Source organism: Acomys russatus, chromosome 32 (assembly GCF_903995435.1).
Source record: "Acomys russatus chromosome 32, mAcoRus1.1, whole genome shotgun sequence".
Classification (NCBI taxonomy): Eukaryota; Metazoa; Chordata; class Mammalia; order Rodentia; family Muridae; genus Acomys; species Acomys russatus.
This window is the reverse complement of record NC_067168.1, coordinates 25,307,588-25,379,158: the sequence shown is the minus strand read 5'-3', so window position 1 is coordinate 25,379,158 and position 71,571 is coordinate 25,307,588. Positions and strand designations below refer to the sequence as shown.

Genomic DNA, 71,571 nt, shown 5'->3' with positions numbered 1-71,571 from the left:
AAGTGGTGGGCACATCTTTGCAACAGCGAAGAGGGTGTCTGAAGAGCCTGCAGGTGCACATCCAACCGGGAGGCTATTTGTAAATTCCCCTCAACATACATCCCCACACCAGGACGCAGCTGCTCTCTTTGAACCCTCCTATTGAAAAATCAGTCAGAAAGTTGGTGCTCCAGGATAAAGAACAGGTACAGGCTTACTGACTGGGAATCCCCTCAGACTACAGGGGAGAAATGAAGTCATCTTACCCGGCCTCTCCACTGTTCCTCGGGAATCCTAAGAGAGACCTGGTATAAGGACACAGGTAAGCTGGAGAGTGGGCCTGATTTCAGGCCTTATCGTTATTTCCATAGAGACAGATAAACTTCCTCAGAGAAGTGCGGCCTCCAACATGATGCTGCCGCAGAAGACAGCATCAGGGCTGGACCAAGAGAACACAACCCTAGTGATGATCTCTTGTCCCCTTCAGGAGCCTGAAGCCGTCCACAAGTTCCCACCAAGCAGTGTGAGAAGTGGAAGGTAGAACTGTGTGGGGCTGTCTCCGTGGGCATGGAGACGCTCCTACAGGATAGGGGAGGGTGAGAGCAGGGCCAGTTGGTACACATAGATAAGACAGAGAATTCCACAGCATCGCTGAGGAAGGCTGGGCCAAGACAACCCAGGGGTCCCAGAGAGCACAGGTTCTCAGACCCAAGTCTGTGAAAGGAAGATAAGAGAGATGAAGAAACATCCAGGCTGTAGTGTCGCCTTTCTCAAGCCCTCCCTGTCACTGAAGGAGACTCAACTCATCGCCTTCTCTCAACCCATCAGAGCCACCTTGGGAAGAAAGGCATGGAGAGACCACGGGAACTTCCCGGAAAGGCACTGGGATTTGTCTAATTGCTCAGCTCGACTCCCTCCTTCCCACCATCCTCAGATAGGAGGATACCTCATTTGGAGCTTAGTCCAGTGACTAATACTGTTGGTCATGCCTCAAGGTGAATCTCAAGTTCAGTCATGAACCCTGGCTGAGGACAGTGTCTTCTGCGTAAGTCTGTCTGCTGATCCTAAGGACCATTGCTGTAAACACCCAAGACAGCAGGCCTTTAAAGATACCCTTCCTTATTTCTCTCTTTAAGTAGGGGTGTTCTAGACAGGCCCCTTATCTTTTCATTCAAATCCCAATACACCTGCCAAGGCCAGGTGTGCTCCTTCCCTACCTGTGGAGAATGAAGAGAAGGTGGGTGGCTTCTCCAGCTAGCCTAGCTTAGCTGACACCCCTACAGGACAAGTGCATGGAATAGTTGCCTAGGAAACCAACTTATACATGTCCATCAAAGCCTGCTAGATAGTCTGAAACCATCTTCTCTGTCTTAGCTTTGTGGCTGCAAGTAACTAAAAGTGATTTAGGAAAACTGGCTGGGTAGTGGGAAGGTGACCCCAAAGTCAGTTTAAAGGCCATCAAGGGTCCAAACTCTTTCTAGATAGCTATCTCTTACCCTCCGTAGTAGCATTATCAGCCCAATGCATGCTGCCTTATGGCTACAATATGGTGACCCCAACACTAGGCATCACATTCTCGTATAGCTGTGTTCAAGTCTGCATCGCGTGTTTTCTTTTCTTAGAAGGACACTTCTCCCAAAACTTCAGCTAAGACCACTTTCTCTAAACTCAAGACATCCATCCCACACAATCAGGGAGGAAGCCAACAGTGTCTGCTAATGGCTTGAGTAAGTCAAGACAAAGAAAGGACATCAGAGCAAGCTTCATGTGGCAAAGATCAAAGCCAGACCAGAGAGGACATTCAACGTGGCCACTGCTGAGCTGCAGAGGGGATGGTCCTGGGGGTCAGTGACAGTTGTGATGATGGAAACAGTGGTGGAGGTGAAGCCCCTGACAAAAGAAGGTGAAGGAAGTCTTTACTTTGGCTTGTAGTTTGGGGACCCAGTCACTGTGCTAGGCATGGCAGCCAGATTTGGAGACGGCTGATCACATTGTATCTGCAGTCAAGACGCAGACAGAGATGAACGCTGGAGCTTAGCTCCCTTTCTCCTTTTTATACAGACCAAGATCTCCCCACAGGGAATGGTGCCAGTGACACTCAGGGTGGGTCTTCCTTGCTCTGTCAAACCTTTCTAGAAACTCCTCCAAAGACACACCCAGAATCACATTTCCATGGCGATTCTAAATGCCATCAAGTTCACAATCAAGAGCAACCCTGACACTGATAATGGTCATAGTGGGGGTGGTGAGAGAGATGACAGAGGTGGGGGCTACAAGTGAGGGAACACAAACTACACATCACAGCCAATCCTCCTGATAGTCCTCTTACTTCCTTTAGGAGGGAATGAGTGCTAGCAGGTGATGGGGCTGACATCTTCTCTGTGTAGTACTGGCTGCTACTGTGGTCCATGGGGAGGAGCACTCAGAGGCACTGCCATGCACAGGTCACAGGCACCTTCTCTCTTCTGTCAGAGACCTAACCGGCATCCAATGCCTCTCCAGTTAGGCTTATCAAACACACTGGAAGGCTAGGGGCCAGCAGAGAACAGAACACAGAGAGCTGGCTTCTAGCAGGATGCATGCGCGATAACTAACTGATCAAATTAATGGAGGTATAGTAAGGGTACTGAGGACATTGTGAGCAGTTAGAGCCACCAGTGTGCTTGGGGACACAGCCTTGTTTATGGGTGGTCTGGGAAGGACTGTCTGAGATGGTACTGGCTGGCGCTACAAGGTGAGATGGGCAGCATGGAAGACCCCAGGGAAGGGAATTCCAGGCCCAGGGATCAGCAAGGGCACACGAAAGGGGAGCGGCTGGCAGGATGTGGAGGGGGGTTGAAAACCAAAAGGGACCACAGTGTGGGAAGGGCTGTGCAGACCAGGGACTGGAGTGTGCTGAGCTTGGGCCTGAGTTTTTGTTTCTCGTGATAGGAAGTGCAGTAGAGTCTTCAACGTATAATACATTGTTTGATGTATGCTTCTAGAAGGATTTCCCTAGGTGCAGCACTGCCCTTTCACGTGGCACATGCTGATGGTCCTTGCCCTGTGCTTCTATCCTTCCTCCCCAGGGAGGAGAGCTGGACTTAACTCTCTTTGCACCTGCCTGCAGCCATTAGCTCTGAGCCTACGGGAGAGCTGCTGACTACCATGATGAGCATATAGTAGAAGCTTTAGAAGTTTCCATTTTCCCCTAAAGGGACCTGAGAAGAATGGGTCTCCAGAGAAAATGGAACACTAACCTGCTTCCCAGAAGCCCCTGGGTCTGCCAAAGTAGCAAAGCAGGCCAGAAAACCCTCCCCCAGGACTCAGGGTCCCTCTTCACCCTGTCTTCTGCACCAGCCAGGAGCAACACTGGGTCTCATTAGGAGCGGGGCTGTTGGTGGGGGAAGCTCAGTGTCCGTCAGGTCATTCCTCCACTGATACCTGATAGGTAGCAGACGTGTGTGCTGGGGGTGACCTGGCATGCAGTCATCATCCCTCTGCCCCTGCCTGCCAACCAAGGGGCTCCCCCTGCCCCTACAAGGTGCTCCGCAGAACTCAGCTCCGAATACATGAAACATGAGGCCATCCTCATAATCAGAGCTGACTTGTGGGAAAATTAAACACAGAAGGGCACGCCAGCCCCAAGCGGCCTCCCTCTCTGCCTTCCTAGAGGCACAGCCTAGGGCTGGGCACCCTGAGGAAGAGAGGCTGACCCGCTGTCAGCCAGAGAGCTCTGACCTCCGGTGGCAGTTGCGTCTAAATGGCATGTTTGTATCAACTAGGACAGGGGGACTAATAACAAAGGGAGAATAAAAGGGTGAGATGGCGTTTTTGTTTGTTTGTTTGGAATGGTCGTCTATTCTCCTACATTCTTGTGGTTGGGTATCATTTGTTTTCATTAAGTTTTACCAGGTGAGTCCATTGCAAATTACGTAGCTCCTTCTGAGGCCGATGGAAGGAATGCGGGGGTTTGTGGAAGCCACCATGTGAGGTGCAGCGATGTGCCTCGGAGTCAGCACAGTCGAGGCAGAGAGCCATTGGACAAGGGTTTCAGATGACTGAACCTGGCCTGGGGCAGAGACGATCCATAGCTCAACTGCACTGACGCCTGTGTGGGTCGAAGGGCGTCCCGGGAGTCATCTTGGTTGGGTAGCACTGACCTAGTCCCCAGGGTCCCGGGATGACACTGAGCTAAAGGTCTTCTTCATATGTCCTCGCTTATCCAGAAAGCCCTTTAAAGGCCGGTGTAGGCTCCCTTTTCCACTCACAAAGACCCTTTCTCATTAGGATTTAAAGCATATGCTTGGCTGGGGCTGTCAAAATGCATCACAGAGATGGTCCCAAAGCAACCGCGGAGCACCCCCCTGTCCTGATCAAAGCAGAAGAGGCAGACATCCTCCTGTACACAGAGGCTGGAGTGGAGTATGGGGGGAGCAGGTGGTTATTTGAAGCTTCCAGCTACAGGCCATGGGGCCCTGTCCCCACAATGCAGACCAGTTGTGCACCTGGATAGGTCCAGTGTGAACAGTGTTGATGACTCCTTTTCCCCAAACCAGAGCCTAGGGAATCAGTCTGGTCCACACCCTCAGGGTGATGGCTGGGAGCTATACAGCCCCTGTAGGCCCAGTGGGGGCGCCTGTGTGCTTATGCCCAGGAGGGGTCCTTTCAGGTGACTAGAAGCCAGGTATGGTGGTGCACGCCTATAAACCCAGCACTCAGGAGGCAGAGGCAAGCAGGTTGCTGTGAGTTTGAGGCCAGCCTGGTCTACAAAGCAAGTCTGGGACAGCCAAGGCCACACAGAGAAATCCTGTCTCAAGAACTGTCTAGAGCAGCTCTGTCACTGGCTTGCTTACACTGCTTAATCTTTTAATCTTTTAATTAGCTATTTTATTTAATATTCATATAGACATACAATGTGCTTTGGATCCAATCCACCCCAATCGCCCACACTCTCCTACCAACCTCATGCTCTCCTCTCTCTCTCTCTGTCTCTCTCTGTCTCTCTGTCTCTCTGTCTCTCTGTCTCTCTGTCTCTCTCTCTGTCTCTGTCTCTGTCTCTCTCTCTCTCTCTCTCTCTCTCTCTCTCTCTCTCTCTCACACACACACACACACACACACACACACACACCCATTGACTGCTGCCTGTACATGCAAGAGTGTGGAACCATCTGTTGGAGGGTAGGCAGCCTCCTTCCTGTGTGCTTTCTGTTCCTCCCTACTGTGTACCAAGCAGACCCTGCACTCCTTACCCCTGACAGCAAGTTTTAGTTCTGCACAGTTGCCGAGCCAGCCCGTGGGGCCCTTTCAACCTTTAACCTCTAACTCGATCTAGCCTTTGCTCTGCAGCCGCGGTGACTACCGCGCACCTGAGTAGTCATACGCTGCTGGTTTCTTTCAAGTGCCTGGGCTAATTTCTCAGGGCAGAGCTGTAGGAATCCTTTCCTTATGCTTCTATGCCATCATTCCCACTGAGAAGCCTCCCTTCTACGGCTCCTGGGCAACTGCCTTTTGTGAAATTTGCTGTCGGAAAGATGTATCATCTGATGGACACACCCGTCCGTGCCTCAGATTCCCTATTCATCTAGTGGGGTCAGGGGTGTCACCACACAGTGGCTATGAAGACTCGTCCAGCAGATGCATGTGAAAGCCATTGCAGTCCAGGCTTGGCACTGATGGGGAACTTGAGGAAAGGGACAGCGGCTTCAACAGGCTCCTATTCGGGCTCCTTCAAGCAGTGTGATCCCTCAGGTTGCTTTCGGATCAGGGGGAGACTGAAGTGTTTGCTCTCCCTGGGTCCCAGTTGTGTTGTCTGGAGCTGTTTTCATACTTTCCCCCAGAAAATCTATTTGTAATTGCCCCAGAGAGAACAACAGACTGAGGAAGAAATGCTCCCACCCAAGTCCAGCTTAACCCGATGACTTGACTGGGCTTACCTGATAGGAGCGAGGGTGAGGGGTGATGCCTGGGGGACTCACAGGCAGCTACATCACCAAAAAGCCCACGATGATGTGGGTGGAAACTGCATTCAGAGAAAATTACCTACACCATCCACCTAATAGTGCCCCCTCCCCAACCAACTACCATGTGCTTGCATAGCATGGGAGGGAATGGGGGGGTAAGACATGACTCCTGAGTCCCATAGCTTCCTTGGCAACTGTATGAGCCTCCTCTCCACCCTGCAGGAGGGAACATCTCAATGAGAGGAAACAGCAACACAACAAGAGGCAATTAAAAAACAAAAAACAAAAAACTGAGAACTGATGCTCTCAAGGAAAAATAGTCCTTTTTTCCCCCCTTGTGCAACCTGATTGTTGAAAAGCCTTAGTGAGATTTTAAAAAAAAAAAAAAGGAAAAAACAACAAACAAACACCTCTCTGATATTTAAGCTACATTGTTTAGAAATGAAAATGTTAAGTCATAGGCTTGTAGGAAACAACAACTCAACAATTTGATTATTAGCGATTAAAACAATTAGGCAAAAAAATCTAGGCATCTAGCTCAGGAATGAAGATGTCTGAGCTACTAGCAGGCACACGAGAAACTGCTCCATATGGTTAGTTATAGAGCAATTCAAATGAAGTGGAATACAACCCCGTCTCCTGCTAGGCTGACTGGAGCTGAGGGACTGGAGAGGCCAAGCCTTGGCAGCCGTGTGGAGCAGCCGGAACTGTAACACACTGCTGGTGGACTGCAGAATAATAATAATACAGCCCGCCTCAGAAAATGGTCAGTTTCTTATAAAGCTAAACATACTTATAATGTGACCCAGCAATGCCATTCCGAGATATTTACCTGAGAGAAGTGAAAACATATGTCCACTGAGCTTTGTATGCAAATGTTCATTGATGTTTTATTCACTACGGCCAAAATCTAAAACAATCCACATGTCCAACCATTGTGACACGTTAGGCCAGTGGAATATTAACTCAGCAATGAAGCCAGTGGGCACAGTGGCATGGGTGAATCTTGGAGCATCGCAAGGAGGACAAAAGCAGACACAGGAGAGACTGTGCGCCATTAATAGTAACTTCTAGAAAAGAATAATGGAATCAAGAAGTTAACCAGTGGCTGCCCAGGACCACCGAGGGCACTAGACTGAAGATAATATTCTATACATTGTGTCAGTATTTATGTGGGTGCATACGCTTACCACTAAAATATATGACTAACACATAATTTTATCGTGTGTTAATTGAACCTCAGTAAGGTTGATTTTTTTTGTTTGTTTGTTTTTCGAGACAGGATTTCTCTGTGTAACCTTGGCTGTCCTGGACTCACTTTGTAGACCAGACTGGCCTCGAACTCACAGTGATCTGCCTGCCTCTACCTCTGCCTCTGCCTCTTTAATCCTCTGCTGGGATTAAAGGCATTGGTCACCACACCCGGCTAAGGTTTTTTTTTTTTTTTTTTTTTTTTTTCAATGTCACCTTGTTATGAAGCAGTCTTTACAAATCTCATATGAGGTGGGGAGCCATCACCATTGAAAGGCTCCAAATGAACCCTGTTAAAATGAAGCCCGGTTATGTACACCTGTGATGGCCACTGTTTGTATCTGCCCTGCAATGTATCCAGGAGTCTGCCCAGAAAGGATGCCACGAGCAGTCCTTGCCCACTGTTAGATTGGGCTGGGTACCAGCTGGAGCTGAGAGGAAGAAGAGGAAGACAATATTTATTCCTCTAGCCAGCCCTGCAAGGGTGCTCTAGACTTCTCACATCCCTGGACTAAAGACCCTAAATCTTTCTAGGCAGCCTGTCTAAACTGCTCTAGCGTGCCAGGGTCTGGCAGTCTTTGCAACCTCCCATCTTCAGAGTCTATGCTGTCTGGGATGCTTGCCAGCAGCTTGCTCACACTGCCTGACTTCTGACTAGTTTGTTAGTTAAACCACCCTCAAACCATCCTTATCAGAATGCAGTCTCTCACCTCTGGGGACCCACCTGATACTCATATGATCTTGGGGGAACAAAACAGGCTTGGACTGTAACAAGAGAACCAGAGGGCCCCATCTTCGCTGTTGATATGTGAATTTTCACTCCACTGCCTGTGCCAGAGGGTCCCTGGTATTTTTGCCAAGGCTTCATCCCAGGCCTGAACCCAAGTTTTTCCCCCTTGGATCCATAAGGGGTTAATCTATTATTATTGCCTGTAATTAGTCAATCCTATGCCTTACTGGGGACACCGATGGAGAAAATACCAGAGGCCTAAAACATTGTGGGTGGAGGTGGGGCAGGGCTGAGAGTCCAAGGCAGCCACTGCCACTAAACTATGTTCCCTAGCAAGCGGTGGTTCCCGCGGTTGTAATGCTGCCCACTGTTGAAGCTGCTGATTAGAGGTGGCTACTGCACACTGGGTGTTAGAATGCCTCGCTACAACACATTACTTCATCTTTCCTCACGCCAGCATTGCAATGTCCTCATGATACAGACATTGGTTTTTATGCACAATGCAATTAGTGCTCAACTAGGTCAAGTAACTTGTCCACTACGACATGGTTATGAGAGGCAAGCCAAGACACAAATGCCCCTGAATAACAACTCAGACTGCTTTCCCTGTGAATGTTGAGGTACAAATGAGTCTGTTTTAGAGCTGCACCCACAAGTGGAAGCCAAAGACTGAAAAAACATCCACTTCCGGCAACAACCCAAAATGCGATGATGCACCCCTAGAAGCCCACACCTTTCTGAGTAGTGTGGTGTGTGTGTGTGTGTGTGGGGGGGTAGTTACCACATCTCCTCCTGGATCCCTGGGGCCTTCCATTGTATCCTTCGCTTTACCCTGCAGCCTTTGCTGGGTCCTGTAGTAGAATAGAAACCAGAGTACTCATGTCACTGCTCAGGGCACTCAGCACTGCCGCAGAGAGATACTTCATGCTATTTCTTCATTTAAAGTTAAACAGGCAGTAACCAGATATCTGATGTACTTTTAAGAGCTGCCCTGGGCATCCCTGGCAGCTGGATGCTAAGATTGGCTTCACCCCATCTCTCTCTCTCTCTTCTCTCTCTCTCTCTCTCTCTCTCTCTCTCTCTCTCTCTCTCTCTCTCTCTCTCTCTCTGTCACACACACACACACACACACACACACACACACACACACACACACACACACACACTTTCTTCCAAATGTGCAATTTTCATTCCTTATTCTTAGCTTTGGAATGTATAAAATATTTTCATTCAGTTTAAAAGATACAACAGATGGTGGGGGGCTGACTTTCATACTTAACATGATCTTGGAATGACCATGCAAGCACCTGCCCACAGTCTTCCAGGGGAAGGTGTCTCAAGATCAGCATGATGGCATTTTGGGGTATGCTGGGCGAGAAACTGCCCTCTGTTGTGGGATGCTCCGCAGCTTCCCACATCACAGCGTTCAGGAGATGTTGGTGGTGCTTCCCTCCTGCCCCCTCACAGCTAAAGCTCCCAACACTGCCAAATACCCCTCACATGCTTGCTAGTGCAGTGTCTGCCGCTGTGAGAAAACATCTGAGAAAGGCACAGTGGAGTTTGGTTCTTCGGTTCAGTCCATCGACCATTTGTCCTGACTGCTTTGGGTGTGTGGGGAGAGTGCATGGCTATAGAGGCTTCTCACCTTATGGTGGCTGGGAAGCAAAGAGAATGAAAAGAGGGTCCCCCAAATCTCCTTTAGGGACATACCCCAGTTGTCTAACTTCAGTCCACTAGACCCCATCTGTGGCAAGTTTCTCCATTTCCCAACAGCACCGACCACAGGCTGATGACCAAGTCTTTATCACGGGGACTTTGAGGGAATCCCCCCCCCCGCCCCCCGGGGTGGCAGCGGAGGTGTGGGTGGGGATCATGAGCAGCTGAGACTTTAGCCCTGGAGGAACCCACCATTCAGAGGTGAACCATTCTGACGTGGGGAGCATCCTGGCTTCGATCTGTAGATTTGTAATGCCTCCCTCTCCATGCAAATATTCAAAAGGCAGCACAATTTTGCCTTACATGCACTGACTTGAAGAAAAGGGGGGAAAAAAACCAAACAAAAACAAACGCCAAGTCAAGTCCTACATCTTCCTTGTGACTGGTTTCCTCGGCTCCTCACTGTGACTTCTCGGGAGTCATCTTCATTATTGCCTGTAGCTGCTTGTGCTCGTTCCCGCGGCTCTCTAGCGTTCTATTGCGTGACCGTGCCACGGTCTGGCCACTCACTGTCTAGCTCCGAGGATCTGGGGAGGGGGCGGTCCCAGTTTGCTGCTGTTGAGAGTCGTGCTGGCAACGCAAAGGTACAGTTCCCGCGGATCACACACACCTGGGGGTGGAATTCCTGGAACACGGGATGAGCCGCTTTTGGAGTCATTGTACTAAGCCGGCGTCTCAGTGGCAGGATGTGGCACCCTACTTGTATAGCACCTTTGCCGACATTTGAGCTTGCCAATTTTTAAACTTGCCAGTTATGCCTACACAGTGTGTGTGTGTGTGTGTGTGTGTGTGTGTGTGTGTGTGTGTGTGTGTGTGTGTGTAAAATAATAGTTATTATTCACAATCCCCCCTTTCCCCCTTTTGCCTACATATCCTGGGAGTTTGCCTGCCCCTAAAAAGTACCCCAAAGGAGCTCAAGCTTCCTTCTGTCCCAGATCTCTCCTCATTCATGGCTGCTTATTCTCTGTACCACCCTCTGCGTGCCCTGGACCCAAGGGAGCTTCCCTCCCTATGACAAGAGAGAGCACTGCAAGACACCAGGCAAAAAGAGGAGCCTGCGGTTCCTGGGGAGGCCAGGCAAGGCTCATGTTTCTTAACTGTGTCCTTCCCAGTGTGACACTTGTGACTGTCCTGTGGGCTGTAGAGAAGGAGCAGCAATGGACTTTTGGGAAAAATGACAGTGACCATCAAAGAGAAACGTATCCGGTGAGATTTGGGAAGGGAAAAACAAGCAACCACTGAGGAGACACTAGGTGGCAAGGCCAGTGGCTTGGAATGCTGATAGCAGTAGAGACGAGTGTGAGGCACCAGTGTGAGGGCGAACTTTCCTTTCAGATAGATCTCCTCGTGCCTTCCAGGAGGCCACCTGGCATGTCAGAGCAGATGAGCCAGAGGCAATGAGAATAGCAGGTGCCTTCTGTCAGGGCGTGAGACTTTTTTTTTCTTCCACACTAGTTCACTTTCCACTCAGAAGCCCCTTTGAGATAGGGCTGCATCATTCCCTGGCAGTGGGGAGGATGCCAAGGCTCCAGGCTGGCAAGCGGTCTTTCTTAGGCCCCTGCTTCTCTGGCAGAGCACACACCCCACTGAGGCTTAAATGCACCCATAGGCCCACCTCCATTACACCCTACATGTACCCCTTGGTGATTACCATCACGAGTCCAAGCCACATTGACAACGGGGTTGGGATGAGTGTGCTGTGGATAGAATTGTCTCCCCCACAAAACTCATATGCTGAGACCCTAAGCTGCAGCGTCAGTAGGAATAAGCCCTTTAAGAGGTAATAAAGGACTGTTGAGGTCCTATAGTCTCCAAAATCGAGTGGCCCTATAGAGAGACTGAGAGGAGGGACCATGGGGATGGTGTGGTTGGTAAAAAGCTTACTGTGTGAGCATAAGGACCTAAGTTCAATGCCCAAGACCTGCACAAAAAGCTGGGATGGCGGTGTGTACCTGTAATCCCAACACCAAGGAGATAAGAAGGCAGATCCCCGGGGCTCACTGCCAGTTGATCAAGCTTAAGTGGTAAGCCCCACTCCCCACTGAGAAACACTGTCAAGGTGGAGGATTCCTGGGCTTCACATGCACACACATATGCACACATGTACACACATGCACACACATGAATGCACACGCACACAATGCATGCACACACAGAAGAGAAAGCTAAGATTCCTGTCTCTCCGTGAGCAATGGGAAAGCCCTGCCCTTGAGGGAGGACAGACTCTCTAGCATATGAGTGAGTTCTACACTGGCCCCTGGCCCCCATGTCTAACTTCCAGAACTGAGATTTCTGTTGTCTCAGCTGTCAGGCCATAATATGCCATGGAAGCTCATGATGGCTAGAAAACAGGAAGGGAAAGAGCACCTAACGGGGCTTCTCGAGACTCCTGGGATGGGGGAGAGGGTGGGGACCTGAGAGTAGAGGGAGCTGGGGGGTGGGGTGGAGTGGGAAAGACAGAGGAGCCCATGAGAAAGGAAGATATCTCAGGGGAACGGGAGGAAACAGGGAGGTTTGGAACTTAGAATAAAGAAGCAGCCCCCTTTCCTTGCTACACAGTACCTCCCATGTTATACTCGCAAAGAGCTTTGCAGTTTTAAAGCCCCTCCACCCATGTGACCGCTTATAAAACCTCTTGAAGGAATGTTTGCCAAACAAAATACAGCATGACCAGTTACATTTGAACCCCAAATAACTATTGAATAGTATTTTTAGTACAAGTCTGTACTCAAATGTTACGTGGGATGTGCTTGTGATAAAAGGATTATTTGTTGATTATTTGAAGTTCACGTTCATCTGGACATATCGAATCTTTATCTGCTCAACCTGGCTACCCCAAGAAGGAAGCCCATGCTAGTGTCATCTCCATGTGACTGGAAGTGCTGGATTGTTCCCCAGAGTGGAGCGGTGGAGGGGGGGGGTATGGCTGACACTGAGACCTGGGCACCCCAATTCCAAGCCTGGCCTCCCTGCACACAGCTGCCACCTCTGAGAGCTAATTGTTGAACAGAGTTGCAGCCCGACATCTGGGGCATGTGTCAAACCACAACAGAGCCCGTCCTCTCTTTCATCAGGCCGGGCTGCGGGAGCTGCCAGAGCCAGGGAGGGCGAGGGGGGGAGCCCTCACTTCAAAGGCCTCCCCCGCAGAATCCCAGCCTCAGCCCTCAGGTTTGCTTTGGGCTCTGTGTCTTGAGCTCACTTGGCTTTGAGGGTGGAGGTTTGGGTTGTGTGTAGTAAGGACACATTGCTTACACACACACACACACACACACACACACACACACACACACACACACACACACCGGGCACACCACCCTTCCCCCAAATCCCCTTACAACCACCCACTAACTCTGTGACAGCCCCAAGCATTGCTTTGAAAGATGCTTGCTCCGTACTGCAGATGGAGAGACGTGGACTGACATGGCATGCTTTGGAAGCTGTCCAGGAGACCCTGAAGGGGGATAGGGGACACAGAAGGGAAGGTGGCTTATGACATTTTCCTGACTTGGGAGTCTTGCCAGGCTTTAACAGAAAGAGAAGGAAGATCACATGACATATAAAATTGGCCCCAAATCTCAGAATATGCCTCTTCTTAAGCCCAAACTGCACGGGCCGGGTCTCTCAGAGCCCCAGTTTTCCCACTCGTCCTGTAGGAGGGAGGAGCGTGAGGCATCAACAGACTATTCCACCTTTCTTCCAGAAGCTGCCCACACATGGGGCTTTAGGCCTACACAGTTATCCCAAGAGTCATATTCTTATCTTTCTGTGGCTGGGACTCAGAGACATGTTCAAGGGACTTGGTATTCAAAGCTACCCAAAGCTCCAGCCACTGGGCGTGAGCATCTCAGGAGATCATAAGCTTAGAGCAGATAAAGAGACTTCAGATCTTTACTTCACAGCTTCCCAAGACCTCTAGGCAATAGTCAAGGCCTCCGAGGGGTGGGGGGTACGGTGGGGGACAGTTCTAAGGACTAGTGACCATTCTGTGGTAGAGGAAGACACTGAGGCCAGGCTGCCTGCCACAGCCTTGCAGGCTGGCATGTAGACATAGAATGTGGCCCTATGGTTTTGTGTGACTTCCTTTGTAGGCTCTCCATTTAGTGCCTGAGTGTGTGTGTGTGTGTGTGTGTGTGTGTGTGTGTGTGTGTGTGTGTGTGTTCGGGCTGGCCTAAGCTCTGTTAGGCCAGTTGGATTTTGGGCCTGATTTCCTGAGTTTTTTGGGGTGATGGGAGAGAGACTCTGGGGACACTTTGTAGTGTCAGTGTGCTGTGTAGTGTCTGTGTAGTGTCAGGAACATGAATGTGAACAGCACTGGCCTGTGTAAATGCTGTGCCTGGCTTGGCCTGCCCTGGAGACAGTAGCTTGAGGTCATCCTGACTCTGCTCTTTTCGAGGGTCAAGAAGAGCTGGAGAAAGGCCAGCAACTCAGTCTCATCAGGGACAGGGTGAAACAGCAGTTTCTGGGTCCTGCAGGCCACTTCCCATCTCTGCCCTTCTCTGCTGCTGCAGGGTCCATGTGCAGGACACTTCTTTTGTGACTGAGGCCGGGAATCACAGAAGTCACTGATGGTGGCATCACTGAATATGTTTGCATTCAGCTCCTGGCACTGAAAACAACCCCGATTGGGTTCTGTTACCTCCTTTCAGCTATGAAGGCTGGGTCCCACTCACCAGCACTGTTTTTTGTTGGTTTTGTTTGTTTTTTGTTTGTTTGTTTGGTTGGTTGGTTGGTTTTGGTTTTGGTTTTGGTTTTTCGAGACAAGGTTTCTCTGTGTAACCCTGGGCTGTCCCGGACTTGCTTTGTAGACCAGGCTGGCCTCGAACTCGTAGTGATTTGACTGCCTCTGCCTCCTGAGTGCTGGGATTACAGGAGCGGACTACCACGCCCAGCTTCACCTGCATTGTTACAGTCATAGTTTGTCTCACAGGAACCCCACCCACACTGCACTCTGTTCTAACCATCTGGCTCAGGGTCCGTGTCCTCCCCTGACCTCCCAACACTCAATGTCTACCCTGCCATGGGGTACATTTCCCAAGCCTGCTGAAGTTGGTTGTTATTTGTGTATGTATGACCACCACATAACACAGATGCCTCCCACTTGTGAACAGGCCCAAGACTTCTACATGACACTGCTCACTGATATCAGGGTCTGTGGAGACCCAGCTCTGGTGGACTCCTGATGCCTGCTCTTTCTCCTGCACTCTACTTTAAAAGGCCCATGGTAAAGATATAGGCACAGTGGCAGTCCAGGTGCTAAATTGGTCCTTCCAAATAGCTGCAGTAGGAAACGAAGTCCCTCCAGCCTGGCTCAGAGGTTAAAAGCACTGACTGCTCTTCCAAAGGTCCTGAGTTCAATTCCCAGCAACCATGTGGTGACTCATAGCCATCTATAATGGGATCTGGTGCCCTCTTCTGGCCTGCGGGCACACAAGCAGGTAGAATAGTGTATAAACAAACAAACAAACAAATTGAAAGAAAGAAACCAAAGGAAGTCCCCAAAATTTGGGACCATGAAGATTTATCATCAAGTTTCAAACCCAGAAAGGGGACTGTATGGGGGTGGGTTGGCGTTTAATAGATAAGAAAGGTCTTTGCAGTTAGGCCATCCTCTCTCCCAGAAGGATGTTCACCTCCAGTACTGGGACATACCTGGCCTCTGGCTAGAAGGAGGGAAGAGGCAGCAATCTGTCTGTCCTCGGGCCAATGGAGAAGATAATGTGAGACTATATGCAAGAGGATGCTCCTCGTCCCTAGAGAAGATGCTGAACTTGGAACTTGAAGCAGGCAGGCCTGCTGAGGCCTCTCCTGGAAGGATGCCCAAAGCTGAACCTCCAGGGAAGGTACTCACAGTGGTCCCACAGCGCCACCTAGCGCCACTTTAGGAGAACACAGATGAGCACCGAGGGAAGAGTGAAACTCAGATCTGCTGCCAACCTTCCTGCCTAAAGAGAGCACCAGGGCATTCCCCTGCCCACCTCCAGCATCGCTCCTTCTCCGGTTCCTTGCCTGCACCCTTAACCGCTAACTAGCCTTGCCCTTTCCCGCTACAAAGTTCTTCGGGGAGGCAAATGAAAAGGCTGTAATGAAAAAAGGGCCAAACACCCTATTCGATCGGACAGTACCTAGACCTGTCTCTGCACCCAACAAAGGCTCATCCCTTGAAGAGAGTTATCACTTAAGCCCCTAGCAACACCGAAAGGTGGACATTATCAAGCTCACTTTATGGGCGAGAAACTGACTTTCAGAAAAGTAAGTCACATGTAAATTCACCATGCTGGCACCCAATAGAGCTGGTGGGTGCTGGCTCGACAAAGGGAACCAGGGCTCTCACTATCTTCTAGAGCAACTGTGAAGGAAAAGAGTGTGGGTTCTCTCACCACCCTGATGTGGGTTCTAAGCCACTCTGTCACCCAACAGCCAAGCAAGGACCCACCCACAGCCTTGCCTTAGGCTCCTCCCCAGAAGTCCCCTTTCAGGTCCCCTGCTCCAGAAAGGCCTCCCTTCCAGACCCCCAGCTCCCAAGGTTTGTCATTCCTTGCCACAGTCCTCTAGTCATCTGGCACCAGGATGAGGCACTCTCCATCAGTCCTCCAGGGACACGCCTGCAACGGGTGCTTTAACATGACCCCCTTCTAATGTGGAGCCTAATTCACCTCTCGTGGAATCGTGGCTGATCTTCTCTATCTGCTTTTAATGAGTGACATGAGACAGAGAAACATAACACGTGACTCCGAAGGCTGAGTTGGAAATGGTGGCATGGCTTTGACTGGGTCTGTCTCTCCTGGATGCTCCCCCCCTGGGAAGCAGGCACCAGGATTGCTTAGATTGAGAGGCCACAAGAAGGTTTTGCTGACTTACGCTCCTGCTGAGATCTCTATCAAAGCTAGCATCAACTGGCAGGCCCGGAGAGAAGGAGCCCTCAGCTGACCCGAGTCAGTCTTTGAGTCACACCAGCGAGTATAAGAGACATCAGAAGATGAGCTGCCCCTCGCCCAAGCTCTGCCCAGATTGCAGATTTATGAGCAAAACAAATATCAGTAAGTGTAACTGTTGGGCAGTCAGGTGGGGTTGGGGGGATGAGAGAGTGGGGTGAGGGCACACCTGTAATCCAACTCTTCTAATATGTCAGACTATCTTACAGAGAGGCCAGGCAAAGAATCTCTCTCCCTCTCTCTCCTTTCCCCCACCCTCCTCTCTCTCTCTCTCTCTCTCTCTCTCTCTCTCTCTCTCTCTCTCTCTCTCTCACACACACACACACACACAGAGAGAGAGAGAGAGACAGAGAGAAAGACAGACAGAGACAGAAACAGAGAGACAGAGAGAAATTTCACTCATCTCTCAGGCCACTACATTGGTATACAAATGATCATTTGCCCCCTAAATGATTAAAATAATACTTACCATTTACTCACTACTTACTATAAACCAGAGACTTTGTTTGCATCATCTCAGTTCCCTGAGATCTCTACCAGAGGGCAAACAGTGCACCATTTTTCTAGGTAGGCAAATTAGATGTATCCATGGACACGTGGCCAAGACTTGAACCTGGAGTTGTTCATTATTCTGGTACCTCGCTTTGTTGACTCCTCTGCCTTCTTGGGGCCATGTCAGCCTCAGACAGGATGCTGATGGACCCTTCGCAGGCACCTCTTCAATGGTACATCAGCAGTTACAGATGGAGATATTAGCAACAAAGATTATAATAAATCTGATCCTAGGCTGCAGATGGAACTCAGTGGAGGTTCAGATGAGCAAAACAAGTGGAGAGAAGTTTAAAGGAAGAAAAGATGGCCTATTAGCTGTGTGTTAATTTGATATACATGTAACAGAGACCCTGAGGGAGAGCAGGAATGGGGAACTAGGAACTATTTCAGTATATTGGATAAGTGTATTGAGAAATTATTTTTAACATAATAAATACGAGGTTTCCAAATGTGCTGAGAGCTAAAAACCTACAGATTCTGGAAAGCTAGCGAAGCTCAAAGAAAGATGAAGGTATGTCAAAAACCAACTGTTCAAAGCCAGTGATAATATGAAAACCTTTTAAATAGTGACAGAGAAAGGTCACATTCTGTGCACAAGAGTAAAGGTGGAAGACCTCGCATCAGAGACACTGGGATAACTCCCTTAAAGTACAGAAAGAAAAAAACCAACCGTTATGCATGGGAAAGTGTCTCCCACAAGATGAAGGAAAAGTAAAGTTTTTTTTTTTCTCAGCTAAACAAAAGCTGGGGAAATTCAGCTGTAACAAACTGCCATAGAAATACATGTTGGAGGATTTTCCAGGCAGAGGGACTAGGATACTAGTTTTTAAATTCAGATCAACAGAAAAAGATGAAATTATATCTATGTCAGGAAACACAGCATTTTTTCTTATTACTTAAAACTCTAACAAATGTTGAGAATGTGTAGACACTGTGGTGACCTCAGGCAAGACCCCACCCAGCTAAGCTAAGCTTCCAAGGCTTCCAAGTTGTGAAAAATAATTAAAGAAAAGCTTAAGGCATGGTGGCCCATGCCTTTAATCACAGCACTGGGGTGGGGGAAGGGGAGGAAGAGGCAGGCAGATCTCTGAATTCAAGGTCAGCATGGAAAACAAAGCTGGTGAAAATGGCGGAGGGGGGAGTGGCAGTGGGGGGGGGGGGGATGTTCCAGCCCCAGCGGGCAATAGGACTTGGTAGTGTCTGCTGGGTGGTTCTGGCTTTAGAGTCAAGGATACAAGAAAGGGGTTGTGGAATCTCCCCCTGTGGCTAAGGACAGCTGCTGTGACCAGGTGCCTGGGGGGATGCCCCTGCAGGGAGGCTCAAAGAGGCCATTGTGTGAGGCTGTGCTGGTGAAGCTTGGATTGCCTTGGAGACACCAAGATATTGGAGATACCAGCGCCATGGGACACCTGCCGAGAAAAGCTGCTAACAGGGAGTGGACCCAACCCAACAAAAAGGGGGGGAAAGTGTGTTGCAGTCAACAAAGCTGAAAGGAGTGGGAGACCTGAAGAGTGCTTTGATATTGCACATGACGTCATGACGTGAGATGCAGAGTCTGGAGTTTGCCCATCTGGTTTTGGGTCTTACATGGGTTCAGTATTTCTTCATTATGCTCCCTTTCAGAATGGTAAAGCTTATTCTATGCCATTGTATGCTGGAAGCACGTGATCTGCTCTTTTATTTTGAGTTTTACAGGGGTTACAGTTAAGAGATTGCCTTGGGTCTCGAAAGAGACTTTGAACTTTGGACTATTGAATGGGGCTGATTCTGTGATTGACTACAGGGACTGTTGATGTTGGACTGATGCATTTCCGCATTATGATACATGGTGGGTACAAGCCGATGGGATGGGGGGGAGGGGAATGTGGTGGTCTGAATAAGAATGGTCCCCATAGGATCATATAGGTGAATGTTTAGGGATAGCATTAGGAGGTGTGACCCTATTGGAGTAGGTGTGGCCTTGTTAGAGAAAGTGTGTCACTGGGGTGGGTTCTGGTGTTTCAAAAGCCCAAGCCAGCCCCAATGTCTCCCTCTTCTTGCTGCCTTCAGATCTGGATGTAGAACTCTCCCCACCGTTCCCGCACGCCGCCACACTCCCCGCCGTGAGGATGACGGACTAAGACTCTGTAAGCCAGCCCCAGTTAAATGTTTTCCTTTATAAGAGTTGCCCGTGGAAAATGGAAATGTGCTAGTGAGAATGGGAAGGGGACAGAACCATATGCTATGAAAGGAAACGCAAAGCAGTCTAACTGTGTTGAGAAACTGAAAGTTAGCTGGGTATGGAGCTGCACGCCTTTAATCCCAGTACTCAGGAGGCACAGGCAGGCAGATCTCTGTGAGTTCGAGGGTAGCCTGGTCTATAAAGGGAGTCCAGGTCAGAAGAAGAAGAAGAAGAAGAAGAAGAAGAAGAAGAAGAAGAAGAAGAAGAAGAAGAAGAAGAAGAAGAAGAAGTTGGAAGTTAAACCTATCACTATACACTCTGAAGGAGCCAGAGACACGTGGGTGACAGTTCTTATCCACTCATCATTTTCCTGGTGTATTATTTAGGTAAATTCATTTCAATGTGAAGTGCTTATAGTCTGGACATCTTATAAAGGATATAGGATAAGTAACATCCATTAGGATGAGAAGGAAAAGAGGATGATGGTGACAGTGATGTTGACAACTGCTTGATGGCCGCTGACACACGTGTCTATAATAGCAGCTGCTGAAGCAAAGATGGGAGACAGAGACAGGAGAATCCTTAAATTGTTTCCTGGTGTACACAGCGGCAAATAGCAAGCGACTATATTTCTAACGAGGTAGAACATGAGAATTGACACCCATGGTTGTCCTCTGACAACCAAAGCATGCATGCATCTATATTCACACATGAGGGTATGTACACACACACACACACACACACACACACAAAGAGAGAGAGAGAGAGAGAGAGAGAGAGAGAGAGAGAGAGAGAGAGAGGACCAAAATAGCCACATACATGCACAATGCATGCTCACAAGTATCCCTTTAACATGCATATACATGTGCATATACCATGCAGCCATACACACAGGCGTACACTTGGGACACTCTGAGAAGATACATCTTGCCCTTTTTATTCTGGCTTCCCACATGGAAGTCCTAAGTTTAAAGTAAAGTTGTTCACGAGTCTCTGCTCCAGGAACTAGAGAGAAGTGAAAACCATCAAATGTATCAGTTTCCCAAGAAGAAAATTGCCAATGGGCTTACTAACCTTTAAAAATCCCAGATCCCAGTCCAAAGGACTTCCTGAGTCCAGATAGGACTGAAAACATAGCCTCATGACAGACCACCCAGTTCTGAGATGACCGGCATTACTTTCAACCCAGGCCAACATGACCCTCAGACAAAAATGTTCCACATACCAAGCCCGACAACAGCCAGCTCTCAGGCTCAGAGGGGCCGAGCATCAGTCACCACAGATTATACCCACGATGGCCATGAAACACATGGGTGGTTGCTCTAGGCTCATGTCACCTACACCTGGGTGGCAAGAAGGATCCAGCTCCAGTGGCTTTGACATTTATGCTCCAGCGCTGCAGGACGTAGTGTGCATCTGTCATCACAGACGAATGTAGCCTTGCCTGGCAAGTGTGGAAATGTATTCCAGTGGATGCTGTCAGGATAGACAGAGTGTTGTGTGGGAAAACTGGAGATAAGCAGATAACACAAGGCGGACAGGAAGTGCTCCACCAGCCCTGCATTCTTACAGATGCTCTCCCCTGCATCATCTCTCCTGTTCTCCTCCACCCCATGGAGCAGAAAAGGAAGTGAGATTTCCTACCCTAACAGCCAGGGGCCCCAGATAGGAGAGTAGGAGGGTCGCCAGCAGGGTACCACCTTTCCCCATCCATGCCCAGACAGTCTCCCTCTCTGCTTCTGAGATCTGCTCTCTATTCTACTCTCCAGACTGGCTTTCTCTACTGACTCAACACTGATCAAAGTGGAAAATTGCTGGGAAAGGCTGCCATTTCCCAAGCTCTATTTGCTTCAAATTTCTAGCATCAACTATAGTTTCTGTATCTCTTCATTTGGATTACTGAGAGAAAATCTTTATGGGGCATGCTTAGTTGAGTAAGCTAAAACAAAGCAAAACAAAACAAAACAAACAACAAACAAAAAAACCTCTCTTACTTACTTACCTCCCCACCAAAGAGAAATTCTTCCTGACCTCTGGAGTTTGTGAGTGTTGTGTAAAAATAGAGCGCTTGCAGAATAGCTAAATTTAAAATCTCAAAATGGAGAGATTATTTTGGGTTATCAGCATGGGACTTGAAGGCAATCATATATATCCTTGCAGAGGGACAGAGAGAAGTGTGCCGTCGATACAAACAAAAGGGGGAAAGGTGATGCAGTTGGAGGTGGAGACTGGAGTGGTACTGCCAAAAGTTAAGGATGCTTGCAGTCATGAGTAGCTGGGAGAGATGGAGACAGGCTCTTTCGTAAGTCCCCTGCCAGGAGCAGGGGCCTGCTGATGCTTCGATCTCGGCCACTGGATACTGACATCGAATTCTGGCATGTAGAATTCTCAGAGAATACATCTCCGCTATTCTAATCCACCAAGTCTGTTACAATGCCACATGAAGTTAATAGAGCAACTACTGGACTCAATTCCTCTTGCATTAATGTCCACCTTTTGTCCATTCATGGTGTCCCCAGGGGTGCTGGTTTGAATGAGAATAGACCCCATAGGCTCATATGTTTGAATTCCCAGTTGGTGGAACTGTTTGAGAAGGGTTAGGAGGTGTGAGCGTGTTAGAGGAAGTGTGTCACTGGGGTCAGGCTTTGAGTTAAAAGCCCTTGCCAAGGCTACATGATGTCTCTCTCTCTCTCTCTCTCTCTCTCTCTCTCTCTCTCTCTCTCTCTCTCTCTCTCTCTTTCTGCTCCAGCACTATGCCTGTCTGCCTCATGCTATAATGATCAAGGACTAATGCCCTAACTGGAGGCAAGCCTCTAATAAAACACTTCTCTTTCTAAGTATTGCCTTGGTCATGGTGTCTCTTCACAGCCAGAGAATGGTAACTAAGCCACTAGGATATAGAAAACAAAAATAAACACTTTGGCCTTTCCCCTTATCAGCGGCCATAGGAAAGAAGCAGGAGGTCAATTCTCAGAGAAAAGACTTGAGGTGGGAGCCTCCCGCAGACATGTGGTTTCAGCCCCACTCTCTTGGCACTTGTTACTCCACAGACTCAAGAGTGTTTAAGGGAGATCAAGACAGCTCCTACCTGAAATGAGGCCAATCCTAGAGCTGTCATCCTCCCCTGTTCAAATAACAGAGCTTGTAATGCTGTCAACCTCAAACAGCAGGCTGAAGGGATGGCTCTGGAACTAAGGACACTTGCTGCACAAGCATAAGGACCAGAATTCAGATTCCAGAACCCATGTAATGCAGGTGACCATCCTGTGCATGCCTCCCAGCATAGACGGAGGAGGGTGGGGACAGGGTGAGCCCCGGATGGAGAGAGAGACCCTACTATAAAGCAAATACACAGAGGGTAAGAGAGAAGAGCACACTGTCAGCCACATAAACTCACACATCGAAAGAAGCAAATAAATAAATACATAAATAATCTTTTAAAAGCCGGGCGTGGTGGTGCACGCCTTTAATCCCAGCACTTGGGAGGCAGAGGCAGGTGGATCGCTGTGAGTTCGAGGCCAGCCTGGTCTACAAAGTGAGTCCAGGATGGCCAAGGCTACACAGAGAAACCCTGTCTCGAAAAACCAAAATAATAATAATAATAATAATAATAATAATAATAATAATAATAATAATAATAATAATAATAATAATAATAATAATCTTTTAAAACTCAAACAGAAATACAGGCATGGATTTTTTTTTTAAAGAAACTTTTTTTTAAAGATTTATTTATTTATTATTATTTATACAGTGCTCTGCTTGCACGTACTCCTGCAAGCCAGAAGAGGGCGCCATATCACATACACATTACGAGCCACCACATGGTTGCTGGGAATTGAACTCAGGACCTTTGGAAGAGTAGGCGGCGCTCTTAACCACTGAGCCGTCTCTCCAGCCCCTAAAAAGAAGCTTTTATTTGGGAACAAAGATTAGGATCAGAAACTGGGCCTTAAGTGCATAAACCGGGATGATGTCTACTATGTACCGTGAGCAAAGAAAAAGTTGTGGGTTTTGCTAAGGCAACTCAGTCACTTTGAAATGAAAGGAGGTAGACTTTTGGGGTGCACGACTTTATTGCTTTAGAAAGCTGGCCTGCAGCAGAAATGACTATGTAAAGCCACTCTAACGGTCACAGCAGTTCCGTGGTTAGTTACTAGGTAAAACTACTCTTAAAGACAGGCCAGCCTTTGTGAGGGGACTGGTTTTGTGAGACAGCTCTTGGAACAGGTGTATATAACCGCAGTGTTCCTGTGGGGCCTAGACTCCCTCACGATGCAGAGCAGTAGGAATGATTCTACTTCGTATGATGGGTTTTCATAATGGTGAGTGGGGAAGGGAAGAGGTGAGGGTAGGAATGAAGTCTCTCTAGCCAGTAGTCCAAAGCGTATTTATGCAGCAACTTTGTTTTGCCAGGCCTTGAGCAAAGTGCTTAGACTGCATTATCTAGGGAAGGAACAGACTTGTACTCCATAGTCACCTGGGAAAGAACATAATGAAATCATCCTTCGGCCCACCCACCCATGCATCCACCCACCCACCAACCCTTCCACCTACCTACCTATCCACCCACCCACCAACCCTCCCACCCATCCATCACCCCCCCACCTCCCCCCCACCCATCCACCCCCCCCACCCATCCATCCACCCACCCATTCTTTCATTCAACAAATGTTTGCTCTGCACATAGCTGCACTAAATCAGGTAAAACTATAATAATATGTAAAGGCATTGTCTTCATGTGATGAGAAAAATAAGCAGATAATAAGCAACGTTATCAGAAATGATGGAAAGGCGTATGGTTGGTGGCCACGATGAACTCGGAGTGAAGAGCTAACATCTGGGGTGTGTATGACAAGTTTGAAAGAAGAGCCACAGCAGCTGGATTTAAACCTTTAGGTGGGAGAAAAAGTCCAGGCAGGCAATGTACATTCATCATGTAGAACCTTAAAAAAAAAAAAAAAAAAACACACACACACACACAGAAAGAAAAGGAACACATAGGGAAAAACAAAACAAAACAAAAAAAAAACTTTAACTGTACATAGAATCAAAGACTCAAACATCTACCTGTGAATAAGCAGTTGGTGGGATTTTACATGCGTGCATGTGTGCCCGCAGTGCTGGGACCTGAACCTGGGGCCTCACACATTCTGCGCAAGTACTCCCCTAATGAGCTATATTCTAAGCCCTTGTTTTTTAATGTTTGTACTCTTAACATTTCGTATGTATGTATGTATGTATGTATGTATGTATGTATGTATGTGCTACTAATATGTCTCATACAAATGAGAAAATTAAGACTATAAACAAACAAGGAAACAAATAAACAATAAATAAATAAGGGCTGGTGAGAAACCTCAGCCGGTAAAGATATCTGCTACCGAGCCTGGCCTGAGTTTCATTTCTGAGTCTAAGGAGAGAAGCTCCTAGGCTGTCCTCTGACCTCCACACACACATTCACGCCCATGCACACACAAACAAAATTAGTAAAAGGATATTTTTTAAAAAATCAGTCCCCACATCCATAATCAGAGAGCAGAAGGCGGTTGCAGCGGGTTTGAGGCCAACCTGGGCTACATAATGATCTCTAGGCTAGCCTGGACTGCAGTGTGAGATTGTTTCAAAGAGGGGAGAGGGGCTGGGGAAGCTCATTAAGCACAGTGCTTGCTTTGCATGCACGAAGCCTAGGATTTTGTTTTAAAACGCTTCCGCAGCGCTTTGCCGCCACTCAGACTACATTTCCCAGCATGCTGTACATAGGCTCGCGAGCCAGAAGTTGAGCTAGTCGATTCCGGCGCTAGGGATACTGGGTAATCATGGCTGCCGTAAGAACTCCGTTGTCCCTGTGGAGGTTCCAGTTGGGCACTCGGCGAGCACAGCGGGTCTGTACTCGGGTTGCAGCTCAGCGTCACCCCGATGCTCTGCTCGCGACGCGGCCCCTGCCCTTCGGGGTGGGGCTGCCCTGTCGCCCGCTCAGCTCCGAGGCCGGTGAGTGACCGCCAGAGCTCCGCTGGGCGTGGGGGAGATCTAGAGCTTGCTCTAGCCGGTGAAAACTGCAGGGCGGGTTGTCAGACCCCGTCGGCTTCTGTCTGTCATCTTTGCAGCTCTTCTCAGAGCTCTCTTTTATATATTCATTCATTCGGCCGCCAGTGCTTGAGTGTTCCTCTCCTTGCAAGGCACTACACTAGCTTGGTGCATACTGTTGGTGCATACTGTAAGACCGACGTGGGCTCTCGAATGGAGAGTACTGCCTCGCTGGAGAATAGTAATGGTAGGAACAGTTTGTCTGTCTGTTTGTTCGTCTTGAGTTTGCCTTGGTGAGTAGGTAAAACGCAAATAAAAATGGGCAGAATTATGCTTGCTTTGTATTGAGTCTGAGGTGCCTTTGTTCTTCCACGTTCAGAATGCAGTTAGGCACAAATGGAAGAGGATCAGAGTAGAAAGGATAGCTAGAGTTGGGCAGGAGGATTGTCTGAAGAGAGTGGCGAGCAACTGTTATTACTGGAGTTCGTGGGTGACCATGAGAATTAAAAGCAGGACTTTGGTCTTCAGAGAATGTTCTGGCTAGTTTTGTGTCAACCTGCCACAATCTAGAGTTCTCCAAACGGAGAGAAACGCAATGGAGAGCCATAAGATCCAGCTGTAGACCATTTTCTTAACTAGTGATTGATGTGGAGGGCCCAGCCTGTTGTGGGTGGTGCCGTGCCCGGCCTGGTGGTCCTGGCGCTATAAGAAAACAGGTGGGGCGAGTAAGCAGCGCCCCTCCCAGTACTCTGCATCAGCTTCTGCCCGGACCTCCTTCAGTGATACACTGCACTGAGGAAGTGTAAGCTGAAACCCTTTCCTCCCCAACTTGCTTTCTGTCAGGATGTTTCATCCCAGCCATAGGAACCGTAACCAGGACAAGAATAAACCTCCTATATGGGGGACACAGTCAAGCAAACGCCGAGTTTTAAAAGTGAGAGCCATCTTAATTGCATCTTTAGCATATTACTCTCAGGGAATCTCTTGGTAGGGATGGTTTGTAGTGACGTCAGAGAAGAGTCCGGGAGGCCAAGGTAAGGAGTTAAGGGCAGCCTCGAGCAGAGTAATGAGACTTGTGACGGTTAACTGAAGTGCTGAATTCAGTGTTCCCTTTTTGTAAAAAATGGGGATAATTGTAATATTACTTCATAAGGTTGCTGTGGGAGTTGGCCGTGCTGAGCATGGTATGTATTTGGTTCAGTAAGCACCTCACAGTAAACATCTCCTGCATGTTAATAATGGCCCCTCCTGGTGGGTATGGACGAAGTCAGGAATTACTTCAGGGTCCCGGACTGAGGGACCCGATGGGTGGTGCTGGGATAGAGAATAGTAGGGGAACCAGGTATGAGGCAAGAAAAAGTGGGGTGGGGGAGAGGTTATGGTTTGGCAGAATTGAGGTGTCCATTGGGTAGTGGACACAGAACAGCGGGTCCTGTTTCCACCCATCTCCAGAATAACAACTGAAAAGAGGAGACAAGTCCGTGAACGGTGATAATTATCGCCATCTTTAGTTTTCATGTTGCTCACTGTACTAGACCGTCTGCTTGGCAGATGATACATGCCATGGTGAATGATTAGGACATTTTAAGTGCAAGTTGAATGAATGAATGAATGAATGAATGAGAGGATCCCATCATACAGTTCTGAAGTGTATTCTGTACAGGTGGTTTTTATTGTTAACTTTCCTATTTAGAAGTTTTGGCTTGTCATTGTTGTCGGCTTCTTATTATTGAAATCTGTTTTATCAGAATCTGGTAGCTCAGACGTCAAGAAACCTTCGTTTATGGATGAGGAGGTTCAGCGTCTCCTCACCAAGATGACAGGCCTGGACTTGCAGAAGACTTTCAAGCCTGCTGTACAACCACTGAAGCCACCAACTTATAAGTTAATGACCCAGGCACAGTTGGAAGAGGTATGTCATCTCCAGAGTATTGGTAGAATACCTTTCCTTCGTGGGTTAGATAAGAGTTACAGAGTCCGCTGCAGATGCTCAGTGCTGGTCCTCCATAGGTGTGGGTGGGGGGGCGAAGCAGGCACAGAACGGAGGGAAGAAATGGGAGTCGGCAGGCAGAAAGAGCGGGGGGCTGACCGGGATTGAGCAGACGGGGGTCAAGTCTAAGTGTCCAGGCTGAACCTGCTCCCTGCCCCAAGCCAGCCTGCTCATCTTTCATCTTACCTGCTCTAGCTCTCTTCCTGGAGAAAGAGCCTCTGTAAACTGCCCTGGAGCGGAAGGTTTGGTGAAGTTAGACCTCTGCTGGACAGTATGGGAGACATTGGCACACTCTTTTCTCATTCACTCCCCAGTAGCACAATAGTAGCAGAGTAGAAGAGTGAAGCTTCCCTTTCCTTCTCTCAGGTCATCTCTGTAAATAATGTGGCACAGAGCAGCGCAGTCCCTGGTGGAGGGGAGAAGCTTTGGAGCTCAGTTCCGACACCAGTGCTGCAGCTTCTAGTACTTACCGTCTGTGCAGCTCTCGTTTTCCATCAAGTGGAGATGACAGTAACAGCACTGGCTCTTGTAGGCTTGGGGCATTGAGTGAGCTCAGTGCATGTGGTTTCCTGTGTTATATGTGTACAGGTGTTTTTCCTGTGTGTATGTATGTGCACCACATGTATACTTGGCACTGATGGAAGTTAAGAGCGAGCAGTAGAACCCTGGAACTGGAGTTACAAGTGGTTTTGAGCCACCATGTAGGTGTTGGGAACCAAACCTAGGTCCTCTGAAGAGCAGCCAGTGCTCTTAACAGCTGAGCCATCTCTCCTTGGTGCCTGTTTGGAGTATTTGATGCCTGGCACATAGTGAACCCTGAGTAAATGTAGCCTTTGCTGTGTTCCAAGAATCTCTTGCAGCATGGCTCTGTCTCATGGCATTTCTTTGCTGCTTAGGTCATGGGTAAGTGCGTAGCTGGTGGTCTTTGTCACACCATAGGAAAGGAAGGCCAGGCCCTCCTGTCCAACTTAGGCTTTTCACTCACGGAGTCATGGCTGCAGCTGCCTTTCTTTGTAGTCATCAGCATTTTTGATGAGTGTCTGCTTTCATCAGTTCCCTTGGACATTATGACTTTTCTTAAGAGCTGTTTTATTTCTTCAGGCCACTAGACTGGCAGTTGAGGCAGCTAAAGTCCGATTAAAGATGCCACCAGTTTTGGAAGAACGAAAACCAATAAATGACGTATTAGCTGATGATAAGATTTTGGAAGGAACAGAAACACACAAATACGTGTTTACTGATATATCTTATAACATACCACATCGGGTGAGTATATACCAGATTAATCTTTGAAATACCACATGGAGGTGGGTCTGAGGGATGATGTGGCATCTCCCTCTGAAGCCTCCAAAGCAGAGTGCCTCTGAAGAGGCAAGACATGCTGGCAGATCCACACCATGTTGTTACCATTTATTTCCGTACTATGGACTTAGTGTATTTCAGGTGGATACCAGAGACATGGTGTTCTGGTTAGTTTTGTTTCAGTTTGACAAAGCTAGAGTCATTTTTGAAGGAGGAGCCTAAACTGAGAAAATGTCCCCACCAGACTGGCCTGTGGGAAAAAAATCTGTGCTGCCTTTTTCTGATTGATGATGCTGTGAGAGGACGAAGCTCATGGGGGCGGTGCCACCCCTTGCTGGTGGTTGGTTGGGTGTCGTAAAAGACAGGAGAGAAAGCCATGAGGAACAGACCGACTAGGAGCACTCCCTGATGGCCTCCAGGTTCCTGCCCTTCAAGGATGGACTGTGTGTGACCTGACAGTGATAAGAGGAAATAAACCGTTTCCTCCCCAGGCTCTATTGGTCATGGTGTTTATCATAGCAGTAGAAGCCCTGAGACACAGCAAGGCACGTGTAGCCAGTCAGTCAGCAGTGGACAGAAAGAGAAAGACATCGAGTCTCCCTGGGCTGGACTGCTGTCCTAAGCTGGCACTTCTAGACACGATCGAGGGTCTTCTCATGTGTGTATGTGGGGGTCATGCCACCCTGTCTTTTTTTTCATTTTAAGAATATTTTTTAACAGTTATATGTGCGTATAATGCGTGTTAGTCACTTTGAGCCTCTAGTGTTCCCTCTCACATTCCTCTTGAAATCCTTCTCCACACCAAGAAGCCCTCCTCCTTTTTTTTGTTTGTGTTTGTGTGGTCCACTGGTTTCACTGGGGCTGTTTGCATGAGCGTGGGTAAGGAGGGTTACCGAAGCCTGGGCAACTTTATCAGTGTCCACAACACTGAGGAAAGTGACACCTCTTTGTAGGTTCAGTTTTCTTAACCAATATATTTTATTATGAACTTATTAACTGAGCATACGTCCCTTATAACTAGCCTGACTAACCTAAATAATAGGAAAAGAGGATTAAAGAATAACAAAACTGCAAGGATATCAGTTCTGAGAAGCGATTCTCCTGGCGTAATCAGCAGGATTTCTTCTCCTGGAACCTGGAGTAACCAGAACCCGGCACCTCAGCAGGAGCCTGAATCCCTGAAGCCTTCCCTTGAGCCATTCTTTCTAGGTGCGTCTTGAAGTGGAGCAATGAACTCCAAAACTATCCCAGGTCTCCAAAGGCCCCGCCTCCAGTTCTGGGCTCACGTATATATCTCCTCCCAGAGTCTGTTCAGGGATCTTTTCAGCTGGCAACAATCAAGCTCCCGCACGAGGTGGTTTGCCTTCTAGTGGATTAACATCACCTGTTTTCTCACAAGACCGTTCCGATCCCACACTTGGGATCATAACAAAAACAGATTTATGTCTCCTTCACCTCTTCCCTGGCAACCATATGTCAACTTGACCGCATGCTAGAGTCATCTGAGAAGAGGGAACCTCAATTGAGAAAATACCTCTATAAGATGCCTGTGGGGCAGTTTCTTAATTAGTGATTGATGTGAGAGGGCCCACCCACTGTGGGTGGGGCCATCCTGGCCTGGTGGTCCTGGATCTCTAAGAAGCAGGCTGAGCAAGCCACTGGGAGCAAGCCAATAAGCAGCACCCCTCCTTGGTCTCTGTCAGCTCCTGCCTCCAGATTCCTGCCTTACTTGAGTTCCTGCTCTGACTTCCTGTGATGATGGACTGTGATGTGTAAGTGTAAGCCAAATAAACTCTTCTTTCTACCTTGCTTTTGGCCATGGTGTTTATCACAGCAGTAGAAATTCTAACTAACCAGAAATTGGTACCAGGACTGTGAGGTATTGCTGTGACAGACCTGATCATGGTGTTTGGGGGAGAATTGTGGAAGGATTTTTTAACTTTGGGCTAGAAAAGCCACAGAGTGTTGAGCTCAGTTGTATGGGAGCTTGGAAGATAATGTTGTTGGAGGCCTGGCCTGGGAAGTTTCCCAGGGAAGTTTGAGTCATGTAAAGACTATACAGGCCGTTGCATATTTTGAATTAAGAATCTGTGTTCTGGTCAGCTGTGGCTGAAGAATCTGCCGCCATTAACAAGAGAAAAGCATCACCGAGTGAAATCTTCAAGGAAATAGTTCCTGAGAGTCAACACAACAAAGCTGTGTTCCAGAGATGTCCAATGTTGTACCTTAACCTGGCAGCTGAACTTGGTGATGTGAGAGTCACCCAGGTGGTACTGGTTTGGAAGGCATGAAGGGGTCATGGAGAGCAGCTGAGGCTTGGCACTGTGTGGCAGGGCTGGAGGGTCTGGAGAGAGCCCAGGAGAGGCTGTTGGTGAAAGTGCAGTCCAACTGTAGCAAGGACTCCATCATTTTGGAGATGCCAGTTCCGAGGGATGGCCACCAAGAACAGCAGCAGCTGAAGTGTGGAGCAGTCCTGATCTTAGAGACGGTGTATGCGGGCTGCAGTGGGTGGGGCCAGGAGTGACCCAGGCCCGTTGGAGGAGACCCAGGCATTGGACACTGAGGTGTTTACACAGTTGGAGTTTGGTTTTGCTTGATTCAGATTGAGACTGTGCCCTGGTTCTTCCCTCTTGAAGAAAACAGATATTTAATTTATTTTTGATTTTACAGAAATCCAGTTCAGAGGCTTGAATTTTTAAAAGAGATTATTGGTTGGTTGGTGGGTTTTTAGAGGCAGGGTTTCTCTGTGTAACCTTGGCTGTCCTGGACTCGCTCTGACACCAGGCTACAGAAATTGGCCTGCCTCTGCCTCCCCAAGCGTTGGGACTAAAGACATGGGCCACCACCACCTGGCTGAGACTGAAATTTTATTTTATTTTTTATTTTTATTCTTTAAAAGGTTTTCAAGACAAGGTTTCTTTGTGTAATAGCACTGGCTGTCCTGGAACTTTCTTTTTAGACCAGGCTGGCCTTGAACTCACAGAGATTGGCCTGCCTCTACCTCCCCAAGTGTTGAGATTAAAGACATGCGCCACCACCGCCCAGCTGAGACTGAAATTTTATTTTATTTTACTTATTTATTTTAAACATTTTTTCAAGACTGAAATTTTAAAGCATTGGAGTTTATGAAGACCATGGGACTTCTAAAGTTTGTAATTGTTTTATATTGTATTAATGCTAATATGAAATCTGGGGGACAAGAAGAAAAGTTATGCTTAATAAGTGAAATGTTTGTGTGTCAGGTTGACAAAGGGTCAGTGTGCTAGCTAGTTTTAGTGTCAAATTGACACAGGCTAGAGTCATCTGAGAGGAGGGAACCTCAGTTGAGAAAAAGGCCTCAATAAGATCAGGCTGCAGGCAAGTTTGTAGGGCATTTTCTTAGTGATTGATGGGCCCAACCCAGTGTGGGTGGTGCCATCTCTGGGCTGATGGTTCTGGGTTCTATAAGAAAGCAGGCTGAGCAAGCCATGATGACTACGCCAGTAAGCAGCACCCCTCCATGGCCTCTGCATCAGCTCCTGCCTCCAGGTTTGTGCCCTGTATGAGTTTTATCCTGATTTCGTTCAGTGATGAGCAGTGATGTGGAAGTGTAAGCCGAAAACACTCCTTCCCAACTTGCTTTTGGTCATGGTGTTTCATCCCAGCAATAGTGACCCTAAGAAAGATGCTCAGGGAAGGATGGGGCCTCTTATGCCTTGCTCTTAACATTTGTGTGGGTTTTATGCAGGTAACCACAGTTGTAATAGATGTATGGGTGCAACAGCCGTGTCATGTCCCTAGGACAGCGTTCCAGAGTGCTCCTCTCATCCTCTTGCTCTTAGATTCTTTCTGTTCCCTCTTCAGCCCTGCTCCCTCAGCCTTGGAGGCCTGTGGTATAGATGTCCCGTTTAGAGTTGAGCAAGATGGAGTGCATTTATCTTAGGTATTTTTCCTCCCCCCCCCCACCCCACCCCCTCTCTTTCGTTCTGTTGTTTATGACACAGGGTCTCACTATATAGCCCTGGCTGTCCTGGAACTCGATTTGTAGACCAGGTTGCCCTTGAACTCAGAGATCCATCTGTCTCTGCCTCCCAAGTGCTGGAATCAATAGTACAAGAACCCCAAACTTCCCAGTGGATTTTTCCCTTTTTAGTAAAACCACCAGAAGTTTCACTGATAATTTTCAGATTACTTCTTCCATTGTAGTTCCCTTGATTGCCAATTTAAAAGAGCAGTCTGTCATCTAAAAACAGCAGCTTTTTATTTGAACCTTACATGTAAAAGATAGGAGTGATTTATAGTTGGACCCACAGAATGCATTAAAGTGCGCTGAGGTTAGAAAAGTGACCCCACTATTCACTCTGGTCATCCCAATTGTGCTTAGAAGACAGGACTGTGGCCGTCTCTATCTGTGGCCCAACTTCTGGTCACATCGTGTCCACAGGCAGGAAGCAGAGGGATACATGCGGGAGCTCACTCACCTTTCCCTCCTGTGTAGTCCAGGACCCAGCCCATGGAGTGGTGCTGCCCACATGAGGGTGGGCCTCTTGTCTCGACCTAATGTAGACAGTGCCGCTCACACACAAGTTATCTCCAGGTGATTCTGCATCCGGCCAGATTGGCGGTATTTGCTATCACAAGAGCGGAAAAGGAGTCTTTATAACTTACCTCCGGCTGCTTTCTGTTTCAGGAACGTTTTGTTGTTGTTAGAGAGCCAAGTGGCATACTACGCAAAGCTTCATGGGAGGAACGGGACAGGGTGATACAAATTTATTTCCCAAAAGAAGGTCGTAGAGTTTTGCCACCAGTAATTTTCAAAGATGAAAACCTTAAGGTACGGTGAGTCCCATTCCGTGATGATCTGTTGAAGTAGTCGAGTCTAGTGGTGCTGGCATTTCATCATGGTGAACACGGCACTAATTATCAGTAAATTGACAGGGGTCCTCATAGAGCTAATTTAGTTGGGGTTTGAATCTCAGTGTGGTAATTACAAAGCCTGTGCCACTTCTGTATGCTTTTAAATTTTTATTTATTTTGGTTTTGAGACAGGGTCTCACTATGCAGCTTTGGCTGTCCTGGAACTATGTAGACCAGGATGGCCTCGAATTCACAGTGATCCACCAGCCTCAGCCCCTGACCAAATGCTGGGATTAAAGGTGTGGGCCAGCACATCCAGCTCCTTATATGCTCATGATAGGCACATGGGTGGCTTGTATGTTGGACAGGCCTGACAGGGTGTCAGGACAGATGCAAAACTTTTATGTTCTCATCTGATTCCCATTTTGCTATGTGGCTTTAGACCATGTACAGCCAAGACCGGCATGCTGATGTCCTCAATCTCTGTGTTGCCCAGTTTGAGCCCGATTCCCCTGAGTATATCAAGGTGAGTGTGTTTTAATGTGACTTAAATACGATTATGCAAAAGGTTTTTAATGTAACACTTGAATTCTGCTAGGCTTTGATTTATTTAGATAAAACATGTATCAGTACATGTTTTATGCTTTCAGCTACCTTCATGAATGGAGGAATTTAGGCTTGTAGAGTGAAGTAGCGTGCTCTGAGTTACGCTATTGTTAAGTGGTAGGTTTAGGACACAGATGATGACAAAGCCCTTTCTCTTTTCCATTAACCTTATAGGAACAGTTATGCATTAAAATTTGTCAAAGTGCAGGGTGTGTCATTACAGCTTAGTATGGATGTGTTCGCTGTGCCTGCTTTTGTGGGCAGGGTTATTTTGGGTAGCATAGGATTAAGTGAGCATCAAGGCCTCACTCAGCAGTGATGTGCTGACACAGCCTAAAATGTTAGGTATTAAGTGTGCTCTCAGAAAAAGTTTTGTAGGGGTCTGCAAGGGTTCTAGAAGGGCAAGGCTCAGTGAGAGAGGGAGGTTTGTTGAGTAGCGGTGTTTCAGAGAAGACAGGCTAAGCAATAGGTGGAAATAACCGAGTAATCTTGAGGTGTGAACATGTAGCTTGTTTGTTTATTCAGTGCATATGCAGGTGGATGGGTCAAGGCGGGTGGGTTGTATCACGTGACCCCAGTACTAGGTGAGGAATGCTGTCCTCATCAAGCAGTTTTAAAGCCTTTTGGACAGGGCTGGGAAGAGGGCTCAGTGGGTAATTGTTTGCTGTGCAAGCATGAGAACTGAAGTTTAGATCCCTAGCACCCTTGCCAACGCCAGGTGAGTTGGCACACATCTGTGTCTCCAGTGTTGGGGTGGGGGAGACTGGGGGATCCTGGTGACCTTCTTGGGCTGTATTCTCACAAGAAGATTGTACACATACAAGGCTGCCACACTCTAGTAGGGAAGGCACCTATTTGCTGTTGTAGACAAATACGGGTGAGCGAACAATCTCGGGTTCTTTGGGTACTCTGCTTTGTTTGATGCTGGAATTTGACTTGGCTGGCTAGGCTAGCTGGCCGGTGAGCTTCCAGGGGTGCACCTTGCCATCACTGGGAATACAAGTATGCCCACCACACACGGTCTTGACATGGGTTCTGGGGATCGTGCTCAGGTCCTGTGCTTTGAGGCAAGCGCTTTACTGAGTTGAGTGAGGCTAGAGAGGCAGCCTGCTTGCACTCTGACTCGTGGCAGCATTCCTGCTAGGTGGTCTGAACCATGAGACGCTGCTCACGTCTTTTGATCTTCCTGTGCATTTTATGTGTATAGATTCATCATCAGACCTATGACGACATAGACAGACATGCAAAGTATGAGCTTTTACGATCAACAAGACACTTTGGCGGAATGGCTTGGTATCTTGTAAATAAAAAAAAGATTGATGGTTTGCTCATCGATCAGATCCAAAGAGACTTGTAAGTATGATCTGAATAATTGAATTATTCATTTATTTCCCAACAGTAAGTCGGTGTTTTTGTAGTGGTCATCTATTGTAGTGATAATGGAAGGTTTCACTTATTTCCCTTTGGATCTGTTTTTAGCATAACTCAGTTCTCCTAGGCTTTGCTTTTGTATTACATAATCAGCTAGATTGTTAGAAAAAGCATATGACTTTGGATCTTAACAGTAGACTCAGGTTTTTTTCACCTTTACTTGTCAGTGTTCCTAAGTATTGGTGGATTTTCCAGACACTCAAGGATACTGCATGGGAATTGTAAAATAAATGTAAGATCTGGTGGGCACAGCAGAACTTCCTGGTAAACATGTTTAACTTAGGAAAATTTTCAAAGTGGTGTGAAAGAATGCTTTATACTTAGCATCAGGCTGATGTGCTTGCAAGTTTCTAGCTGAAAATAACAACTCATCATGCTGTGCTGTGAAGGTTTTATGTCTTCGCACTGAGGTCTGCCTGGGCATGGTGGCGCATGGGAGCAGAAATGGGAGGATCTCTTGTGTTTGGGGCCAGCCTGGTCTACTTAGTCAGGCCCTATCTAAAAACAAAAGCAAACTGATAGTTGGAATCTAGTTGAGCATGTTTATCGATGCTGTTGTTTTAAAGAGTACCACTATTTTGTAAAAAAAAAAAAAAAAAATTCAAATGATATGTTGTATAGTTTATACACTATAGTATAAAATAGCTATACTGGTAAACTTCATATGACTTGTTTTTTGCTGTGGTTAGGAACAAAATTTAGTATTTCTGAGTTTTATACTATTTGTGATAAAACTGGAAAGAAAATAGGTTCGTTCATGAGGTGAATCAATCCAGAATCACAGAGGAAGGAACAAGCACAGCTGTTGTGAGAATGCTAACTTTCCACAAGGCCCTTGCTGCAGTCTTAAGATTGCATAAGAGGCATCAGTAAGTCCATCCTCAGACTGTGGAAGTATCTGCAATTTTAACATCGCACACAAATGTTAAACTCATGATGCCTAAAACACAGGGTTGCTTCTCATCAGAACAGCTTTCCTAATGACTTCTTGCGTAACTGAGTTCAGAAGGCAGCAGTGTTCTCTCATTCCCCATCAGCTGTCCTGGCTGGGGACGGACAGAAGTGCTGTGCTCCGTTACGTCTCCTCAGGCTCCTCAATGCAGACACGCTGAACTTAGTGTAAGGATAGCATAGCTCGGGATACGTAGCTATGGTATATAGAAATATGTGATACTCCCCCCCCCCCACTTTTTTGTTGTTTTGGGTATCATTTTGTTTGTTTTTAGACAGGGTTACTCTGTGTAGCCTTTGCTGTCCTGGGGCTCACGGGGCTCACTCTGTAGCCCAGGCTGGCCTCTGCCTCCTTGAGTGCTGAGATTACAGGTGTGTGCTGCTGCACCCAGCCTTGATATTCTCTTATTACTCCTTATGGTGTAAAAATACATCTGAATTTTTTACCTCCTAACAGTTCTAGACAGTGAGCAGACTTAAAAGCCTGGGCTGAACAGTAGAGGGTGCACTCTTTACTGACTAGAGAGAGACCAAGTGACAGTCCAGTATTAGGATTCTGCAGACTTATTTTAAACTTGTTATTTTTGAAAGTAGTAATCTGCTCCTATTTTAAGTGTGGAGTGGTGGCTAAGCTGCATTTAAATTATTAAGTGAGACAGACACTGGCATTAACTCCAGCATGAATCTAATGAAGCCCTAAAGATAATTCTGACATGTAGAAACCCATAGAGCCAGCATGCCCAAGCTTTAGAGGGAATTATTTTTATTTTTTATTGGGGAGAGACATTTTGTTGCTGCCTTTATTAAACTGTCAGAAATTATAGAAAGCATAGGTAGACATGTAATGGACATTTCAACTTTTGCCCCAGAAAAGCTTGTACAGCATAAGCGGCTGTTTCCTTTTCCTGAGACAGCCTTTTCAGTGAATGGATGAGCCCCAAGCATCTCGCTCGGTCACTGTGGCTTCAGGCATTCTGTGCTTACTCGCACTATATCCCAGCTCAAGTATTTAGAAGGTGGGGACTGTCGGAGAGTGACAGATTTGGCATAGCACTGAACTACGGTGTTCTCACCTGACCTCCCCAACGGGAAGCCAGGAGCTAAGTGTACACAGCAAAGCCTCAAAATGGGAACACTTGGGGTTATTTTTATGTCCTCCCCAACCCTCAGCTCCGAGGTGCAAGTGGTCAGCAGGTGTGTACTACTATGTGGGAAGACTGTGATTGGGGGACAGCTAAGAGTTTTCATGTTGATAGAAACTATTTAAAATACTGTTGGCCAAGTGGGAATCCTTCACCACTAGGAATTCTCTTCTATGGAAAGGGATGTTCTGCCTCCCAAAGAGCACAGCCATATTTTCATAAACTGGCACTTCCTGTCTTGCCTCTTACCTGCTTCATAGGTCAGAGGACAAGAAGACAGCTTGGTAGACTTGGTTCTCTCCTTGCACCTTCATGTGGGTTCCAGGATGTAACTCAGGTCAGCACACTTGTGTAACAAGCACTTTTACTTACTAAGCCATCCCTCTGGTCCCTTCAAATGCTTTTGGAATTATAGAACTATCAATTCGAGAAGTCTGAAATGTAATTTAGTTTGGAGTTGGCAAACACTTTTGCAGGGTTGTGAAACTAATGAAAAGCCCCTTGGTAATGCTGAGCCTCTTCACTCTCAGGATTGATGATGCCACCAGCCTGGTCCAGCTGTATCACATGCTCCATCCAGATGGCCAGTCAGCTCAAGAGGCCAAAGAGCAGGCTGCTGAGGGAGTAAATTTAATTAAGGTAGAGTCCTTTTTGTCAGTTTTGTAGTGGTGATTAAGTTGGGAAAGATCCATAAATGGGTCATATTTAATAATACACAGTTGTGAATATGGAACATTTCAATCTTGAAAATATGTGAATATAAACCCCATTTTTCCTACTACCTGGACTGGGTGGGGGGCACTTGGGAAATGGTGCAGCACTCACAATGGTACGGCAGGCAAGCTGGCAGCTGGGGTGTGAGTGAGGTTCAGACAGTGGAAGGCCGTGCTGCGCTGGAGGTGGTCAAGTCCCCAGAGGTACTGAGATACCTCCCACCCTTCATGTAGGCACATTCCTCAGGGCTGGAAAGGGCAGGTGTCAGGAAGCCTTGATTGTATGGTCATTTTGGAACTGCATACCTCTCAGATATAGGCTCCCCAGATTATCCTCCGTGCTAGGTTGAGATGGTATTTTCATATGGGAAGGGGGAAGGTCACTGAAATTTTCCATATGGTGGAAAATTTTCCATTTTGCTTACTTTAAAGCAGTTAGGAAACCTAAGTACAGAAGTGATGGGTGGTACCAGAGGCACAGAAACTGGTACTCACTGTGACTTTCTGTGCTAAGCCAGATAGAGCAAGTAGTATGCTTGCTGGCTTTTTTCTTTCCTTTTCTTTTTTTTAAGAGATGAACACATGAAGTCAACAAAACACTTTTGATGAAAAGTAAACTTCCTAGCTTGTATTCGCTAGGCTTCTCTGTAATGGTTTTTCACTTTGATCTAGGAAGAGATACAGTGTCAGGATCTTCATTTTACTGAACATGGATTAACAGATGGAAGCCATTCTGAGGGTTAGAATTAGTATTGCTATAGCTGTTGGATACTGTACTTCTGTGTACACACAGCTATCTCTTCTATGCAGGAAGATCATTGTGACCCTGAAGACCTGGGTGTTAATGATGTCTTAAAACCGACGTTATACACTTGGTATCCTGTTGCTCTAACATCTAGAACTTGTGTTTTTCCAACAGGTCTTCTCAAAAACAGAAGCACAGAGAGGAGCATATATAGAATTAGCACTTCAGACTTCTCAGGAAGTAGCCCTCAGCCATTCTGCAACATCCTAAGAACAGCAATTAAACATGCATTTCAATTTCTTAACTGCTAGTGTCATTCCATTTGATAATACTGAGCTGAACAGTTTAAAACCTCAGGATTAAAAGGTACTGACTTGTTTTCTATAATTTGTTTTCTGCTTTTTAAATTCTCAAATATTTGTTACCCTACTCAATTTCCAAGTGGCATTGAGGTGACTGAAGTTTATATTTTGATTGCCTGGTTATGAATTTCTTTATTTACATTAATGCAGGTAAAAAAGCAAAACAAAAACCACTGCCACAATACCAAAGAGGCCAACAGGTAATGTTGACAGCCCAGCTGGACAAGCCAGGGTGTATGCCCACCAGGCAAACTAAGATACAAGATCAGAACCAGGCTTTGAACAATATCGTTAGCTATCCAAAGCAAGGAGAGTGAAGCTGATCCCCAGTAAGGTGTTTTGGCTCAGCCATCTAAAATTAAGAAGGAAACTCTAGATTTTTCATTAATTCAAAAGATGTATTTATTATGAGGGATGGATGGTCTAATGACAACATGAAAAAAGTAAATGTCTGTTTCAGTTAACAAAGAGAACATAGTAATGCTGCCTATCAACTCCTCTGAAGATGAGGAAGTGGCTGTGTTCCCCTTTGTTTGCAATCAAGGTGATCCCAGTGTCTGATCAGGGAGATCAATTTATGTACGTCATGATGATCTCTTACTGGAGTAAATGACAAGCTTCAATCATCCAGAATATCTTCATCCAGATTGATGTCTGTTGTATCAAGATCCTCTAATTCCAAGTTATCCAAATCGACTTCTAGTTCTAATAAGTTCTGCAAGGGAGAGAGGAGGGGGAGTGTGAATGTTACACAGTTATGTGTTAAGTTACCTGGTTCACAGGCCAAAAAATTTCCTTACAAGAACATCACCCCACTTTGAAGCCAAAGACATAAAAATCTCATAGGTCTGCCCTTCTGACATGGGACTGGAGGTAGATGACTGACCCACCTTTTCTTCTTTGTGGGTAGTTTGAGAGGCCATGATAACTGGGCTAGAAGCAGGTTTTCCACTGGGTTCCTGAAGAATAAGAGGTAAATATGAAGCCAAAGGAACTTGCCCAGAGATTTAAATATTCCCCCATGCAAAGGTAGCCAGGAATAAGAAGTGTTAGGTAGTGTTCTGAATCAACAGTTCTCTACAAACCTGCTGAGGTCTTGAGGGCTGAAAACCTTTTGCCTCTTCCATAACATTTCTCTCTTCATTTGGCTATCAGAATAAAACAACAATCATCAGAAATGATCTAGACACTTGGCCCAAATAATAATGTATTTAGCACATTTTAAATCTGGACTTGTGACTGCTTGTCTGTCACTCTGCCACTCACCGTGACAATAGGGTACTGCTTGGCTGGCCACAGATCCGCATGTGTCTCCTTCACCCACTCTTCAACAACAAAGGCTTCTTTTAATCCAGGGAAAAGGTTTTCATACTCTGTGGGGTCAGCAAGGGATTCTGCTGCTTTCTGGTTGACTTTTGAGAGATTCTCCCTCCACAGCTTCACTACCCTAATATTAGAGACATCACAGAATCAAAAGATGATGGGTTGAGCCCTATTTTTAGTTGAAACATTTCTCTCTAAACTAAGTCCATACCTTGAGACCTGGCTGGGTAAGTAAGTGCGGGCCAGGAAGGCAGCTTCCGGGAGTCTTCCTGTTCTGATCAAGAGCTCTAAGCAAGCATCAAGCCTACAGAGTAAAGCAGAGACACTCTTAGAGAAATGATAACAGCACATAAAGCCAAAAGTGTGGACCTCTTTCTGTTGCTGAGACTTCTAATTGTCTTAATGTTGAGCAAAACCAGTGAACTTCAGGGGTGTGGGGGACAGGGCTGCTTCCAGCCCATTTGAATTACTGAGTTTTATGACAGGCCTAGAAATGTAGCTCAGTAATGGAGGAACACTGTCTAGTGTGCACAAATCTCAGGAGTTCAGTTCCTTAGCACACCTCAAGAAAACGTTTGTTGATGGGGGGGTATGGGATTTGTAAGAAGCGGCACTAAGGCAAGGCTAATGAATACTTTGTGTTTATTTCCAAAAGGCAAACTGATGCCCATGTGGTTTGGCTCTCATTAACTCAGCTAGACTTCAAAGTTGAGCTCAAATAGTAAAGAGCACTTTCATCCTCCTATCCTTGCATGAAACAGATCAAAACAGCCTGCTGTAGATAGTCCTCTGCCATTAGGTACCAACTGGAAGACACAACAGCCCGGTAGGCTCTTTGACCCTAAACAGCTCAAGCATAAAGATAGAGAACCAAAGTTATCAGAGCATCTCGTGCTGAAGGCAAGTGCCCCCAAGATAAGTAGCCCTGTTCTCTGGCTGCCCTCACTATTCAGCACCAGTCAGCCATCCATCAGCTCTGTCCCTAGGACTTGTGTTTCATTTTCCTGTCAAACACTATCCTCATAGTCAGTGTAGAAAGAAATAACGGCTTATAATTCCTTAAAGTCTTTTAGACATTGAGATAATACTTACTTGCCCTGTAAAAAGTAGCTCATAAATGCCACGTTATTTTTGCCATCTCTCTCCGCACCTTCTGCCAGCTTGTTCACCATGCTAGCATTTCCAGAGGCAGTGGCCAAGAGCAGCAGGCCCCCGTAATCCTGGGCATGGTGCAGACACTCCTGGGCTAGGCTGAACTGACATTTACTAATGGCAAGTTCGGCAAGTTGCTTCCACTTCTGCTCCGACTATAAGCGTTTAAGATAAAACATCTTTGGAAAATAAATACTTAAATTTCCAATATCAGCATTATTCTGTTACTTTGAACATAACTGTGATGATAACTGAAGATATCTATACAAGGTAATTTTTGAGTTATGTTGGTAAATTGGCTGTCAGTCAAAGGCATGATAAAAATGTAATGAGGAAATGAAAATCACATGAACAAAATTCAAATGGTACATGAATAATTAACTCATTTTTATTTTTTACTTACACAGTGAACTGAATCTAAAACCATGTAAATGGAATTAAAATGTCATTAAACTACAGTTATTTTAATAAGTATATTAGTAACACTTTTTCAGGGTAGAAAATTATATCCTTAAATATTTAATAATGAATACGATCATTTGTAGCTTCTCAGAAATCAAGTAAAATGCACATTTAAATGATCTTGACAGCTATTTTTTTGTACAATCTGAAATTAAGTTACTCATGAATGCCATACTTAACCCATAATTTCCAATACATGTACATACAAAGATCTACAAAATGTCAGAATTCTTCTCTAGTTTGTAATATGGCAAATTGTTGCCATGTCTATACTCTGAGACCCAGACTAGACAGGAAAATACTTTTTTTTGTTGTTAATTAATGGATTTCTTTAATTGCCAGATACAAATTTTTTATCATGCACATGACATTTTCTATTATTATTATTAGTAGTAGTATTACCACCACCACTACTACTACTACTTTATTTACTTATTCAGATTATATCTCAATTGTTTGGAAAATACTTCTTAAATAGATTACAGAACTAGGAACTCTGAATTTAACTTAATTTATGCAATGGTCAACAATGCATCTTTGAAAAAGATCAGAGACGACAGCCTCACCAAAATGAGTCACTAGTAACAAAATGTTTCAGCAAGAATATCTAAGTTCCTACTAACCCTTCCTGGGTTGCAGAGATTCTTGGATTAGAACATACCTCTGCCTCCACTGCTAACTGGTAAGCAATTTTCAGCTCTCCAAGTTGAAGAGCAAGCTCAAAACGGTGTTCAGGATCTGTGGATACTGTAAGTGCTTGCTGCTTGAAGCCCTACACATTTTAAAAAAGAAAATGTGTGACTTACACATACAAAGAATGTGTATATACAGTATACACACATCAAATTATTTCTCTCCAAAGACCTGCCAGGAAAACCTCCCAGCCATCTACTTCAGTGGACCACGTGGACTCTAATCCCTAGTAACTCGATACCTGTACTCATAGCGTCCATGACTATACCACCAACAATGCAAAAGGAAGCATTTTTTAGCAAATAAAGTTTCCATTCCCATTTCTTCTTGTGCTGTTATAATTTCTAAAATGTCTACTGTGCACAATTTTATGTCTTTAACGTCATCTTGTAACAAAGATGGTAAAGGAATAAATACTTAAACTTAGAAGATTTCTGGGAGAGCTGGGATGTGGGTCAGAACTAAAGAACTGATGTATCTCAGACATTTTGATAAGTCCTAATTAGATACAAAATACAACTGTATTGGCTGCATCAGGGGTGGGGCACATGGCACCTGTAAATTCAGCTGCTGGTAACTTCAAAAGTGAGCCTTGGAGGTCATTAGTTCAGGACTCATTTTATAGAGGTTAATGTCAGAAAGGGAAGAGAAAGAGAAAGCCTTCCAGCCTTCTGTCACCTGTGGGTCATTCAGCTTGTATCTGGGCTCCAAGAACTAGTGGGTTCCCATCAGTTACGCTTTATTTTGGTCTCAGCTTCAGCCTATCAAGTATCCAAAGGAAGAAAGCCAAAGCACTCCGTCTCATGCTCCACTGGACATAAAGCCGTCAAAGACAGGCTTTTAAATCAACTACTTTACGTACAAAGTTAAGACCAAACCATTGAAGGACAAGTTTTTCAGCTCTGGGAATGGGGCTGTGTCAGAGGGAGACTTACGGGTGGCTTACTTCTCAACACACTGAAGGAAAATGCTTACTGTATGGTGGTCAGGATAGAGAAACCAGACAACTTTCAGGGTTGCTGAAAATGCGCTATTCCACTTTGTCACCTCCTACTGGGCACTGTAAACGCTGGTTCTAAACAATCCAGGTCACTACTTCCCTAGCAGCAGCAGCAGCAGAGAACCCCAGAGCAGAGGGCAGAACTGGTCAGCTTCCAACAGCAAAACAGGTGACATGTACTTGCTTTTGTGCCATTTCCAATCTCCACTAGGATGATACTAAAGGTAATTTTTGTGTTTGGTGGGGTATAAACTCCTAAGGACATACTACAAAAGGAGAGGAAATTATGACTGACCAAATTCTATTTATATATTTATATTTTTCGAGGCACGTGTTCTCTCTAGCCTTGACCTGGAACTCTTTCTGTAGACCAGGCTGGCCTCGAACTCAGAGATTCACCTGCCTCTGCTTCCCTAAGTGCTGGGATTAATGGTGTGCACCACCACTGCTCGGCTGACTGACCAAATTTTAAAGAGAACTTTTGTTATAAGATTTGTATTTGTGGCTGGAGAGATAGCTCAGTGGTTAACAGGACTGAGGGCTCTTCCAGAGGACCCAGGTTCAATTCCCAGCACCCACATGGCAGTTCACAACTGTCTGTAACTCCTATTCCACGGAATCTGACACCATCATACATGCATACATATAGATAAAACACCAATGTATATAAAAATAATGAAAACATTGATTTGTGTATGAATGTTTGGCCTACATGTTTGTGAGCACACTATGTGTGTGCCTGGTGCCTACAGAAGCCAGGAGAGGGCACTGAATTCCCCTCGAACTGGAGCTAAGGGCCATTGTAAACTGGCAGTCAGTTGATTGGAACCAACTGCAACAGCAGCAAATACTCTCAACCACTCACCAGCACAGAACAACCTAGTTTATACCTCAAAACTCCAAGGTGTCTCATGAATTACAATACTAAAACTAAAACTGCCTAAAGGCAGGCAAACAGTACATATCCCTACTGTCCCTCCAGTCCCTTGACACACAGGTCTATGCTCTAAAGGTCTCTCTCTCTCTAGGGATATACAACACGTCTTAGTTGTTGATAGTCTCCTGATCAGGAGAAAACTGTTTTAAGAATGGAGAAAGACTAAAAGAAACCCAAAATGTTAAGCCTCTGAGCTAGCTTCTACTGATGGCAGGTAGTTTCTGTTAAATCTAACCAGCTTAAGGAGAAGCCATATTAAAATACTGCAGTGTCTGTCAGTTCCATCAGAGCTGTGTATCAGCTGAAACAGCATCTAGAATGTTTTAAACTGAAGACATTAGATTCATTAGGCGACTATTTGCCACAGCCTTCTTGTAATGCCCACACTCAAGAATCCCTATTCACATGCGTCACTTTACATGATGCCTAAAGCTGAAAATGAACAATCAGTGAACTGCTATATCCTCAGGCATGAAAACAGTAAATACCTCTGAAAAACAGGAAGGGGACAGGTAAGAACATGATTTACACCTTGCAGAACCACCGTTATATGCTGTGAAAATGTAACTGAAGTAAGGGCACTTTACTCTGTAGATCTGGCTGGCCTTCAAACTCTGAGATGCACCTACTTCTGCCTCCCTAGTACTAGAATTAAAGGTGTGCACCACCACACCTAACTAGAAATAAAAATATCAACAACCTTTAAAAGGGGGGGTGTAAGAAGACGACTGATAAAATCAGCACCAATACTAACAGGATAACGTTCTACAGCCTACATCAACATCTGTCAAATGCTAGTTTTAAAAATGAGAGGAGGGGGCTGGAGAGATGGCTCAGCAGTTACGAGCACTGGCTGCTCTTCCAGAGGGCCTAAGTTCAATTCCCAGCAACCACATGGTGGCTCACAACCATCTATAATGTGATCTAATGCCCTCTTCTGGCTTGCAGGTGTATATGCAGGCAAAGCACTATATACTAACTTAACTAACTAAATAAATATTTTTTTTTTTTTTAAATAAGAGAGAAGAGAAAGGGAAAAAAACGAGGAAGGAGCCGGGGTGGAGAGTGTAGCAGGCAGGTAAAAATGTCTTACCTGTTTCTCCAAAAAGTGCGCAACTCTGGTCCTCTGCTCTTTGGGAATGGTAGGGAGAACCTTATCGGCCATGCTAAAATCCCTCCGCATGACAGCAGTCTGGTATTCCAGGACTGAAACCAGCAGGGAGTAGCTAACTATGTTCAATTCCTTATCCCCCAGATACAGCCTGTTGTCCTTAGGAATATAGCCCAGAAGGTACATTGTCCTGTAAGAGAAACAAAATTGGAAGCCCAAATCTACAGTTACAACATGTACACATGCACACACACTCCTCTCTTGCTTAAAATCTTCCCATTTGATGGGTGTGATTTTGGCTACCATCAGAAAACTTACTAAAACGACTGTAGGAAATCGCCCTGTCATTGTTACACAAATCAACACTACATTTGGTTCACACAGCACTTTCAAATTTAGGCAGCTTAAGACAAAAGGAATATGATGCTCAGTACCTGTCCAAGTGGGCAATGGTGACTATTTCTCCTCCCACGTAATAGTTTAATCTGTTCACAGAACTTGTGTAAATGAAGCAGTCACCTACCCACAGCCCAGTTTTCACAATTTCCTGGATTTCACCAAGAACCTATAGAAACAAAAGGAAGACTCTTGGTCTCTTAGCCAACACCAGAAATCTGAACAACAAACTGGATATGATGAAAGTGGTAAGGTAACACACAAGGAATACAAAGTAAAATTAAATCTGAGAAGATTCTTCCTAGGAATTTTTGTCTTCATGTAAAAACAGTGTTAGGATAGATACTGTGAAATGTCATTGTTGTCATAACTATGAGCCAAGAGTATGAATCTAAACTGCCCAACACACAAACACACATGAAGCTGAAATGCCAAGCATCTCTGAGTCCTTTAGGACATCTATCCCACAGTGGATGGTTTGTTTCCCATCTCGGAGCTCCTCTGACCAAACACCTTCAAGTTTCTTTAGTGAAAAGCAAAGCAAGCTTGCAGACTTCCTACAAGTCAGGGCACACAATTATTTCAAGCATACTTTCAAATTCTGTTTGTGCCAAGAATTTAATTTTTACATGTAACCAGAATGTACAGCCACCCTCCCCAAACCTAACTTACACAGAAATGTTAAGATCAGTGTAGTCTGTTTTAAGAATCTACAATATTAAAAACAAAGCCCAAGCTGGGCTGAGACATTTACCTCAAAGGCGTCTTCAATGCCATCTTCAGTAACTCCCTCATGTGTTTCCTGTGCAGCCAAGACTTTTTCTGACAGATACTTAAGAATAAAAAATGACTCCTCGGTGGCAATGCAGACCAGCTCTCCAGAATCAGACCAGAAAATCTGAAACCCAGCACACAGACACAGATGACTGACTGCCTCTGAGCAGCCAGCACACACTGTACACTCTTATTCCCTACAGTATCAGCATACAGTAAGGTATAACTGTGCACTTAGCATGTGGTGCCGTATACTGTACACACATGTGGGAAGGCAAACAGCACAGGGCTGTTGTGGAAAACCAATGGGAGTCAGGGGTGCTGTCTTTAGGAGTAGCCAGCTGCTCTCTAGTCTCTCAAACAGTGTTTCTCACTCTTTATTTCCCCCTTCTCCCCACATATGGGCACTCATACATAAAGTAAAAAACAAAACCAAACAACAGTAATACCACAAAGCAATATCCTCTGAGTCTTAGCCTCATTTTCTAGAAGACAGACTCAGGACCACAGCAAGGCAAGATACCCTCTAATGGCAATATCCTAACAGTGTAAGGTGTCAAACTAACCATCAGATCTATGGTCTCTTGACCATTACATGAAGTATGGAAAACCTTTGGCACATCAGTAATTCCCTAATTTTGGTCTTCAACATGCATGTTTACTTTTTAAAAGGCATTTAAAATATCAATTTTGGAATTTGTATAGCATTCTATACTTTTACAAATAGTCAATGTGTACTGTTTGATTCCAATACATAACTGATGTTCTGAGCACTTCACAGTAAATGACATGGTTTTCAACACAATGGGACCAGGATAGCAGTGCGCAAAGGGCCCTTCTTGAAGGACTTAGACCTTTCAAAGATAAGCCTCCCAAAACCAACCACAGAGCAGGAACTCACGTGCTTGGGCTGGATCTCAATCCTGCGGATGAGCTCTGTATTGTCCCAGTCGTAGAAAGCTAAGCCATTTACAGACCTGACTCCCAGCAAGAAGCCCCCATAGATACCTTTAAAATGACAGGGGAAGAGTCTGTTCAAATGTTCTGAGACATTACAAAGATTCTCAAAATGTGTCATAAATAAATAGCACTCACTTTCAGCTCCAAAGTCAGGTTTAAATGATTTTTTTTCCTTAAAGTTCTTAAATATCTTTACAACACTGTTGCTTTCTCTTATTGCATACCTGAAGGATAGGGGAGACAATACATTACACACTGCCATAATTCCATCGAATACCAGAGATATATACATTCAAATGCTTCTGATTAAATACTATTGAAAAATATAAAATGTATCTCCATTTAAAAATTCACTGACCTATTTTGTCCCAGGATATCATGAAAACTTTACAGCTAGACAAATAATGAATGGGTTTCATGCTATGTGTTTATACTCTCCAGATGCTTTAATTGAGTAGCTGTTGGGGGAACCTGCCTTCTAACATGGAAAAGCATCGCCCACATTCACGCCAGCACCCTATCTGCAACGAGGGCAAACCAGGCACCACACAGCTAAAACTTACTCTGAAGAATCGTGAGCCCATGCAAACTCCTGGGCAGACCCAAAGCTCTTGTTTCTCAAAGCCATTGCTGTGTAGATGATATACTCCCCATCACCACACACCACAACAAACCTAGGAATGACAGGAGTCAGGGACAATGACATGTAGGTATCAGGGAACATTTATAATAAAAACAATTCAGTAACAAATGCTGCTTTAGTCAGTTATTACTGTTTAAAATGTTAGAGCTATACAATTCTTTGAATATGCTGTACATAAATAGTCTGAGCAACAAGACCAAAAGCAAAAAGGGCTACCAGCAAAGACATTACTGCAATGGCCTCCCTCATCAGTCACAGAGCCTGGGGATAAGCAAGCACAGCTGGGGGTGCAGAGGACTCCAAATCATTCAGTAGTGCTTGCTCAGCACCAAGGTGCGTACACCATGCTCACAGCATCACACCACAAGAAGGCACTGCCCGACAGTATGTTTACCTATGTACCAATGCTCATCATTAAATGAACAAAAAGTCTTATTCAACTGTTAGTTATTAAAGTGAACAGAACCATTAACATTTAAGTAATGAATAAAAATAGAATGTTACACAGCCAAACATTTTTCCCCAGTAGACAAAATACATCTCTTCAAATTCCATTTAAAACATGGTAATGACTATTATTGGAAGGCACTCAAAGGTAAAATGAAAACCTTACAGCAAAAAGTGTTTGAAGATATATATAATCCCTTAACTTTCAAAAGATAATTAAAAATGATTACAGATGTCAGTGATTGAACCTTGACACACTACTTTGTCATTTATGATAGTGAAGATAGTTTAAAGCATCCAGATACTATAAAATGATTTTTAAAGCTCAGAATAGTGGTTCCTAACGTGTAGGTCATGACCCCTTTGGGGATGGTGGAGGACCCTTTCACGGGGCTGCACAGCAGATATCCTGCACATCAGATATTTACATCACAACATGAGGAACTGTGTTAAGGGGTCACAGCATTAGGAAGGTTGAGAACCACTGCACTGCTCTAGAGGTGGAGCTTAAACTTACTGTTCAGAGAAGAAGAAACTTCTCTCACATAATTATTATTTTATAAATCTTAAGGGAAAAAAGAACTGACAATTCAAATTATGAATAAGAAATACGTTTTCCAATCCCAAACGTTTTCAAAAGGTACACAGGTGTTAGTCTTCCATAAGAGCAGTGAGTAGCAGTAAGTATGTAGCACATACTCTGAGGACAGAAGGCACATCCAGTGCATCCAAAGGACAAGGAAACAATACTACCTACCTGTGCCACCTGTGTGCCAACTCCAACAACTGACCTGGCAGCCACCCACTGTGGAACTGTAGGCCACGGCCCAGCTCCCGTGTGGCAGATTAGGTACATGCTGTGCATATGCAAAGTTGTTCTGCCACACGCAAGCCCAGAGAGGGATGATGATCGCTTACCGCCCATTCGGATTGTGCTGAATAGTCTGTGGATATATTTCACAACTGCCCATATCCTTTACTGCCAGCGGCAACCTTTCTCCATCTTTAATTTCAGCATCGCCCATTGCTTTTAGGTTGGCCTGCTGAACTTCTGAATGCTTGGCCCAGATTATCTTCCCATTGGCATCCATGGACATGGCAGGTTCCTCCCGACCAAGCTGGAACAATGACAAATAGCTCTTAGTGACTGAAAGAAAAACAAAAACCAGAGAACAGACTCTTTCTTCCCCTAGTGGAGTCTTATTTCTTCCACATCAAACTGTCATTGCCTGATCTCTTCTAGTTAATAACAGAAGTGCTATTTAATAAAACTGGAGACTTGGAAGACGACCATCCAAAACCCCCAAGAATGGCTTTGCCTATCTCCATCTATCTAACAGAAGTAGAATTACCTTAACAATGATGCTTCCTTCATCATAGCCCAGTGCAACATTGTTGGACCCTCTCAGACTGGCCACACACCACACCCTCTCCATTCCATAATTCAGTGTGCTCTCAAGCCGGTAGGTGCTAGAATGCCAGATTCGCACAGTCCCTAAAAAGCAACAATGTGAACGTTCCCTTTGGATGTGAACATGCAAGATACTGTTTGGTGAATGAGCTGCATGGACGTCTATTTCAATAAAAGTATTTTGTAGCAATTTTATGACATTCAGATCTATATTATTTAGCTCATTTTACAAAACATCATAAGCATGAAACAACAAAAAATCTTTCTTAAGAAAAGTTTACACTTAAGTGTAAAGGCACAACAGGTTTCCTGGGTAGAGGGCTTACCATGTAGTACATGTTTGCTGTGTATAATTTCTTCTTCCCTTCTGCAATAATCCTGAGTAAACTAGCATGTTCTAAATGCACCCAAACCATACATTTAATGCACCCAAACCATACATTTACAAAGCGGCAGAGCCTGAATTTGAACCCAGGTCTGTCAAGACTCTGATGCTCAGGCTTTCTCATTCTTCGTTCTTCTCTAGACTACCTGATGTCCTTTTACTTAAATGATAGAGTCAAAAGACACTAGGTTGGTGATGATAATAAAGCTATTTTATTCTTCTGTACTTTAAGCCTAGAATCCTGATCAAGGTGTGGAAGCTGCTAGAAACCCCCCACTGCAATGCGGGGCGCCACTTGGCTTAAATATCCAGTGAGTCATGTCCAGTATGCAGAACCCAGACTCTAACTTACCATCTTCTGACCCTGTGATGATGATGGGCAGCTCAGGATGGAAGCTTGCACATGACACATTCTGAGCGTGCCCCTCCAGAGTCTGCACACAAGTTTTATTCTGAAATTGAGATAGAGAAAGCCAATATGTTCCACTGTTGAGAAACTTTAGAAGCTAAGGGGGAGGGGTGTAAAAAACCCAGAGACACAAAGTATATATTATGGGTGATAACTAGGTTTATGACTGTTCCATGTAGTGAAATGTGTGCCATGGTTACATTACAACATTCACTGTTGTGCTGGTTTCATTCAGATACACAAGTCTGTTAACGAGGACACTCAGACACGTGTGGTTTAATGCGACAATGTAAACACTATTTTAAACAAATAATAAGCATGATGGCATTTTATTTTTAACATCTTAAAATGCATTTGTATTTATTTTTTATAAAGGGGAAAATTCAGCTGGGCATGGTAGCGCATGCCTTTAATCCCAGCCCTTGAGAGGCAGAGGCAGGTGGATCGATGTTGAGTTTGAGCCTAGTCTGGTCTACAGTGCGAATGTAGCCAGGGCTACAGAGAAACCCTGTCTCGAAAAATCACACACACACACACACACAAGAAAAAAGAAAAAGAAAGAAAGAAAGAGGGGAAAAAAGAAAGAAAAAAAAAAGAAAAAGAAAGGGGGCGGGGGAATTCTAGGACCACAATTTAGGAGTAAATACTAGGGCCCTAATTTATGACTCTGTGAAGAGTCCTTCCATCCAAGCCTCAGAGGTGCTATAGGAAGCAGTAAAGGCCAAGTCTAGTGTGCAGCAAGGAAGCTTACAGAAACTGTACCTGATAATCCCATATCTTAACGAGCCGGTCATCTGCACCTGAAATGAGGTATGGCTTGTCACCACCACTGTAGTAATCAATGCAATTCACACCTTTTTCATGTCCCTCCAGAGTGAAGTTTGGTGATGAAGAGCCCAGCTGCCACACCTACAGAGAAAAGTAGCATTTGCGAGTCAGTACTTTCAGAGACAGTCCCACCACTTCTCACAAAGACTTCAAACACCAAGGCCCAAGACAGAGAGTGCTCAAGGGTATTTTGCTGTTGTTCTCATGTTAATTTCAGGAAGCAGAACCACTGCAATTCCTAGGCTTCTCCATAGAGATGATATAATTTTAGTTGATGTCCTAGTTAGTTTTTTATCAACTTGACACCAGCTAGTTATCTGAGAAGAGAGGCTTCAACTGAGAAAATGCTGCCATCAGAATTGGCCTGCAGACAACGCTGTGGAGGCATTTTCTTGATTACTAATTGATGTTGGAGGACCCAGCTCACTGGGATGTTGCTTCCCCTGGGCAGGTGAGCCTGGATGGTTTAAGAAAGCAGGCTGAGCAAATCATGAAAAGCAAGCCAATAAATGGTATTCCTCCATAGCTCTGCTTCCATTTTGCCTCCAGGTTCCTGCCTTGAGCTCCTGCCCTGACCCTGGAGGATGGACTACTATAAGCTATAAGGGGAAATAAGCCCTCTCTTCCCTAAGTTGGTTTTGGTCAGTGTTTTATCACAGCAACAGAAAGCAACTAAGAAAACCGGTAAATAGGTGAAGTGCAAGAAGCAACGCATTAACACCTTGAAAGCCTCTATTTTAAAGAAAGATTTGGTGGGAGATTTACTGGATTAGTAATGTGTACTAAAATGAAAGTAGACACAGGCCTGTGTTCCCAGCACCTGGGAGGATGAGAAAATTGAAACTGTGAGGCCAGCATGGGCTGCACATTCTGGGCCACCTTAGCATACACCAGAGACCCTGACTCAAAAATAAATAAATAAACTTAATTTAGTGAAGAAGTTAAAACCGATCTCAGGTTCCTATCTATGTCAAAAGCAAGGGCAATTCAACAAAAGGTAACAAAATCAGGTTAAGAACCTGAAGATCTTTAAAAAAAAAAAACCCACAAGCTTTATTATGTATAGTGTTCTGCCTGCCTGTACACCTACACGCCAGAAGAGGGCACCAGATCTCATTAAAGGTGGTTGTGAGCCACTATGTGGTTGCTGGGAATTGAACTCAGGACCTTTGGAAGAGTAGCTAGTGCCCTTAACCACTGAGCCATCTCTCCAACCCTAGCCTGAAGCTATTTAAACACAAAGTAGCTTATATGAGTTAAATTAATAAAAATATTATACATATGCAAGCAAACATGTAAGCAAAAGTAATGTGATTTGAAATTTAAGTCAATGGACTGGGAGAGAGTATCTAGAGAAATCTGACTGTACTCACTGCAACATACACTTAGTGTCCGGTACAGCCAAGGGACTGTGCTACTCTCCCAGAATGTCTTCTTGGTGCTGTGCAAGGGGAGACACAACTCCTGCCCCAAATATCCCGTATGTCATGGGGATAAAGAATTCCAAACTACGTGAATTATGACTCAATATGAAGACTGTTAATAGAAGCAAAGGCTAAGGAGAGTGAGATATACTCAGTCTACAGCCATCAGGTACTTGACTTGAGTTTCTCAGAAGGACTATCTGTACTAACCCTTAGAGAACTATGCAGTTGTCCCGAGAAAAGTAAATCCACATGGGAGAGTGAAAACACGTGCGGCAGTCTGAGGGCCGAGCCCATGAAGGCCATGTTCTGTGAACTCATGGCATTTTGAGGACAGTGAGTAGGTCAAAGTTATACTGCTGTCTATAACATCAGCCTAGGCTAGCCCTGACAAGCCTGCATTTCACTTTTAGGCATCTGTAGTTTACTCTCAGAGAGCAAACTGACAGACTATATGAAGAAAGGCAGCCCAAACAAAGAGGGAAACAGGCAGTAAGGAGGAACAGCAGCAGAAAGAATTTAAATGTAAACAGACCAATGATGAGGAAGGAACAACAATGACTAAAGGACATGGACAGATGGACGGGGACACACACACACACACACACACACACACACACACACACACACACACACAGGGACCTAGAAATCATGGCAATGCTTCTTACTCTAAGATCCTAGAATGTAAGCAAATTTGATAGCATGTTGCTTCTGCATGCCAGTGTTCTTTCTGTCAGAGCATGGAGTAGCTTTCTGACCAGCCAAAGCAGAGCACAACAGAGTGGACACCTACCTTGATGGTCCTGTCCAGAGAAGCACTGGCAAACTGATTGTTATCTTTGGGGTTTATCACAATCTGCATAACGTAATGTGTGTGTCCTTCAAACACTTGTGAACAAGACCATTTTTTATCCCAGTCCCAGAGCTTAATAAGCATGTCATCTACAGCAAAAGAAAGCCAAGTCAGTTGCAATTTGCTTCTCATTTCTATAGAAAGGCAGTCTTGGTATCTTTTAAGGCAACAAATGTAGCACAGTTCACACATCCTGTTATCTCAGCCATAGAACCAATACTGGAAAAGCCCTCTAAGTCCTCATCTACCCTCAGAGCATACCTAACTACAGAACAGTGGGACAGAGTGCATATAGTCAGCTACTAAAAACAAATAAAAATCTTGGGGAAATGTTTTTAAACTTTTTTGTTGTTGTTGTTTTTCAAGACAGGGTTTCTCTGTGTAGCCTTGGCTGTCCTGGACTCGCTTTGTAGACCAAGCTGGCCTCGGACTCACAGTGATTTGCCTGCCTCTGTCTCCCGAGTGCTGGGATTAAAGCAGTGCGCCACCACCACCCGACGCAATGTTTTTAAATTTAATTTAATAAAAACTGTGATCACCATCTAAGTCAGGCTAAAAACATGCCACATTTGTCTGATGAGACAAACTACTTTTACCAAAGTTCTCACTGTTAATTTAAAAATATTTCAAAGACTGCTACCAACTCAGGGCTACCCAAGTAACCGCCCTCCTGCAGGTATACCGTTTCACACTAATACTAAGGAGATAGTCTGAATATGCAGATAAACCAACAAGGCCTATGGCAATCTGCCAACAGCTGTCATCAGCATACTAATGAGCTTTCTGCTCCCCAGATGTTGAGGAATTAGACCTTCACATTTTCTGACAGGAATCGGAACAATTGCAATATAATCCTAAATACAGTTGCTATTTCATTAAAATACACAGGTGGGCAGCATTAGCGGCACGGTAAGGGATTCAAATAGTTTAAGAGATGCTTGGAGTGAGAGCTCCACTGGTAACAGCGGTTAAAGTATAACATGTCTCACTGAAAGAAAATCACCACTCAGAGTGCACATGACTCAAACAGGTTGTCTCTTACCACTGCTTGTGAGAATGAACGGCTGCGTGGGATGAACAGCAATACAACGAATGTAATCTGAGTGTGCTTCAAACAAATGCACTCTCTCCAGGGTGTTATAATTGAACACCCGAATCTGCATATCGTCCTAGGAATGGAGATTTAAAAACATCACTATTATGAGATAACTGCATAAAAACCTAAACTGTATTATAGGCTCCAGGCAGAACATCCATTCTTCAACACACTGCATTTAGTTAACTAGACAAATAAGGCAATACAATTCTGCAACTGGTATCCATAATCACTGACCAATCAGAAGGTAGATTTGAGAATCAGAATTACTTACTGCTCCTGTCACCACCCAGTTCTTCCTTGCAACAAACTTTGCTGCTCGGACAGGAAGATCACATACTTCAAACGTCTTCACAAGTGTCTTAAAATTTTAACAAGAATAAACATATTGAGTTGTGAGGAAATAACTTAGTCCGCTGTACTTAAAACATCAGACTATAAAGCACTCCTAGTTAAATATGTTGTTAAATGAATGTATGAGAGCGTGACACTAAAATGAAGAAGAAAATAGCCAGAACATGGAAACAGCCTAAGTGTCCCTCAGTAGAAGAATGGACTAAGAAACTGTGGTACATTTACACTATGGAATACTACTCAGCTATTAAAAACAAGGAATTCCCGAAATTTGTGGACAAATGGATTGATCTAGAAATTATTATAATGAGTGAGTTCACCCAGAAGCAAAAAGAGACAAACGGTATATACTCACTTATATCAAAACACTAGTCCAAGGGATACGTACCATGAAAAACTTTACTTACCAAGAAAGTGGGTCAGAGGAGAGGACATCCTATTGAGACTTTAGGCGAGAGTAACATGGAAGAATAAGGAAATAGTAGGACCCACAGGGTCCTGGAAACCTACAAGAAGAACTTTATGACAGGCAGATCTGGGTCCTGGGGTCCTCCTCAAACTAAGGCACCAGCCAAGGAGAATATAGGCAGTAAACTTCGAACCTCTACCAAGACCTAGCCGACGATCATGGTATTCTCCACCATTGAGTGGAGAGTGAGATCTGACTCTCACATGAACTCTGGTGCCCCTTTTCTGACCACGTCCCCTGGATGGGGAGGCCTGACAGCACTCAGAGGAAGGATAGCAAGTTACCAAGAAGAGGCTCGATATTCTAAGAGCATATGTAGGGGGAGGAGGTCTCCCTCAATCACAGAGATAGGGGAGGGGAGAAGGGGGGAAGTGGGAGGGAGGGAAGAATGGGAGGAAACAGGGGAAGGGCTAACAATCGAGATGTAATATGAATAAAATAATAAAATGGGGAAAAAAAGTTAAAAAAAAAATGAAGAAAAAAACAGGACCAATCACATTTTCCTTAGTAGATATGAAAATCAGAAATTTAAAAGAGAAAACAGACAGTCATAGGATGACACTCCAGACCCTCAGTGCTCTGGCCTGCCTCTCCTTTCCAGTGTCGCCTTTGGTTTCTCTGTCTGGAAACCCTACCCAGGCAAACACTTGGTCAGCGAGACTCCATGCTCACTCTCTCTCCCCCATCGTGCTCTCCAAGGGCAGCAGGCATCACCACTGTATACCGCACACAGTTTTGAGTCCAGCTGCTGGGCACTTCACTCAACTATCTGTTGAGTTAATTATCTGAGTTTAGTTTCCTTTTTAAAAACTGAGCCTGTAAACCAGATGCTTATGGAGCACGCCTTTAATCCCAGCACCTGGGAGGCAGAGACAGGCAGATCACTGTGAGTTTGAGGCCAGCCTGGTCTACAGAGTGCGTGAGTTTTATGACAGCCAGGGCTGCATAGTGAGACTATGTCTCAAAAAAATTTTTCGAACCCATAGAAATGACAAGATACATTTTTCCCCTCACATCTTAGCAATACACTTCCAGAAAAAAATGTTGAAGATTTGTTTTTGGTTGTTGTTTGTTTGTTTTAGTAAGCAAGAAAGCTACAGTTTAGATGTCCCTTGGGTGCTCAGAGCAGATTATCCACATGAGTTAAAGGTGGGAATTAGGAGACCTAGGAAAATAAGGGATGAACAGACCACTTTGCTGTCCCATTTTAAATGTCTGTTCTTTAAAATTCTGAAAATTAAGCTATCATTTTTAATGCTTCTCTTTGTACCAAGAAAGCAATAATGGAATAGCTCAGGAATATAACACAACCTTACTGGCTCACTGGCCAAAGCATACTGGAAAAACAATAGGAATTTGTTCACAACAATTATTGAGGCCACCCTGGCTTCTCAGGTTACGACAAAGCTTGAATGAGTACCACACAGATACACAGCTGCTACCAAGTGGCTATGACATAACCTGTGCACGCTCAATGCCAAGTCTGTAAGATGGCAGAAAAATGCACAAAATCTTTCCAGTCATCAACAAATCCAAGGATGTGTGGAGCAGTAAAAAGAGGCGAGGTGCAGAGCCACCATGACTGAGTAACACATGAGGTACTGTAGTGGGCAAATGGCGAGATAAGTCAGCTCACACTCTGGAGCTAAACCATCTAAAGAGCAGACCATGGAGGGAAATGCTGCATCTCAGTTAAGAAAGCAACAGCTAACACTGAGATGGTTCTTCGTGGATAAGGAACAGCTGCCTAACATTTTACTCCATGTGTTTACCAGTTTTCTCATGCAAAGGTCATAACAGTATCATCCATTCAGAGTAATGAATCAAGGCTCAGTGTAGTTAACACTTGCAAGCAAATTAGCAGCAGGTGTGCTTCAAATAATACAACACCACTATTTTAAAACATTGTACCTACTACCTCAAGGAGAATACAGTAATTCCTTATTTGAAATGTAAAAACATTTGGGTTCGCCCTAAAAAATGCTGTTGCCACTCTCACTACACGTGAATGGCAACTAACCATGGTGAGAGAGGGGAAAAACAAGCAGGACCAAAGCTGGAGCTGATACTACCTACACTATGCTGCTGCATTTAACTATCAGCTGTAATATGGCCAAAAAAAAGCAGCACCCAAACCCGCCGATCTCCTGATCATGTGAAATACTCTATCCTACTTTGAGAAGCAGCGCACACACCTGCCTGAACTCTGGTGCTTCTTTCATTTTAGTAGTGGTACTTTATAGCCTCTATTGCTAAAAAAGTCCTTTCAAAGTCTTACCTGAGTTTCATGATTCCAAACACACACACTGCCATTGTAAAGACTCGCCAACATCCATGGCTCTGTGGGATGCAAATCCACACTCTTAACTCGATCAGACCTGGCTGTGAGCTTTCTCTTGATGTCAAGTCGAAGAGGCTAAGGGGAAAAGACAATTGTTGAGAAAATAAATTCTTAAGGCAAATAAAATATGCTTGAAATAGTATATTAAGAGGCTTATGAAAGAAAAAAAAAGAAAAAGTAAGGAAAAAAAGAGGCTTATGAAACAATTGCTTTCACTTTGCTAAACTGTGAATAGTTTCAAGTATAAAACACCTATGTTAAAAATACACTTACAAAAATAGGATATTTTTAAAGTTTTTATTTATAGCAGTAGTTTCCAATTTTATTTATCCAGATTTCTTTCTTTTCACACTTAAAATGTATGAGGACTTCAAGTGATAATGTTTTACATTTTTGTAAAAATTTTCAATCTGACTTTTTAGAAGACTGTTTTTCATATCTGTTTTTGTCTCCAGTATGTTATGGTATGTAGTTTTAGTTTATACATAACAAAATCACCACCATCTGGCCTCAAACTCATACAGCTAGGAAGCAGAATATAAAAGCTATTTTTGGAGAACGGGATGTTCTGCTTTGATGCTACCTGACAAGTGGGGGCTCCTTAAAGAACACTTGTACTATGGGATCCAAAGCCACAGGAGTAACTGTTTATGCTTGGCTAAATTAAAATCTACTAGTCTATCCCACACTTCAAACAGATGTCAACTCCTGCTTGATTTATATAATATAATACATCGGTAATTTGGGCAATGATAGTTCATTGAATTATACAGATCCACATATTTAACAAATTTCATTTCACTGAATCAAAAGTCACATTTATTAATACTGTAATGTCCTACTTCAACTGATAGGTCTTTGAGTATCAGAATACATAAAGTTCAGACTCTAAAATTCTAATTTCCATTTGAAAGCTAGAGTTCTATCACCAGTAACAAACATGGTCAGGGACCAGCTGACTTCTTTCAGTTATCAGGCTATGTCTACTAAATGCGCAGTTTCTCAGCCATCATTTCAAGTAAAACTTGCAACCTAAACTTTTATCTGCATAAAGGGCTTTTTCTACCAGATACATGTTACTTTACAAGCATTTGATGCATCTTTGTTTCATAATACAAACACAGACTCTTTAGAAGATGCTTGCTTAGGTGCTGAGACTGACAGCATTAACACTTTTTACTGTTTCATCAATGGTGCTCTTAGGGAAAACCTGGCTCCTTACAAACAACGGTTTGACAATCAGAATATATTATCAGATGTGGTGGGGCACTCCTGTAATCTCAGCACTCTAGGCCCTGGAAAAGAGGACTCTGAGTTCAAGGTCAGCCTGCGCTATAGGGCAAAACTCTGTCTCAAGAAAGCTGTATTATCAGCATGCTCTGGTATCGCTGCACCACATGGTTGTCTTTCATCAGCTCAAATATAAACCTAGTGGGAAGCATCTTAACTACTGGTAAAACTTCTGATCTGTGAGTTCCTGAAACTGGAAAAGACCTCTAGGGAGCTACAGAAGATATTTCTAGAACACCTAGTTTATAAACAGGTAAGTAAATTTAAAACATCAACTAAATCACAATTTCATGTCCATGCCATTAGTGTTGTACCAGAAAATATTGTGGAGACGTGTCATTCATGAAGTTGTATTAGCCTAAGCTATTATATTAAATGAACTTTTTGGAAATAGTCAGATGGGGGTGGGGCATTTGAACTGTAGACAAGTAGTAATGTCTGAGCAGTAAGGGTTTTTACTCAGGTCCATGAAGGCCTTTTGAATTTACAGAAACATAACTGGAAGAAGGACAATTTTAAATAAAACCAAGCCACAAAATAGAAATAGTTTAAAACTGCCCCTTTCCAGTCAGACTCCTTATCTGAACCACAGAGAAGAAAATTATTTGAGTGATTGTTTTCTGTTTCTCCCAGGAAAGCCATCAGAGAAGAAGTTAATTCTAGACAATGATGCCCTGGGGCAGTAGGTTCCAGTCTCTAGGCTAATTTAAAATGCATTTCCCCTTCAACTAAGGATCAACCTGAAAGCTGACTTGGCAGGATGAGCTCCTGTGCTAGCTTCTTTGTGCTGTTCCTTAACAGCCATGAATGCCACAGAAACTTAGTTACTTTTCAGCACAAGATGGATCCAGCAGAGGTGCTATCCTGAAACAAACACCTAACAAGGCCTGGGTCTTGGTCAAACGTAGATCATTGTCTACCTCCAATCATTCTTCAACGTATGCCTCCCTCACGGCCAATGACAGTTTTAGGATCCGCGTTCTAACTCTTCACCTCCCTTGAGAGCACTTCCACTGTCACGTGGTCCTACCCATTCAAACCTAGTCAAGCCACCATCTTTAAGTTACATGCTAATTTCAGGAAAGGAGAACCTTTTCTTTCTTTCTTTCTTTCTTTTGCTTTTTGAGACAGGGTTTCTCTGTGTAACAGTCCCGGCTATCTTAGACTCACTTTGTAGACCAGGCTGGCCTAGAACTCACAGCGATCCGCCTGCCTCTGCCTCCTGAGTACTGACTTGGACTAAAGGTGTGTGCCACCACACCCAGCTAAAGCAGAACCTTTTCAATGATTTCTGAATTTTTGCTCCACTAATTACTGTCACAAATTTTTAATTTCTTCCTCAATCAACAGTAAGCATATTTATTCCAGGAGCCATAGTGGGATCTTCCACATATGCCACCACATCCGGTGTGTACACACACACACACACACACACACACACACACACACACACTTCTGACAATGTTTTAAAATTGATTATTCAAGCTGGCCATGGATCTTCAAATAGCCCAGCATTTGAACAGCACATATTCCAAAGCACCGACACAAGTTTAAAAATGCCCACTCCTGCAGGCCAGAGCTCCTGTAGTCATACCTACCCTCTCAGTCAGGACTTTTAAAAGATATCCTACCAGGTCTTAGATGACTAAAGAACTCACGCGCCACCTTCAACTAAAGACTTAGTTTAAACGCCACTGCCACCAAACACCAACACCCCCAGCCTAGCCAGGATTCCTCCCCGTTCACAGTACACCTGTGCACACAGCTCTGCTTGCTTATGCAGTGGATATTTCTTAGGGGCAGGATCACTGCTTACACAGGTCCTTCTCTCCACACTTTATTGATTTGAATGGAACAGGGGAGGACCAGGTGGTGTAACCGAGGTCCGCAGTCCTGCTACCTGCAAACCTCAGCTGCACCTCTCAAGTCAGGCCTGCAGTAATACGTTTACTTCACCTCCCAGGCTTGACTAGTATAAACAGGGATAACAGTAATATCTGCCTCTTGCTATTTTGAGAATTAAATTCAGAGTTCAGTTAGAGCAGTGCAGGGCTTATGGTAGCCATCCCATCAACATTACTCATAATTATCCACAGCTGCGGTGACAATCAGCCTGTAGATCTTTAGCAAAATGCAGGACAATAAATATTCCTATGGTGAGTGAGCAGATGAATAAATTCATGTTTTGTGCTTTCTACTCGGGACTTAAAATAAAGCCATCCTTCGGTGTCTGCAGATGGTTCCAGTACTCTCCACCAAACCAAAACCCAGAGCTGCTCAGGTCAACTTATATAAAATGGTGAGGCGACTGCTTACACTGCCCATTCCCCCTCCAGAGCAGTTAGAACACCAATACAAGTCCAAGTTGTAAAGAGTTGCTATGCCATGCTCGTTAAGGAAAAAAAAAAATCACAAGAAAAAAATGACAACACACGTTCACACAGTACTCCTCCCCAAATGTCTTCCACCCAAAGCTGGTTCCATCTGTGGGTACGGCACTCACATACATTGAAGAATGAAAGCGCTATTTCACTATTTACAAATATGTCTCAAAATGAACTTAGGCAGACCCAAGGGCCTTTCCCTAAAGTGTCATTCTCTTCAAGCACAGAAGGCCCAAGCAATGCCAGTTGTTTGTAATGTAGGTGATGTGATGATTACCACTACAAGGTCTGCTGAGGTGGCTCTTACCTTTGAGGACCCGATAAAGTATACAAATGGGGATGGTGTGGGAGGAGCTGGAAACACAAACACACTAAAATCTTCTGCCCAATCGTTTCTCCAACAGGCTTTCTGGGAGTAGCTATGCCGTTCGCCAGCCAATCCCTTGCTAGTTTCAATTCTTCCATAATCTGCTTTGTGCAAGCTTACTCTTAAGTATTTTAAACTGTCAGGTAAGGGACTTGGGAATTATTTCCTCTACAGTCTTCAATCACCAAAATATTTATCATGTGATCCATAACAAATAAAATAGGCAGGAAAATGTTTAAGAATACAAATACTAGTTTTTCTTTTTTCTTTTTTATCTGTCTTCAGAAAAGATAGCCTTACATTTTTTCATTTTAACACTCATGAGCAAAGGCATTTTGGGTCACGTTCGAACTTGACTATGGTATTTTTTTTAAATACGGAAAAACACAAGCTAGTTTTATATGCAATTCTCCAATCCGTCTTTGCCCCCAGAAAACGACAAACTAGGCCGCCAAAGCATTTGAAAATCCACCTTTGACTCCACATAGATTTGTCTTTTTTTTTTTTCCCCTCTGCTTAAGTTTGCAATTTGGAGTCTGCACACTACAAACACCGCGCGCAACCTGGATGCTGGATTAACAGACACCACCTTAATGACAGAATGAAGTAATTTTTGTCAAAGTTGCCTTTGGCGTCCGTTTTCTGCCTCTAGCATTTGCTTGCGCTACTGGACCCAATGCAGACCACAGGTGCACTGACAGGCAGGCGCCTTGACTGCCAGAAGAGTCTGCAGCTGCTCACTCCCAAGTACCCAAACCACCCCAGCCTCCCGGCCTGGCCTTCTATCTCCCAGGACTCCATAGGACAGGAGGACCCCGCCAGGCCACAGCAGGAGCGCAGCTTCTCTCCACGGCCCCCAGCCCGGAAGCCCCGGAAACCCGCCGCAGCCCATGGGCTCCACTCTCTGTCCCGCGGGGCCCAACCTACCATGGCTCCGACTGTTCGAGCCTGAGCCTCTCAAAGGCCCCAGGCGACACCGGTCCGGAGGAACCCACCGAGCCACGGACAGACCGACCCACTGACGTGGAACTTCCGGGAAGCGGTTCTCGCGATACTCGAAGCCAGGCTGCGCCTACGCAAAATCCCTGATAGGCGGTCTGCGTCAGGCCCCGCCCCAGTATCCTCGGTAACGCACCCTTCCGCGTCGTCTGCTGCTGAGCTGGCGGACGCTTGTAGCGCGGCTGCCTGGGGAGGGCGGTGGCTGATGGCGGTCCCGGCTGCTCGCCTTCAGTTAGGTTCAGAAAGCCTAGAAGATGGAGTGCTGTACTGAATTCCTGCTGAACACCAGCAGCAGTGGAGGGAACCGGAAGCTCTATCCAAATAGCATGAGTCTCTCTGGCAGAGAAAACAAGGCTCTAAAACAGTGTGCTCTAGTGGGATGCGGTGTCTGGGTCTTGGGTGACACCGACCGAGGCCAAGAAGATGTGGGTGGAATTCAAGGTCTCTGAGGTCTGAGGAGCCTTGAGACCTTGATTCTGCATCCTCCTGGAATCAGCTAAGTGATTGCCCTTCAAGGAGCACCTACTCGGTCGTTTGTGCAGCTGTGTACCTTCTGCTTACAGATCTTTCAGATCTTCACATCAAAATCGAGTCGTCTCCAGTTTACTGATTAAGAAACTAAGGCTCAAGGAAGTTGGGTGTACTGGCCACGATGACATAGTTAGTAGTATTGTTAGGATCGGGGCCCAGGGGAATGCTATCCTGAGAGCCCTGTACTTGATTAAGGTAGTTGAATTTTAGAAAGTACCAGACCATAGGGATTGCCAAGAAAAGTGAAAAAGCACTGTCTACCGGTTTCACACGCACACACAACTTTTTAAAAAGATGGCACAAATGGAACTTGGCTCTGGCTGCATATAAACCTCTGGTGTGAGAAAGCCTAAGTTTCGAGAAAGGAAGTGTATACACTAAGAGGGAAGTGTGAGTTTCCATCAGGTAGATCCTGGTTCTTGTGAAGTTTGTGGGCCACAATATTCCTACTACATAAAGTCCAGATAGTTTCCAAAGATCCATCTTTACTATTCTGTCTCAGTGAAAACAAACTATCTCTCAGTAATGAGATTTTGCATAATTGAGATGACTAATCGCATACATTGCATTCTGTACAGCAACCAATTGCCCAAACTAGTTGAAAAAGTTTTAGATGTGGACTATAGTGTGTTAGAATAGTAGGGCTTCTGTTATTTTTTTGATTCCTTAATTCTCTTGGATTTCTGAGTGCATTTTGATTTAACACAGTACCAAGAAATACAAAATAATATCTCCATTCTCCATAATCTCAGTTGATAATACTTAGATCCATATAACCCCAGGCATCAAAGATTTATATAGTTTACCTTGTTGAAGAGCTAAGCCCCCAAGTGTTGTGTTCATTTTGTATCTTTCCATCTCTTTCTGCCACAGTTACCCAACATTAAGTTCTGCAATAGTGACCTACAACGCAGGCCCATGTAATCACAGCACTGGAGACTCGAGAATTCAGTACCAGTTTGGGCAAGAGTGTCTCTTTTACAAGTTACTGTACTGAATTTGCAGTATGAAAGGCTATGCTAGGTACTGCCTTAAATTAGGACGTCTGTAAAACACTGGACTTGGGTTTTGGTTGAAATAATTTTCAAGGAAATCACCAAATATTAACACACACACAGACACACACAGACACACAGACACACACACACACAGACACACACACACAGACACACACACACATTCCTTAAGTATTCAATTATGGGTTTTAAAACAAAATCTCTTGTTTACTCTGGTTTAGAGGAGACTGGAAGGTTAGGAGAATAGCTCCAGGGAAGAAAAGAAATACGTCAAGGTTAGCAAATTGGTAAAGGGCGTCCCAAGCGGTTGGTTGCAATTGATAGCGGAGCTTAAAGTCTTACCTGGTCAATTTTCTAGGACAGCTGCTGCCTCAACCCAAGAGGGATTTCCTCTAGCAGTGCTTTTAGCAGTACTGTACATCCATACACTCCCCCCTCCCCCTCTGCTGTGGTTTGACTTTCTGTCATTATGATAAAACTCTGACCAAATCCAAGCTGGGGAGGAAAAGGGTCCTTTCATTCTACAAATCATAGTCAGTCACCGAGGAAAGCTGAGACAGGACCCTGCAGTGACCCTGAAGAACAGAAGCATAGTCCTCCAAGGAGAAGTGCTGTTTACTGGCTTGCTCTCCAAGATTCGCTGGGCTTTTTAAAAATACAGCCCAGGGTGGCACTGCCTACAGTGGGCTGGGCCCACGAATATCAATCATTAATCAAGAAAACTCCCCCAGACTTGCCTGCAGGCCAGTCCAATGGAGGTATTTTCTCCATTGAGAGTCCCTCTTCCCAGACGACTTGAGCTTGTGACAAGTTGACAATTAACTAGCCCACCATCCTGTTTCTACCTCTTTTTAAGAGGCTGAGACAAGGAAAATTCTTTGAGGAGATGTCTGGTTTTATTTGTTGTTGCTGCTGCTGTTATTTACATGTATGCCAGCTTAGCAGAGAAACAGCATGAAGAAGCAGCTTGCGGCTCCCCCGGAAGGGTTGCAGTCTATAAGCAGGAAGGACCAGCTATGTGCAAAACATTGCATTCTGGGCAGAATATGAGTAACCTGGGGGAGGAGCAACAACAACAGAAAATGTCCAGCTGACAGGATCACAAACTTCGCTACACACTCGGAATTTGAGGCGAATCTCAAGTTGTAAAGATTGTTAGGTATGTTTGCGGACCAGAATATTTCTTGTTTGCTTGGAAAATAGTGTTCCTTTAGAAGAGCAGTGAGGGAGAAGGGAGGAGCAGGAACTGCATCTGGAACCCGAGCATTTATAAAAAGGAGGATTGAGGCTTTGATTCAGTAAACTACTGGAAACCACTGAGCTAGACAACAGACTTGTTCACACATGCACCTTTGCTGAGGTATATGACACAATTGAAAAAGTGAATTGGGAAAAAATAGACTATAAATGTCTGGGGTAAGTGGGTGTGAAAATAACACTAACAAGTTTTACCTAGTGCTCACAAGGTACTCACCATTGGGACTCATATGATACATCTAAAAGATACGCGCCATTTTGTCTAATTTATAGAGAAGCTGAGACCCAGACAGACCTGGTATTTGTTACTCACTCGTACCTAAAGCATATCTAGTTATCCCAATGCCTTTTGTAGTTTTTCGTCCCCTCTTCCACTCTCATACCCAAGAAGCTAGAATAAACTAGATACATAAAGACTGAGTCTGTTGACAAAGAAGGAAAATTTTAGTTATGTTTTGAATTCAATAAACAACTTTTTTAACTAGAGGAAGGTAGGGAGTCTGTGAGTGACAGTGGGAACAGGGAAAAAACACTCAGAGAAAGACCTAGGAACAAGTAAACAGTGAGAGAGAGAACAGTGCACACGGAGGGATATCAGCGTAAGGAATGGGAGGAACTGGATGCACGGAGGGACAGAGGCTGCAGTCTTGGTGGCTTTAGAGACTCTAAGGAGAACTAGTATTTGCAAAACTCTATTGTAATGTTGAGGACCTTCAAGACAGGATGTTTATCTTTTTTAAATTTTTATTTATTTAATCATTTTATAGCCTGACCTCGATCCCTTCCTCTTCTCCCAGTATCACCTTCATGCCCCCCCCCAATTCTCCCCTCTCCTCCTTCTCAGGGAAGAGGTGGCCCCCCACAGGATACTAGCCCACCCTGGCATCTCAAGTTACAGCAGGACTAAGTGCATCTTCTCCCACTGAGGCCAGACAAGGCAGCCCAGCTAGGGGAAGGGGATCCAGAGGCAGCCAACAGAGTCAGAGACAGCCCCTACTCCATTGTTAGTTGACCCATATGTTGAACAAGCTGCACATCTGCCACATATGTGTAGAGAGGTCTAGGTCCAGCCCATGCATGGTCTTTGGTTGGTGGCTTAGTCTCTGTGAGTCCCCATGGGTCTAGGTTAGTTGATTCTGTTGGTCTTCTTGTGATTTCCTTGACCCTTTGGCTCCCTTCTAGCCTTCCTCCCACTCGTCCATAGAACTCCCAAGCTCAGCCTATTGTTTGTGTGTGGGTCTCTGCATCTGTTTCCACCAGCTGCTAGATGAAGCCTTTCAGAAAACAGTTATGCTAAGCTAAGCTCCTGTCTGCGAGCATAGCAGAGTATCATTAATAGTGACAGGGCTTGGCTCTCTCCCGTGGGGTGGGTCTCAAGTTAGGCCAGTCACTGGTTTGCCATTTCCTCAATCTCTGCTCAATTTTAATCCCTACACTTCTTGTAGACAAGACAAATTTTGGGTCAAAGGTTTTATGGGTGGGGTGGTGTCTCCCTCCCTCCACTGGAAGTCCCACATGGCTAAGGAGGTGACAACTTCAAGCTCCTTAATGCTCCACTGCTAGGAGTCTCTGCTAAGGCCGTCCCCATAGACTCCCAGGAGCCTCTCCTGTCCCAGAGATGCTAACACACACCGATTTCCTTTCTCTTTCCCTTAAGAAGTTTTAATCTTACACACACACACACACACACACACACACACACACACACACACACACACACACAAAACATAAGGTTTAGCTGAGCAGTACTAAGAGAAACAAGTTTGTAGAAGGTTTTAAAGTGATAGCAGGACAGTGAAAGGACTGGTGGATACTGTCTGCCAAGAGATTAGTGATAAAAAGACAAATGTTGGTTTGAAACACATTCAGTGGATTGACTCTTTCTGCATGTAGGATGTAGTTTATATAAAGTGTAACACTTCAAATGGGTGCTTGTGAGCAAATAGCCCTTTGCAGTCTGAGTGAAAGGCAGCCAGGTACACACCAGGAAACTGGGTGCAGAAACTTTGATTTCCCCATAGAACTAAAAATAGATTAGCATACTTGGGCCAGGAGTAAGGAGGGGTTATGAAATGGTGTGTGTGTGTGTGTGTGTGTGTGTGTGTGTGTGAGAGAGAGAGAGAGAGAGAGAGAGAGAGAGAGAGAGAGAGAGAGAGAGAGAGAGAGAGAGAGAGAGGAGAGACACATAAGGCTTCGTTTCTGATGACACGTGATTGTTAGAGTCTGGACTTTATCCTGCAGGCTGTGGGGAACAAGGGAAGCATGTTAAGTAGGGTAATCTTCACATTTCTTTATTGATTCATTCCTACTAAAAGAAATGTTAAAAATTATTACCTGGATTTCTGCATAAAGTGAAGGCAAGTGAAAGTTTTGACCACATGGTCACATTACTATCCATCACCAGACTAAAGTGAATTGGAGAACCATTGAGCCATCTCCTAAGAAGAATGGAGATTTATTTGCATAACACAGGCAGAGTCCTGACTGAAGAAGGTTTTGATTTTGTTGAGACAGGGTTCATAACCAAGGCTGGTTTCTGAATTTGGTATGTAGTTAAAGATAGCTTAGAACTACTTCTCTTCTTGCTCCAGCCTCCTGGGTACTGATATTACAGGCAAGCATGACAGACTGTACATATTAAAAATTGTTTTATTTGTTTTTTGTTTTTTGTTTTTTGTTTTTTTTGCTTAATTTTTCAAGATAGGGTCTTGGTATATAGTCTGGGCTAGCCTAAAACTCACTATGTAACCTAACTTCTGCCTCTGCCTCCCAAGTGCTGGGATTACAGGCCTGTGGCACCTGACTGACTGTAGTAGTTTTGCTTGATGCCAATGTGACTCTTCCTAGGGTGGTCTAAGAACTTAAAAATAAGAACAGAGCACACTGAGGGATGTCAGTGTAAGGAACGGAAGAAAACTGGATGCACAGAAGGAAACTAACTCGGAAGTAGGGAGGCTGAAGTCTCGGTTGCTTTAGAGACTCTAAGAATTAGTACTTGCAAAATCTATTGTGATGTTGAGAACCTTCAAAATAGAATGTTTATTTTTTTATTTTTTTTTTAGAATGTTTATCTTAAGAGGTTTTAATTTAAAAGAAATATTCAAACAAATTTACTCCATGTGAGTTTGATATAGAATTTATGATGGACAGAAATATGTTTTTATTTTTAACTGAAAACTACAAAAACTAGATTGGTCATAGTCCTGAGAGTTTCTTTTAAAGATTTGTTTTTAACACCCCTGAAGTGTGGGGTGTGTGTGTGTGTGTGTGTGTGTGTGTGTGTGTGTGTGTGTGTGTGTGTAAGAGAGTTTGGGTATCTGGAAGAGGCCTCCTGGAGGTTCTGGAGTTATAGATGGTTGAAAGCCACCAAACATTGGTTCTGGGAAGCAAACTCTTGTCCTCTTCAAGAGCAACAGGTGCTCATAACCAATGAGTCATCTCTTTAGCCTCTGATGATCACAGTTTTGGCTGGTATATAATTTTACCTTCAAAAATTTTCAATCAGCTTCATGTCCTTTAATCACTGTTTTAAAAAAGTCAGAATTAAAGTGCTTTGAGTGGAAACCAGGAGGTGACTTTCTCAATAGGGGCTGCTTTCTACTCTAAGTATAAACGTGGACTGTTAGGAGTCTGTCAGGTAGTCACCCCACAGTGGACAATCTGCCCAAGTATTCTGTACAGGCCTTGCTCTTCACACATGGGTTGCTAAGGGCACCCTCAGATGGCTCATGAACAGAGGGCCCTGGGTGCTTCTCTATCCCAGGGCTGTCTTGTGGCGTGACCTCTGTGATTCTCAGCTCATGATGCTGTGTGGCGTGAGTTCTAGAGTCCCTTCCCACTCCAGGCTTTTTAGTCTCTCGAGTCTGTGGTTCTGTGTTCTTGTCATCTTACAAGTGTGACAAAAATAAGAACAGGATCTGGAAATGGATGTTTGTTTTTACACCGTGTGCCATGTAGCTCTACCCACACGTTTCAGAGCACATCATATTTTTCTCCAGAAGCCACACCCCACCACTGAGTTTTGTTGTTGACTCCATCATGCTTAGAACAATGTCCTATAGGCTTGAAGGTCCTGGGACCCAGGGTAAAAAGCCCATCTGCCAAGAGAGGACCACAAGGCCCAACAGTGCATACTGTGCAGTGGTCCCCAGTCCCCGGTGAGCTCTCTTCTACACAAAGTTTTTTATAACCAAGTTGATAAGTTTAGAGCAATTACATTTCCTTAAGAATTATGCCCTTGTAAGTGACAGTCCTGCATAAAAATAAATGAATAATAATGACAAATAGCCTGGCTATCTGGCATATGGCAGTTACCTTTAAATTAATTGGAAAAAAATTGGATGTAAAAGTGAAATATCTGGAGTGACAAGCCCTGCACAGTATAATTCCCATCAAATTGCTTTATTCCACTTTCTTCTAAAGAATTTGTCAGCTCAAGTTGATCTAAAGACATTACTGAATTTGAATTCAAATGTAGTGCTGACCCCAAGATTTAAAAATGAAGTCCTCGGGCAGAGCTCATGATGTGCTTTGTATGTGAATATGGGAATCCAAGTCATGCCCGGCTGCCCTACTGTGAGCCTTTCCACTCTACGTCAAAGCACTTCAGCGACTGTCCAAGATGAATTCACTAAAGCCAAATGCTGCTTCAGAGGATAGATTGCTTCTATTGCTGAATAGGCCTGCACTTTTTGCTGCAGATGTAAGTTCATCTTGAAAAGATTTATTTGTAAAGTGAATGCTGCATTTTACATTATATACTTTTATACAGACTGGTGAGGCAAAGTCAGTGTGTGGAGGAGTAAGAAGGGGGTTATAAGTGATTTTATTTGTACTTCCTGACTTTCATATTACATATACCATGTAAAAAGAAAAAGCTAGCCAAGGTGAA

General features: G+C 44.9%; 2 protein-coding genes across 2 annotated transcripts; one reads left to right on the top strand and one right to left on the bottom strand.

Annotated features, from left to right (window-relative positions):
* Positions 1 to 25,067: 25,067 nt before the first annotated feature.
* Positions 25,068 to 39,683, top strand: Mrps22 (mitochondrial ribosomal protein S22). The gene is made up of 8 exons (XM_051140704.1): positions 25,068 to 25,254; positions 27,039 to 27,202; positions 28,382 to 28,546; positions 33,252 to 33,395; positions 33,861 to 33,944; positions 35,232 to 35,377; positions 38,079 to 38,187; positions 39,181 to 39,683. The coding sequence occupies exons 1-8, from the start codon at positions 25,083 to 25,085 to the stop codon at positions 39,274 to 39,276; spliced, it is 1,080 nt and encodes a 359-aa protein (XP_050996661.1). The 5' UTR covers positions 25,068 to 25,082; the 3' UTR covers positions 39,277 to 39,683.
* Positions 39,684 to 39,816: 133 nt separating this feature from the next.
* On the bottom strand, positions 39,817 to 63,945 carry Copb2 (COPI coat complex subunit beta 2). The gene is made up of 22 exons (XM_051140703.1): positions 63,805 to 63,945; positions 58,774 to 58,911; positions 55,947 to 56,033; positions 55,619 to 55,745; positions 54,517 to 54,665; positions 52,234 to 52,380; positions 51,415 to 51,514; positions 50,619 to 50,761; positions 50,185 to 50,384; positions 48,740 to 48,850; positions 48,312 to 48,400; positions 48,118 to 48,224; positions 47,197 to 47,340; positions 46,481 to 46,611; positions 46,029 to 46,236; positions 42,967 to 43,077; positions 41,784 to 41,998; positions 40,903 to 40,995; positions 40,635 to 40,815; positions 40,454 to 40,516; positions 40,259 to 40,327; positions 39,817 to 40,083 (listed from the first exon to the last, which is right to left on the bottom strand). Exons 1-22 carry the CDS (start codon positions 63,805 to 63,807, stop codon positions 39,988 to 39,990), a joined length of 2,712 nt encoding a protein of 903 aa, XP_050996660.1. The 5' UTR covers positions 63,808 to 63,945; the 3' UTR covers positions 39,817 to 39,987.
* Positions 63,946 to 71,571: the final 7,626 nt, after the last annotated feature.

Excerpts from the sequence above, each read along its gene's own strand:
- Mrps22 (XM_051140704.1), top strand. The coding sequence starts at position 25,083 with ATGGCTGCCGTAAGAACTCCGTTGTCCCTGTGGAGGTTCCAGTTGGGC. Across the intron at positions 25,255-27,038 it reads CCCGCTCAGCTCCGAGGCCG|AATCTGGTAGCTCAGACGTC; the intron begins GTGAGTGACCGC and ends CTGTTTTATCAG. Across the intron at positions 28,547-33,251 it reads CTTATAACATACCACATCGG|GAACGTTTTGTTGTTGTTAG; the intron begins GTGAGTATATAC and ends TTTCTGTTTCAG.
- Copb2 (XM_051140703.1), bottom strand. Across the intron at positions 55,746-55,946 it reads ACTGGGTGGTGACAGGAGCA|GACGATATGCAGATTCGGGT; the intron begins GTAAGTAATTCT and ends CTCCATTCCTAG. Across the intron at positions 46,237-46,480 it reads ACCATTGCCCACTTGGACAG|GACAATGTACCTTCTGGGCT; the intron begins GTACTGAGCATC and ends TTTCTCTTACAG.